The sequence below is a fragment of the Aedes albopictus genome, chromosome 3 (assembly GCF_035046485.1).
Source record: "Aedes albopictus strain Foshan chromosome 3, AalbF5, whole genome shotgun sequence".
NCBI classification, from domain to species: Eukaryota; Metazoa; Arthropoda; class Insecta; order Diptera; family Culicidae; genus Aedes; species Aedes albopictus.
Window position 1 is genome coordinate 313,731,849 of NC_085138.1, and position 72,089 is coordinate 313,803,937.

The 72,089-nt window shown below is 41.2% G+C and overlaps 4 protein-coding genes across 4 annotated transcripts; 3 read left to right on the top strand and 1 right to left on the bottom strand.

Annotated features, from left to right (window-relative positions):
- Nucleotides 1–2,407: 2,407 nt before the first annotated feature.
- Nucleotides 2,408–3,965, top strand: LOC109433316 (pickpocket protein 28-like). The gene is made up of 3 exons (XM_029865730.2): nucleotides 2,408–3,028; nucleotides 3,092–3,606; nucleotides 3,665–3,965. The coding sequence occupies exons 1-3, from the start codon at nucleotides 2,408–2,410 to the stop codon at nucleotides 3,963–3,965; spliced, it is 1,437 nt and encodes a 478-aa protein (XP_029721590.2).
- A 5,216-nt stretch (nucleotides 3,966–9,181) lies between these two features.
- On the bottom strand, nucleotides 9,182–11,126 carry LOC109425979 (pickpocket protein 28-like). Its single transcript, XM_062859263.1, is given in 4 exon segments — nucleotides 9,182–9,416; nucleotides 9,476–9,838; nucleotides 9,899–10,498; nucleotides 10,545–11,126. Coding segments are annotated over 4 exon segments (1,593 nt in total). The 5' UTR covers nucleotides 10,940–11,126.
- An 8,853-nt stretch (nucleotides 11,127–19,979) lies between these two features.
- Nucleotides 19,980–22,830, top strand: LOC109425971 (pickpocket protein 28-like). The gene is made up of 6 exons (XM_019701390.3): nucleotides 19,980–20,329; nucleotides 20,387–20,825; nucleotides 20,884–21,044; nucleotides 21,104–21,466; nucleotides 21,525–21,733; nucleotides 22,751–22,830. Exons 1-6 carry the CDS (start codon nucleotides 19,980–19,982, stop codon nucleotides 22,828–22,830), a joined length of 1,602 nt encoding a protein of 533 aa, XP_019556935.3.
- A 6,650-nt stretch (nucleotides 22,831–29,480) lies between these two features.
- LOC134290811 (uncharacterized) lies at nucleotides 29,481–35,892 on the top strand. The gene is made up of 3 exons (XM_062858014.1): nucleotides 29,481–29,639; nucleotides 30,239–35,402; nucleotides 35,606–35,892. Exons 1-3 carry the CDS (start codon nucleotides 29,481–29,483, stop codon nucleotides 35,890–35,892), a joined length of 5,610 nt encoding a protein of 1,869 aa, XP_062713998.1.
- The last annotated feature ends 36,197 nt before the right edge of the window (nucleotides 35,893–72,089 follow it).

Here is a 72,089-nt window from a genome sequence, read left to right on the forward strand (position 1 = left end):
ATGTCGTAAAATACCGCTGAAGGAATCCCGGAAGGAATAGCTAATGGAATTTCAGAAAGAGTTCCCGGAGGAATTCTTGTTAAAATCTGAAATTGAATAAATCCATAAAAAACTCGGAAGGTTCAATGGGTGAATCACGCGGAAAAAAATGCAGAAGGAATCCCGGAAAAAATATCTAAATAAATCCAGAAATAAAATATCGGAAGAAATGATGAACAAATTCAGGTGGCAATCATTAATGGAAACTCCGGAAAAAAATATAATGAAACCCTAAGAAAATTCTCTAAAGGCTTTCGGAAAAAAAATCTTTAAAAATGTTTAGTATAATTCTTAAAGGAATTCCAAAAGAAATATCTGAAGCAGTTCTGGGGGAAACCCAGCAAGAATTGTGGAAGAATTCCTGATGAAATTTCGGGAATAATCCGTGGAAGAAGCTGGAGGGAATCCTGGGAGGCATCAATAAATGAATCTCGTGATGAGCCAATGGAAAAATCCTGGGGGAAATTTTTAGATAGGGTCCTAAATATCAAGGTTTTTAAAAACTACAAATTTTCAAAAAATCATAACTTTTGAACCAATTGACCGATTTTGAACTTCTTTTTTTTTTGTTTGAAAACTATTGAAGTTTTAAGAAAAAATACGTTGATTGAATAGTGTTTTAGGATAAAAAATGCGTATTTTTTTATTTTTTTTTATGTTTTCATGGTCTCCTCAGTCAACCACTGATCGTATAAGATGTTGATTAAGATGTTAAAGTGGAGGCGATATGCGTACATTTTACATGCGCCTAAATGAAGACATGCACGCATATGAACTTACGCTACATCTTATACGATTACTGGTTGTCTGGGTCGGGACTACCACAGGGATACCTGGTTAATATTTTTATCAAAATATTCGGGAAATTTGGCTTAACCTTTTTAAAAAAATCATAAATGTATGTTTTTTTTTAGTTTTTGAGGTATAATTTTTTGAATATAGCGAGTCATATATTTTAATACTAGCTGCTCTTAAATTGCCTGGTATTGTAAATTCCCACAAAATTATGCCTTATATTGCTTTTTTGACTGATTCCTGATGTTTTTGGTATCCATAGTTTGAAATTGGACGTATGTAACGCCAATTCTAAAGTTAATTTTGTATCATATACGAACTATGGATGTTCTAAATAGCTTCTCCGAAAACATTACACTCAAAATTCTCAGGATATTCACCTCAAAAGTAATGATCCATAAACCGCCCCTACCCCCCCCCCCCCCCCCCTCCAACGATGATGTGTTTCGAATAGTAAAACATACACCCTCTTCAGTATTTTTTGCCTGGCATCGGGTAATCAGTCTACAAGTATCTTTCACAAAGGGGCTGTCCATAAACCACGTGGTCATGAGGGGGGGGGGGGGGGGGGGGGGGGTTTCGGCCAATGACCATTTTGTATGGACAAATAAAATTTTTTGTATGGACAAATGACCACGCGGGGGGGGGGGGGTGGTTGAAAAGTCCAAAAAAAATGACCACGTGGTTTATGGACAGCCCCAAATGTGATAATTACTATATGGAGATGGTTTGCAAAAATTAGAAGTAGATGTACATGATTAGAGCATGACACTAATTGGTTGTAATGACATGATGATACTATGACTAAATAATGAGATGTAAGAAAGAATATAATCATTACAATTAGAAGAATAATACTAATTTATTCATTTGACTTTCCAGTGTATCCCAACCTATTTCATACTTGTGTTAAAGCTCATTTTAATATCAATTGCGAACATTACCGGTAAGGCAGTTCTAAGATCACCATTAGTTTTCATTATTGTATGCATTCAGATTAGTGCGATCAGTCGTTTAAATCATTCCACTTAAAACAGGTCATCATCAATATCAGAACAACGCAAAAGCAATATGAATCTATCCTTTTTCTTTATAGTTTCATATACAAAATATTTTATTTCGAAGATTGTGAAACCTCTGAACCTATGCAAATGAAGAAACAAACTTGGAAACAAACTATAGCTACATAAAAATGTGTTCACTATTTATTAAATTTATTGAGTTTGTGTTACGAACGCAGTATATTTCACAAAACCAGTAAAATTGGGCATGACGGTGACCAATCTGAAGCAATATCTAAATGAGTACTGTTCCAAGCATTTTACATTCGCTGTTCGATTTCTTGCAAACAGCAAACAGCAAATGACCAGAATTGAGAAGTAGGATGCATCTTAATGTAACTGTGAATGTGCAAATGATTCGGTCTAAGACATTTAAATGAATTCCAATTTCAAACACATTAATTTCTTAACAAGTAATAATGCAATGCTATAAACTGTTGATTATTTTCAGATACTGGTGGATGGCTTGGATCGGAACGTCCCTTGGAGCGTGCGTATTTTCCATAGTGACTATGTATCGCAAATGGGACACAAACCCGGTTACCATCGTTTACGGTGCCGAACTGGAACCTGTCTCGACGATCCCCTTTCCAGCTGTCACTGTATGTCCACTGACAAAATCTCGAATAGAAGTATTCAACCTGACACAGGCAATCGAAGCTTTGAACCAAAACATTTCACTGGATGAAGGAAGCGACGAGAAACTCCGAACTTTAGCTCACGTCTGTCCTTTTCTCAATAATTGGAAAGAGTTTCAAGATTCTACTACAGAAGACATTGTTCTCAACTTGCGAAGCGTGGCACATACGCTGGATAGTGTAATGGTTTACTGCTGGTGGAGATCTTCAGTTGTCCCATGTCGAAGCATCACGATGGAACGTTTGGTCGATGACGGGATTTGCTACACCTTTAACTCACTGGCATTGGACGAAATATACCGAGTCGATCAAATTTCACCAGACTTTCTGAACTTTTCCAACATAGCGCCACCGACGGACTGGACACGAGACTACGGATACAGACCTGGAGCGGGAGTGGACGCTTATCCATATCGTCCGTTGTCAAACGGATTGATCTCCGGAGCCATTCTAGTAGCGGTAGTAAGACAAATTGATAACGAACCTTTGTGCTCGGTAAAAAAATAGCTGTATTTTACAAAAAGAATTTCATCCTAACGCCGATTCCATTACCCACAGGGATCTCATACGGGTTTTAAGTTAGCAGTACATCCCCCAGATGAGGTTGCCTTCACGGAAGATCGTTTCTATCGCTTGGATACCCTGACTACGCTCATGTTGGATTTGACCCCTAAGGTGACAAAAGCCACGGAAACCCTTAGGAACCTCTCACCATTGAGAAGAAATTGTTACTTTTCCAACGAGCGTTTTCTTCGATTCTTCAAACATTACAACCAAATCAACTGCCTAGCGGAGTGTGTTTCCAACTATACGTTAGCGAAGTGCGGCTGTGCTAAGTTTTCGATGCCTCGATCGGAGGACACAAAGATCTGCGATACCAGTAGAATCGGGTGCTATCGTAATGCCTTTTTGTCGTTGTACGCGTTGATGGTGAGGGCCAGCTTAGCTAATAAAAAGTTTCACAGCTGCAACTGCATGCCATCGTGTGCTTCCGTAGATTACGGAGTTACTATTTCAAAGGACGTATTTCATTTTCATGATTTTCCGCTGCGGTTGGAATTCGCATCAGAGGGGTATATTTTGATTGATAATAAAATGTGGTTATAAGATACAGTATGGCTATTCTTGCAGGCATGATCCCAGTTTGGTGATGGTATCTTTCAGGGATCGACATTACGCATCCATGCTGAGACGAGAACTAGTTGGCATAAATCAGGTCATAGCAGAACTTGGAGGCCTGTTTGCGCTCTTGTTGGGTGCCAGTATGCTAAGCTTGGCGGAAATTGTGTACTACTCCTGTGTTCGGTGTTTGCGGAGAGAAGGACCCAAGCGAACGAAGATTAAAGGAGCCAATCGCCTACCCAGTCGAGGTCATCGAATACAGCTGCGAGTAGACCCTTGGGCTCAGTATCGGCGGCATGTAATGCGATGATATATTAATTTTATGAGCACATTCAATTCTGAATAACATTTTAATAAATTTGAAAAGCGTTGATTTTTCTTGAATATTGCAAACGTTTCCACCCTGTGATTGTGATCTTCATCCGGGCTCAATGTAAAAGTTGTGATATACTATGTTTCATATGCCGAAAATCAACACATTTGCTTGCATCCTTCTTAGATGAAGACAACTAATGTTGTTTGCACTTTGCCGATGGGTAAAAAGCGGTTTATTTGATCAATTGAACGGTTTTCGCTATATTCTGCAGCAATAAAATCCAACAGCGAAGTGCCATAGAGCTTTTATGGAGTGTGAATTGAAGGTTGGTTCAACAAGTCAAGGCAAAGTGAAAATTGAAAGGAGATGAAGAGCGATTCGGCTAGCTGCTGCATTGATGCGGTTACTTTCGTCGTGTGCCAAACGTGAAAAGTTTTCAACTCGTTAGTTGAGTAAAATTGAAACGTGAAATTTTGCATAATTATTTGGTTTTCAGTTCAATTGAGGCACTGGGTTATTAGCAAAGGCAAGTTGTAATATCTGTATTAATTGGCAATTTTCCGTCTGGTATGACGGGAATTAGCGCAAATGACGAAAATGAATAAGCGCAATAAATTTCCATCCTTTGTAAGGTTTTTCTTATTTTTTGTTCTTTTTAATTTGATAAAAATATAAAAACAGGAAAGTCCATCGGTTCCGAGACCTAATATACAACAATGTTTTTCTTCTAAACACACTTGTGGCCTTTCAAAGTGTTTTTACTGAAAATTACAATTCATTTACTTTCAATCGATGAAAAAAAATTCAAATCGACCGATAGTTTCAAAAGTAATGATTTTTTTTTAACAAATTAAAAATAAATGCGAATCTTATTATCGCATTCATCATTTCTTTGGAAAAAGGTTCGACCATTGTGAATTCGTATGGTTTTTTTTTTGAGTTTTTTTTTTCAGGCACTACTTTTGTAATGTATTTGGATCCATGAAAATTCCTATAACCATTTTTGTGGGAAATCCTTTGGTAATGTCTTTATTATTGTTTTGAAAATTCCTTTATAAATTTCCTCAGTAATACGTTTGCAATTTGTTCGTCAATTTCTTTTTCAATTTCTTTTTCGGTGATTTTGTTTTGAAAATTCCTATAGTAATTTGGTTGGAAAACGCTTCGGTGATTCCTTTCAAATATTCTTCGAGCACTTCACAGGCGCTGTAAAAATTGTCGATCATTTATTTGGAAATTCGAGCTTATAAAACAAAACAGAAGGAGTGTACTTTTTAATGCATAATTTCGAGCCGATTTCGAAACCGTGCTTTTAAATTGTCTATGCAGAACAGTTGTTAAAAAGTGTAGAATTAGCTAAATGTTAAAATACACATTAATAAAACAAAAAAAACCGTTGTTAAAATTTCACTTGAAAATTTAGCTCTACAGTTTATAGTAAAGTTTTCCAAAAGTTATGAAGAAATGTATTTTGTTTCAAAGAAGAAAAAACAATTTAAAAACCGCTTCCGGGTTAATAATAAAACAAAAATCGATTTCGAATCTTTAAATTTTCCTCCACGTTTTTAAAACGAGGCCATAATTGCACACTGATCATCAGCTTACTAAATCCAAAACTACTGTACACTAGTGTTAAAACTCGTTTGTAAATTCAGAAAATTTTCATTTGAAATAGCTGAACCAGTTTTCAAAGTAGGGTGTATACAAAGGTATCGTGGTTTTCAAAAGAATAGCCGAAGGAATAGATTCACAAAGGAATTCTCATAAGACTATCACACATTAAAAACGAAAAAAAAACACTAAAAACTACATGAGAAATTCTTGACGGAATTTTTCATTGCAGTTGCCGAAGAAATTATCAAAAAAAAAATCCAGACAAACATACCTAAGTAGTACTCAGATTTTTTTTCAGAATTTATCGCCCAGTCTACACTACAATACAAGATATGTATTTGTAAAGCCTGCGCACTTTAGAATCGGTACACTTTCAACCGGCTGCCGCTCAAAAACGGTGTCACTTGGAAAAAAGTGTTGTTAGAAGCAATTGAAGCTTATCTATTGTAGTTTGTAGATAAAATATAAAATTTGCTGTTTTTATATTTTTAGATGAACTATTGATCTGAATTCGTAAAAAGTGCCAGTTTTTTCTGCACACATTGAGCAAAAACCAATCATTGTCAGATTCAAGATTTGTGTAGGGATATATAATTACCAAACCCACAAATTACGCAGTAAAGAATAGTTGTTGGTTTTATGATTGTTGATTAAGGGAGGTAAAATATTCCATGAATGTATTAAAATTTCCAATATAGCTATGGTAAGCCTTTGAAGGGTTTTATGGAAAATCAAAGTTGATTCGCATAAACTTAAGTTCGGCAAATACGAATAGTATTGGTATACAAGAAACCAATGATTTGATGCAGAACAATATAAATAATCGTGGCTCGAAAGCTGTATGGACTTTTGCTGACGAAATTCATTGGATGTGTTTTGATGGCGTGAAATATCTAACGATTTTTTAAATAAAATTGAATCTACTCAAAAGTTTTTTATTTGTGATCATAGAATCACATCTATAGTTCCATAATCTACATGGTTTTTAGTGTTTTATCCATGTAAACTATCTTATTTTAGGCTTATTATGAGGAGTTAGCCTTATGACTGTTATTTTCCGCCTACTGTGCGGGAAAACTGTGATTAATTCCAAAAATAATCCAGGTTTCGATATGAATTAAGTTGGGCCACTTGAATTGGGGAATTGTAGATCCAAAAAACGATCCCAGGAAATATTTTTTCATAAAAAATTACTTTGTGTAAAATATTGTTTTGAATATAGCGTGGATGGACAATAAGGCTATAAGTTTATTGTGGTCTTGTGAACCATATTTGTCAAGAGTTTAATGTCGTGACTTGTTTTGAGCATATCTTTGATGAATATTATTTTGTTTCTTGTGGAAATATCAGCCCGTATGCTGTGAAATTTGCAAATGTTGACGATCATTGATTTGTGCAGAATAAAATGGCATGAATTTCACAATCAGGTCAAAATTTTATCTTGAAGAAATAAAAACTGAATTTTTCAAATTTTTCCAACAAAATACAATAAATAAGCTTCATTTGCTTCTTACATTTTTTTCTAGGTTAAACCGTTTTTGATCTGCATCCGGTTGAAAGTGTACCGATTCTAAAGTGCGCAGGCTTTATTGTATTTGTATTGTATTTGTATTGTATTTGTATTGTATTTGTATTGTATTTGTATTGTATTTGTATTGTATTTGTATTGTATTTGTATTGTATTTGTATTGTATTTGTATTGTATTTGTATTGTATTTGTATTGTATTTGTATTGTATTTGTATTGTATTTGTATTGTATTTGTATTGTATTTGTATTGTATTTGTATTGTATTTGTATTGTATTTGTATTGTATTTGTATTGTATTTGTATTGTATTTGTATTGTATTTGTATTGTATTTGTATTGTATTTGTATTGTATTTGTATTGTATTTGTATTGTATTTGTATTGTATTTGTATTGTATTTGTATTGTATTTGTATTGTATTTGTATTGTATTTGTATTGTATTTGTATTGTATTTGTATTGTATTTGTATTGTATTTGTATTGTATTTGTATTGTATTTGTATTGTATTTGTATTGTATTTGTATTGTATTTGTATTGTATTTGTATTGTATTTGTATTGTATTTGTATTGTATTTGTATTGTATTTGTATTGTATTTGTATTGTATTTGTATTGTATTTGTATTGTATTTGTATTGTATTTGTATTGTATTTGTATTGTATTTGTATTGTATTTGTATTGTATTTGTATTGTATTTGTATTGTATTTGTATTGTATTTGTATTGTATTTGTATTGTATTTGTATTGTATTTGTATTGTATTTGTATTGTATTTGTATTGTATTTGTATTGTATTTGTATTGTATTTGTATTGTATTTGTATTGTATTTGTATTGTATTTGTATTGTATTTGTATTGTATTTGTATTGTATTTGTATTGTATTTGTATTGTATTTGTATTGTATTTGTATTGTATTTGTATTGTATTTGTATTGTATTTGTATTGTATTTGTATTGTATTTGTATTGTATTTGTATTGTATTTGTATTGTATTTGTATTGTATTTGTATTGTATTTGTATTGTATTTGTATTGTATTTGTATTGTATTTGTATTGTATTTGTATTGTATTGTATTTGTATTGTATTTGTATTGTATTTGTATTGTATTTGTATTGTATTTGTATTGTATTTGTATTGTATTTGTATTGTATTTGTATTGTATTTGTATTGTATTTGTATTGTATTTGTATTGTATTTGTATTGTATTTGTATTGTATTTGTATTGTATTTGTATTGTATTTGTATTGTATTTGTATTGTATTTGTATTGTATTTGTATTGTATTTGTATTGTATTTGTATTGTATTTGTATTGTATTTGTATTGTATTTGTATTGTATTTGTATTGTATTTGTATTGTATTTGTATTGTATTTGTATTGTATTTGTATTGTATTTGTATTGTATTTGTATTGTATTTGTATTGTATTTGTATTGTATTTGTATTGTATTTGTATTGTATTTGTATTGTATTTGTATTGTATTTGTATTGTATTTGTATTGTATTTGTATTGTATTTGTATTGTATTTGTATTGTATTTGTATTGTATTTGTATTGTATTTGTATTGTATTTGTATTGTATTTGTATTGTATTTGTATTGTATTTGTATTGTATTTGTATTGTATTTGTATTGTATTTGTATTGTATTTGTATTGTATTTGTATTGTATTTGTATTGTATTTGTATTGTATTTGTATTGTATTTGTATTGTATTTGTATTGTATTTGTATTGTATTTGTATTGTATTTGTATTGTATTTGTATTGTATTTGTATTGTATTTGTATTGTATTTTTATTTGGTATTTGGATCCTCCGGCTATGCTAACGCACATTATATAATACAAACATTCTCAAGGCCTTAGAACATATGGAAATTAAATGAGTAATTAATTAAACTTATCATGTTGTTCTAGTTATATTTTATTGCAATCAAATAAGTCTTATCCCAAATCCTTCTAGATGAAAGACTGAAGCCTTAGAACTATAGACTCTAATATCTGGATATCAGGAAATAAAAGTGATTGTTTCACCATTGATGAGAAAAAATCTACCGTAATCAAATCTCCCATTTTATTCTACCCAGGGCAACACCTGCTGAACAGTGGACTCAGGATAGTCATTCCGCCACGGCCGGATGATACAATAATACACAACTTCGAGCATACTGATCACGCTGGCACCCATCACGAGTCCAAACAGCCCACCGAACTTGGCCAACAAATCCACCATACCGAACATTTCACGGCGCTTCAGTGGCAGTAGCCATTTAGTCTTGAGTGATACCACCAATACTGCAGGATCAATGCTGAAATTTTAAGTTCTGGAATTAACATTCCATCCACTAAAGAGCACCCCAAAACTTACTAGTCATACTGTTCAGTCGACAATCCAGCAGCCCTTGCATACGCCTCAAAGTTCCACGGTAGGTCGGAAAGTTCCGCGTTGAATCGCAACGTTGTGCATGCCGGGAGGCAACCACATGGTTCCTCGAGTGTGTTGTCGCGGTCGGAGAGGTTCATTCGTTTGAGAAGCCTGTAGAATGATATGGACGGACAGGATAGGTCTTTGCCGTCGCAGACCGGTATATTAGGACTCCGGGGTGAAGCGAATCCAACGCAGCCACACTCATGGGCAGTTACATTCGAAATGCATTCTTCCAGACAATTTTTCCTGTTGTAAAGTTTGAAATAGCGGAGATATCGTTCATCGCTAAAATAACACTGTCGTCTAAAATATGAAAAGATTGTCAATTATTGCTTGAGAAATAAGATTACATTCATGTAAAACCTAGTGTAAGAATGCCGCTTCAGTCTGTGGGAAATATAAGTCAGTTCCGGATAAACACTTAACGTCAAAATACTTGAATGTGATAGCCGGTAGAATCTGTTTTGTACCGATGGCTTTTCGTCCGGTGAATGAATGCTAATTTTATATCCAATAACAGGGCCTTCGCAAAAATAATCCTTGTCTTGCTTTTTGGTTTTCATTATAAGCACCAGCCCTGTGACCAAACCTCCACCAACAGGCCGCAGGGGGTACGTATCCAACTCAAATGGGTCCAAGTATCCATCTTCTAGCGTCCAGTTACTGGAGTCCATGTACGCATTTGAATACAAATATTCGCTTTGAAGATTCTCAGTTCTCAGCAGCTCTTCTGAGTCGATGGCGTTGAAAGTGTAGCAAACTCCACTATCAGTGATCGACTGAGACAAATACGTGTCACAATCCACCAAATAGTTTCGGAATTGACAAGAGACAAACATATCTTCGAACGGTATGGCGATGTTCTGTAAAATGCTGACGAAGTTCACTGGTAATGAATCGTTATACTCGTAGTAATCCGACTTGTAAGGACAGACATGAAGCAACGCCCGCAATCTTAAATACCTTAGGATAAAACTATCAGAAATACTACAAACAGTAAAAATAACACAATCCTTATTCCAAGTTGCTGATACCTTCCTCGTCAACCCGGAAAAACACATCCGAAGAATTGAACAGCTGCACCTGAGCTCGAGCCATCGGGCAAACAGTTACAGCCGGGAACGGCACAGCCCAGACCGGTAGTAACCTTCGATCGTAGCTGATGAGCACAGGACTTTCGTTCCACTTATCGTACAAATCCACCATAGACACGAAACACCCCACAATCGCGAGTCCAATCCAAAGAAACCACCACATGCGTTCCCCGATGTGCAATTTCGTGATCAGATGCCGCATTGCATAGATGGAACAGCGTTGGCAATACTCGGTCCAGAGATTGCTAAGGAATCCATGGTTTGTGGTGGACATTGTTTCGTGACGACTGGGTCCGTGGAAATGATACATTTGATAAACCTATTTATAATGCTACGCTTTTGTGCGGTTCGTTGCATGTCAAGTGTGTGTTTAATATCATGATTTGATGAAGGGTGATGTCACTTGTTGATAGAAGGTCATGATTACAATAAATGCATAGAGTTTGTAATCATACCTTCCAATTAACTTTGTTAGTATGAACATCTTTATTATAAGAAGAACGAACAGTTATCCTGAAAAAGTTATTTTCTTATTAAATAAAATACTGGACCTGAGTTACGCATAAGAAAACAAATCTATTCTATTCTATTCAATACGGATCCATTCTATTTCATTGTACCATTGAAGTTGAATTGAAGTGGGAAAGGACCTCAATATACCCGCACTGAAGTTAACTTCAAGTTGGCTTTATTGGGGACCTTGTCCACTTTAAATCAACTATAATTATACATAATAATGCTTGTTTTATTTACACAACCAGGAATTTAATCAGGAACTTCACTAGAGATTCCTTCAGGAATTTCTCAAGGGACTTCTCTAAAATTTTCTTTTTTGTGAATCCCTCCATGGACGATTACAGGGTTCCGATAGAGCTTTCATTCAGTAATTTCTCTGCAAGGATGTATCGACAAATTTCTCCAGGAATTTTCCCATAGCTTCGTTCTGTCATTCCTTCGAAAACTACTTTAGACATTCCTCCAGTAATTGTTCCGGAGCTTTCTTCAACGATTCCTTAAGGAATTTCTTCAAGGATTCCCATAGGAATTCGACCATGTTTTTAGATATTTCCACGGTTCTATAACATTTACCCGAAAACCATTTACCCGAAAGACATTTACCCGAATGACATTTACCCGAACGTCATTTACCCGAATGCGACAAATACCCGAATGCGACAAATACCCGAATGCGACATTTACCCGAATGCGACATTTACCCGAATACGACATTTACCCGAATGCGACAGTTACCCGAAAAAAAATGTGTACTTGATCCTCATATGATTTGTCAGTAATAAATATGTTATGGCCCGGTATCATATAGCAGGCTTTGGTTAGACCTAATAATCATCAGACTGAGTGATCATCAAGCACTCTGGTAGAGGACTAACTGGCGGTCACAATGCTATTTTAATCAAAGGATTTTTGTTAACATGCTGTTCTTTTACGGCTCTATCCAATTAGCCCAAACGCCAATTCGAATCAATCAGGAGGTCACCCAAAAAATGCTCACTGTGGATAACTTATTAAAAGTTGATGCAACTTAATCAGTTAGAAAAGGGTAACCCTTGGGGTAATATGTGACAACGTTGTCTTTCATGAACAAGAATGGTTTGTAGAAACGTAAGAAGCAAATGCAATGCATTTAAGAAAACTATGACGAAGGGAGAGGTTTCAGATTCAAACAATTTCCCTAATGTGATCTTTTAAAATTTGCTTGAACATTTGCTGTTTGCGCTGAACACAAATCATATTTAAATAGTAAATATTCCCTTCTTTTTATCATTGGCTGTTCTTTGGAGCTGTAAAATGCTGTTACAATATAGCTGTAAATTTTATTTTAGATTTCTCCTTCTCAAGATATGGCTGTACTTTCGATATTATAGTTATTGCTATGAAAATCAAGTATTTCAATCTGAAATGTTTCCTTCTTTCAAATGTTGACTGTTATTTTCATCATAATTCATTGTTTACGGAATATTTGCCCCAGACCTTGTCAACTGGCTGGCTTTTTGATGAATGAGAAGGAAAAAAATCGTCCAGCCATTCGGCCAAAAAATATTCAGGTCGAAAGCCATGAGGATGAATGCTAAATTTTCATTAAGAATTACACAGAAAAACATATTCATGTAAAATGCAGCGAGAAATCATGCACATAAAGGGAATGCTAGAGTTAGTGCATATTTACATGAGATACACTGGCGTAGCCACGGCGGGGTCTTAGGGTTAAACCCCCCCCCCCCCCAGAGCCAAAATTTGTGGAACAAATTTTCAGTATAAAGCGCTTTGCGACGAAAAAATTTTCGGCTGCGCCGCTATTTCAATCTACGAATACAATTGCTCATTACATTTTACAAAATGTAAATGTCTAATCAAAAAAGGTATCATTGACCGTTGAAAACCCCTCCCAGAGACAATTTCTGGCTACGCCACTGATGAGATATCATGTAAAACTACGTTACAATTGTGTAAATTTCCGCTGATAGTCACGTAACCGGTTAGAGTCCATGATGATTTACGCGATGGTTGGTGGAAATTTACACGATGGTAATGTAATTTTCCATTATATCTCATGTAAAAGTGCACTAACTCTAGCATTCCCTTTATGTGCATGATTTCTCGCTGAATTTTAATTACATATTGTTTTCTGTGTATGGAATATTCTTAACATAACTGAAGAACATCTGAATGTGATGACTTTTTCATTACCAAGCTATCACATTTTTTTAACACAGGCTGCTTTGAGCTACTTATATAAACTAATATACACGGTCACAAACTGGCAGCCATACCGCAAGTATTATCCACTTCTTCTAAGATTTGCCTTCTTTTTAAAATTGACTGTTCTTTCGAATTTACATTGTCCACCCGTGACCTGTTGATGAGTTGATCGGCTGGTACTGACTAAACCGGTAATTTCTCCATAGAATTTATTCCTTCTTTTCATAAGAGGCTACTTTTTCGAGTTGGAGTTGAAATGTTATATAGTTTGTTGCGGACGAACTACTAACTCCATAGGAGACCCGTTAATCCATCTTTCTACCTATATCCTTTAGGGAACTATTATGCTTATCTATCGGGATGATGGCCCATTCGGGGAAAAGGCTATTAGAATAATGCCCTATTCGAGGTTATGATGGCATTCGGGCCATGGCATTCGGGGTAATGGGGTAGTTTCTTTTACAGACATAGTACCACTGTGATGTTTGGTGGGCAAACTATTACCTATCTTTCGAAGATTATCCCTTCTTCTCTTCAAAGGCTGTTCTTTCGAGTTGCACTGCTGCATATTTTGTTTGCGTTCGAACTACTAACTGATGCATATAAGTTGTGTCCTTATTTCGATTATATGATGTTCTTTTAAATTACACTCTTACATGATTGAGTGATGGATTCTAAGTCTACATCTAAGATTTTTTCCTTCTATTAATAATAGGATGTTCTGTTTGGTGAACAATCTGCAAACTTCTCTGTCAAATATTTTTTCTAATGATATGATGATTTTCCGAAGGCTGTTTTCTAATCCCTTCGAGCTAATGATCATTTGGCCTACAAACAGGCCTCTTCTTTAAATCATAAACTGTTCTTTGCTTATCAAAAGAACAGCTTATGAATCAAAGAAGGGTAAATATCTAGAGTGAACGCTAACAGCGTAAACACAACAAATGTAAGCTGCAGTGATGAGTTTCATTCAAGCATATGTCCTGTTAATTCCTTTCGCGGATCATTTCAGAGAAAATTTGATAAAATGGGTTCTTGAGGAACTTGATGTTCAAAATGCTTTTCTGATCCACAATACAAAATAATACATGTACTTTTAAATTGAACAAAGTAATTGAACTTTATTCACAAAATCAAAATTTGTACATAGTAAAAAAGTATTCGGGTAAATGTCGTATTCGGGTAAGTGTTGCATTCGGGTAAGTGTCGCATTCGAGTAAGTGTCGCATTCGGGTAAATGTCGCGTTCGGGAAAATGTCGCATTCGGGTATTTGGCATTCGGGTATATGTTACATTCGGGTAAATGGTTTTCGGGCAAATGTCTTTCGGGTAAATGGTTTTCGGGTAAATGTTATAGAACCATTTCCACAGAAGAATAGAGAATAGAATAGAGATTTCTTCAGGAATTTATCCAGATATTAATTTTACTCCTATAAGTCCAGCTGGAATAATTCGAGTATTTCTGTAGGAATTTTTTTCAGCAAGTCTTTCAGAAAATTTGGCTAGAGATCATTTAAAAATTAATTCAAGATTTCCTTAAATTTTGTACTAAAAATCCTTAAGGAATGCATCCTAGTATTCTTTTAATAATTCGTCCAGGAATTCCTGCAGACATGGATTCTTTCAAACTTTTTCAAGGGATACATATTTTTTACAGGAGTTCGTTAAAATAGCTCTCCTTTTATATCCCAAGCAAAATGCTAAATTGCTAAGAATTGTTTCAGGAACAACCCCAGATGTTGTTTATAAAAATCCTCCAAGGATTCCTTCAAGAACAACTCTTCTTGGGATTTTTTCAGAAATTCCTCCTGTAATTCTTTCTAAAACTTCTCAAGAATTAATCCAGGACTTCAGCCAGGAATTGTTTAGAGATTACCTTAGGAATTCCTCCTGAGATTGCTTCCCTGATTCCTCCTGAGGTTTCTCCAGAGATTCCTTCAGATACTGCTACCGGGATTCCTCCAGGTGTTACTCCATGAACTCGTTTAAAGATTCCTTCAATTATTCCCCAAGAATTCTTTTTGCGATTTCTCCAGTACTTCCTCTTAGGATTTCTTCAGAAATTCTTCCTAGGGATTCCTCGTCTAGGGGTTCACCCAAAAATTCGTCAAGGGCATCCTCCAGAGATTCTGTGAATTCCTTCCGGGGTTTCCTTTAAGTTTCTTATAGAAATTGCTTCAGGGATTCCTACAGAAATTGCTCTAGAGATTCCCCTAGGAATTCCAATGGGGATTTCTCCAGGAGATCTTCTAGAAACTCCTTGAGGAATTCCTAAAGGCATTCTTCAAAGAATTCCTCCAGGGATTCCTCCAGATATTCCTCCAGGGATTTCTCCAAGACACCTTCAGCGTTTCCCTTCGATATTTCTATATGCATTTTTCCAGGCATTCTTTCAGGAAATCCACCCAGTTTTTACCCAGGATTTTTTCAAGGAACTCCTTCCAGAACTCATTCGGGAATTATCCCAGGAATACCTTCAGGAATCAACCCAAGAATTCCTTCATGAATTTATCTGGGAATTCTATCAGAATATCTATAATTATTTTTCCAGGTATTTTTCCAGGACATCCTCCAGCGATTGCTTCAGCAATTTCCCCAGGAATTTCTCCTGGAATTTATCCAGGTATTCCTTGAGGAAATCTTAAACAAATCCTCCAGAGATTCCTCCAGGAATTCCATCAGGGATTTCTCTAGGAATTTGTATAGGCTTTTCTGCAGGATTTTTTCCATGGACCCCTCCAGGAATTCGTCTAAGAATTACCAAGAAATTTCATCACGAATTCCTCCAAGAACCCCTCCAGGAATTCCTTCAGAAATTCCTACAGTAATTCCTCCAGGAATTTCTCCACAGATCCTCCAGGGATTCTTTCGGAAATTTCTCCAGGAACTCCACCAGTATTTTTCCAGGGTTTCCTGAAGGTACTTATAGAGATATTTGTTCTCCGAGAATTCCTCTAGAGATTGATCTAAGGGTTCCCCTCGGGATTGCGCCTGCGATTCTTCCAGGGACTCCTATAGGGTTTACTTTCGGCATTCCTTCAGAATTGTATCAGGGATTCCTCCAGGAACATCTCCACAAATTTCTCTGGGGATTTTTCAGGATTGTCTTCTAGGATTCCTCCAGCAATTCCTCCAGAAATTACTCCAAGAACTCCACCAGCAATTCCTCCATAAATTCCTCTATGAATTCCTCCAGGAATTTTTTCCGAAATTTCTCCAGGAATCCCAGGAATTCCTCCAGAAATACCTACCAGAATACCTCCTGAAATTAATCCAGGGATCCCTCAAAAATTCTTTCAGAAATTGCACCAGGAATTTTGATAGGGATTCCAGGAATTGCTTCAGAGATTCCACCATTCCCTGATCTTATGGCCAATTTTGTGAAAAATGACCATATAATAGAGGAGAACATGGTCATTTTTCACAAAATTGGCCATGACTCAGGAAAGAAAAAAAAAGTGCATTCCAAAAATGTCAGCTATCAAAGCTTATAATATTACCTTCCCAAAAAGGAAAATTTGAAAATTTTCCGCAAATTCTAGCAGTTTTCCACAAAATTTTTCACCGTTGAAAAAATTCATAAAGAAAAGCCGTTTCATATTTTTTTGGATTCCTAAGAAAATTGGTTTTTATTTTCATTAAAAAAAAACTTTGTTTCTACGATGCTTCGTTCTTGAGTTATGATTCTTCAAAAAAAAGGCTTACATCGCACATTTGGACATTTTTCAACAAAATTGGGCATAACTCAAAAACGAAAAAAAAATCCAAAAATTTCAGCTATTAAAGCGTATGAATTAACCTTCTCAAAAACATATTTTTGAAAATTTTCCACAAGTTCGGGCATAGTTTTTCCGGCTTTTCTTTACAAACTTTCTCAACTGTGGAAATTTTTTCTAGAACATTTTTTTTTGAATTTCTGACAAAATTGCTTTTATTTTCTAAAAAAAAGCCTTGTTTCTACGATGCTACGTTCTTGAGTTATGATTTTTCAAAGTAAGTAGTGTCAGGGGAAAACAAAAAAAATCTATCTCAGTTTTCCGGAAAAATAGGCGACCTTGAATTTTTTTCAATTTTTTTTGTTCATTTATGCATTAGTCCTGCCTGTGGAAAAAGTTTCATGAAAATCTGAGACCCTTCGGCCCAAACCCATACGGTAATAAAAAAAAATCCCCAACACCAAAACATCAACCTTACACAGAACATAGTTTGCAACCAAAAGCCCACACGCTATAGATACACAAGCTTATATATGTGGTTAAGGCTTATGTTATATTGCTTCCTGTGCATTAGTACGCATTGACATGAACTTAAGAACTAATTGTGAAATATTATATACCCTTTGTCATACTTGCACAGAAAATAAATTAGTAATATCTCGAATAAAGAGCTAACAAAACCGATCCCTGCTCTGGAGGTTATTATGGCGGAAGAATCCCCCTATCAGTCAAAGTAACAGACGGTAGAGTTGGTCGAAGCGAACTTCGACAAGAGGGTTTTAGCGGGGGTTTCAGCAGAGAATTCAAGAAGCATCAGAGGAATTACCATGAGTTTCAGACACGTTACAGAGGCGTTAAATAGGCGTTTTCGGGGGTTTCGCAGTGTTTTAAGTGCGTTATATGAGATTCGAGGTGGTTTAAGGGGGCTTTCGAAGGCATTCCATGAATATTCAGAGAAGTAACAAAGGCATTTTCGGGTGTTTCGGGAGTGTTTCAGGTGCGTTACATGGGGTTTGAGGGGGTTTAGAGGGATTTCGGTGGCATTTCAAGAAGCTTCAGAGGAATTCCGGTGGATGATAGAGGCGTTACAGTGGCGTTACATAGGTGATTTCAACGGTTTCGGAGGATTATTATTGGTTTCAGAGGGAAATACACATAAGACCCTCCGAAACCTATGAAAACGCCCCTTAAGCCCTCTGTAATGATTCTTAAACCCACTAAAAATCGCCCAGGACTCCCGTTTCTATAATGTCTCGCTCGAATGCCGGCTGAAAGTCCCCTGAAGCTACTTGAAATGCCTCTGTAACGTCTCTGAAACTCACCGAAAATCTTCTGAAGCTTCCTGAATGATCTTGATATCCCCTAAAACGCCCCTTCACCCTCCCTGAAACGCCCTGTAACCCCTTGGAACGCCACTGAAATGCCCCATGAGACTTCCGGGAACCCATTTTCGCATCTACTTACAGTGACTAGATTTTGGCATGTTTTTTTTAAACAACTTGGTTTTTTACGGCGTTTTTTTTTTGGTTTTTAACGCGTTTTTACGCATTACCATTCCCGTTGTTAAAAAAAACTTCAGTGTATTGATTTTTTTTTTCAACTCCTAGAAGTATTCTGGTGTAATAGGTACCTAATAGTGTCCGGCCATTTGGCCAAATGACGTTTGGCCAAACGCCGTTTGGCCGAACTATGATCGAAGAAATTCAGGGGTGAGGACTAGCTCTGGGTAACATTCTAGCTGCCAATGTGAGCATCAGAAGAATTTCCTTCTTTAATAATAGGCCATTCCATTGAGGAAATCAGTTGGCATTGAAACTGTTATTTTTTGTCAGAGATTTTTCCTTCTTTGAATCTTAGGCTGTTCTTTTGAGTTAAACTGATGTGGAGAACAGTGGCATGCCATTTGGAGTATATCATTCATTTTTCGGTCAAACGGCATTCGGCCAAATGGCCGGGCATCATTACCTATTACACCAGGATACTTCTAGGAGTTGAAAAAAAAATCAATACACTGAATGGCGTTCGGCCAAATGGCGTTCGGCCAAATGACCCGGGACCATACCTAACTAATTTTTTTTTGTTTTAATTATCGTGTATTCTAACTCTGAGCTAATGCTACACTTTACCTAACTAGCTCTTTGCTAAAGTAAATTGCTAGTGTTTTTCCTCCACAATCACTGAAGGATTTTAACAGGTGCATATTCCATGTATGAAGACATTCCCAACGACTGAATATGTGTAGAATTCTTGGAGAATTGCCTGAGGTATTCTTAGAAAATGTTTTCGGGAAACATAAATTCTCAGATGAATTTTAAGAGGTATTTCCGATGGAAGCAATACAGAGATTTTGTAAGCTAAAGAAGAATTTGAAAATAATAGTTTGTGGGGTGAAATGTACACTTTGTTGAATAACTCTCTGCCACTTGCAGATGTTTTTTTACAGTTTCAGAAACCTCATGTTTCAATTACGAAAACATTTACATGCAGCAATCTCCTTTACCCTATTTTTGCATTCAGGTCATTTTTTTTTGCCCAGACCCGAGCTGCTCCCAACGGGATGCTATACATATAATGGTAGAATTGATAGATGCACCGTATGCACATTGTTTTAATATTTCAATTTCATCAGCTGATTGCTGACAGACGATACTACTTGTTACAATCTAGATCAAATAAAACAAGTACCCATAGCCATCGCCGTGCAGATAATTGCTATCATGTCACTAGCAATCCCAAGACGTTGATTTCCATTTGATTCCTATCTCACCGTGTCATCGCTTCCACCCTTGAGATTCATTTGATCCCCATGGACTCAACAACCATCGATTTGGCACGCAAATCGGTCAGACAAAAAGCACATGGACGCCTATTCAAGCAAACTCAGATCCGACGACACTATTTCGTCACGAAACCATGCACAGCCCGGATCATGGCTTCCTCCGTGGTTTGTGGACCGAATACTGCCGGGGTGGTTCCATCTATGCGATGCGACACCTGGTCGCAGAGCTGCACATCGGTGAGCGTGTTTGGTGGTTCATCTGGATCGGATTGGCGCTGGTCGCCTGTTTAATGTCCATGGTTCAGCTATACGAGAAATGGAACGAAAATCCGGTGGTCATCAGCTACGATGGGAGGTTTCTGCCGGTTTGGGCTGTTCCGTTTCCGGCTGTTACGGTTTGCCCTATTGCTCGCACCCAGGTGGAACTGTTTAATTCGTCGGATGTTTATTTTCGTTTCGATGAAGAAGGAATAAGTGACAATGAGTGTGTATTATGTGGGGTCGTTGGAGGCTGAGGTTTAAGATCTGCTTATTTTTTAAGGTACGTAAGACTTCGTGCGCTGTTACATGTGTGTCCAATGATGTCGGATTTTTACGAATTCAACGCAACATTGGCAGTAAACTATGTACAAATACTTGAAAATATTGCAATTCCGTTCAGAAGTTTGTATTCTGGCTGCAAATTTAGAAAATATTTTCTAGATTGTAACGTTTACTGGTCAAAATCCATCACTGATGGCGGTGTTTGCTACACTTTCAATGCTATCGACGCTGAGAGTTTACTGAGGACTGATAATCTTCATCACGATTATTTGTATTCTGAGTCTTACCTCGATTCGAGCAATTGGACTTTGGAAGACGGATATTTAGATGATGTTCAACTGGAAACTTATCCACTACGGCCCGTTGGAGGAGGAATGGATACTGGCCTAATGCTGGTAATGAAAACTCGGAAAGTGGACATAGATTACTTTTGCGAGGTATGTACTGACCGAAATAATGCTTCGAGTCACTTATTTTGTGTTTCTATTATTGTAGGGTCCTGTAATAGGGTATAAAATTGCAATACATTCTCCTGATGAAATACCTTCCGTGCAACACAATTACTACCGCTTATCGCATAACAGTAAACTATCTTTGATTGCCCAACCAGAATTAACGTATATCACACCTGATCTTAAAAAGCACCCATATAGCAGGTAAGTGCGAGTCACTTAAAATTGTATAATTAAGTGTTAAACATCCAACAAAATTCCAGACGACAATGTTATTTCAGTGACGAACGATATCTAAGATACTTCAAAGTTTACAATAGAAAAAATTGCCTTGATGAATGCATTTCCAACCAAACTGCTCAGGAGTGTGGTTGCGTGGGTTTCTATTCGCCACGTGGCCCTGAGGTACGGATCTGCGACGGCAGAGACCTATTCTGCCCCGGTGAAGCAATTAGTAAGCTACTTGAAAAGTTAAACGTATCACAACGAAGAAGCGAAATTGAAGCACCTTGCGGCTGTCTGCCGTCTTGTACGACGCTTCAATACGAAGTGGAAATATCGAATCTCCCTTGGGACTTTGAAGCGTTTGCAAGAGCTCTAGGTGCACCAACTGAGGTGTTTGATGTGTAAGTTATGTCTCTATTTGCGGCACCTTGAACTGCAATTATATATTATAACTTTCAGCTTGGAACCAGCGGGACTGGTGGTATCACTCAAGAGCAAATGGTTGCTTCCGATGAAGCGTCAGGAACTGTTCGGTATTCCAGATATGATGGCAAAGTTCGGTGGATTATTTGGCCTAGTAATGGGTGCAAGCGTGATAAGTTTCCTGGAATTAGTTTACTACTGCATCATAAGGCCCTGGCGAAACGATTATCCTGCACGTAGTGCAGGTTGGCAAGTGTTCCCTTGGACGGCATGAACTCTGAAGAAAATTGGAAGTCGCAACGGAGACTATTTCAAACGAAACAATTCAAAATAAAGATTTATGAAGTTTATTTACTACATCTGAATTACTTTATCCGAAGATCAAGGTGGATGTGTGAAATTTGAATCACAAAGAAAAGGTTAATAACGACGAACGCAGCGCAACAGATAATAGCATTCATTTGTCGGTCAGCCCTGTAACTCACTAGAAAGACCCTACATTAACCTTTTCTTTGTCATTCAAATTTCACACATCCAACTCGATGCTCACAACCGAACAATAACGTTCGAACGATTTTATTAGTAAAGAATACGATCGGTAAAAGAATAATTAATTGTCGTCCCATTGAGCATAAATCTCTTCCCACATTATAGCAGTTACGAAACGAAGATGTATGCAAATTCGACCTAGACCCAGCAACGCGACGGGTGTATGAATATCGAATGACTGCGATGCCCTACGCCACATATAAACCGAACGGTGGCTTCTTCGGAGGCGGTCAAATATTTTAATTGGAATCTCTGCCATTCTCCGTGTCACACAGTCCAGTGCATACGATTAAAAGTGAAACTGTTTTCGAATTTATATTTGGACGACCGGCGCGGACGAGCGGAAATTGATTTTGATCTACTGATTATGTGGTAAAATGATCCCTACCATGAGCTTCTGAATGATACGAATGACGTTGCACATTCGCGTTGGTAACAGCTAAGGCCAAAGTTGTTCTGTTCAAACATAGTATTATATGAATAAATTGTTATGGATATTTGGCTCCATAAACGCAAATTGAACGTTAAGGGTAAAAAGTTTTAAAAAATCCTTTAGTAGAATGTAAGTGTTCTCAGTTTAATATGTATGTATGTATTTTTAGCTAGTCGTTCCTCCGGCATAGAAGCTACTTGCCCAGCCCACCACAATCTGCAGTGTTTTATTCGCTTCACAATATCTATCTCTTTATTTTCTTGGTATATACAATTCGTAGTTCATGTGACGCTGCCATATGCCGTTTTCCAGTTCACCGCCGAGTATTGTGCGCAGCACATTACGTTCGAAGACTCTTAATGCTCTTCGATCAACTTCTCCCAACGGTCACGATTCATGGTCGTATAAAGGAAACGGAAGAATCAGTCTTGTACAATGCGAGTTTTGTCAACAGCCAGGTCCGCAGACTGAAAGGGCCTGATGCGCAGCCGCAATCCGTCTTCTCACCACGCGAGTAACATCATTATCGCTCGTTACTTGTAACAAGTACGCTTTTCTATTTAAAAATGTTCACTGTTAAATATATAAAATCCTTTTCAAATTAAGTATGTTGCATGTTCATTCGTTTTTTTTCCATTTAAATTTAAAATTGATTCACCGCACAAAGATCTCTATCTTCAAGAGTTGCAATTGGCATACGCTTGCCCAAATGAGTTCCCTACATCCAGCTACACGCGCCCAAATGCAATGGACCCAAGCCAGCTAAAATTGAATGCGCGCAATTTGTGATGCCATCGGCGGGCATCGACCTGTCCTAAAATCCTTTCAGGATTTATTGACCTTTCCCGTTCGGCTTGCGCACTCCTACCGAACTTGGGGAGAGGAACTGACTGAAGGTTTTAAGGCGGCCGTTGGAAAGAGAGGTCACAATGCCTTTGAAGTTTCGGGTGCAAATTCTGAGAATGTTGCACTCGCGGAATTGGACTTCGTCTGATTTCGCGATTTCGAAGCCGAAGGTCAGAGCCTATCTGAGGACAATCCCAGACTTGATCGTCCACTTCGATTCGAATTGTGGAAGAGGCAAGAGTGGTCATTTTCTTGTCCCGCGTCGTGGTGTGTTGAAATAGGTGAATAAGAAATTACATGAAAGTTCTTAGTAGGATAACTAATTGATTTCCTATTCCCTTAGTGCTAGTTAAGTTTCCCAAATAGCAGCTAGTTAGTTTCTGGTGACAAATTGTGTGTTGTTTGAAGAGTAGACGGGTAAGCAGTGAATTTCGATCTGGTGTTTTGGGTCGTAATCAACGGGAGTGTAAATCCAATTAATAGATCCGTGGCAGCAAAGGCTATCGCCGGCACACCACCATTAGCCAGAAACCGCTCTTGACCCCACCTTTCGACTTCGGAGGATTCCCGGGGCACACGTGGCCGGAAGAGGGTTGCGTCACGTCAAGATACGCGCCCTGGACAGGCAGGCCGCCATCGTTTTTCCGCGTCGGAGAGCAACAATCAACCATTGTTCCATAGGACGCTCGAACGCATGTGCCGCGTTCACGCGTAAGCCCACGTTTCCAGTGGAGGAAGGATTAAGCGCGAACCGTCGGATCGCGCGTTCAACCCGGGCCGGAGTAGGCCAGAGAACACTCCGTGTGCCCACCGACGTCGCGCGTCACCGCGTAATCCACCCACAATCCACCCCACATCTCGTAAATCCATGGTAGAGAATTCGTAAGTACCAAGCATGCATGCAATCCGTTGGTGTCGTCCATGCGCATGAGACAGTACGGCACAATCGACAGCCCGTAACCGTCTCGATCTCTGAATGGGATCTGTTTGCAATCGAAGATCACACACTGATATCCGTACGAACGACACCGTCTAACACACTCGCCGCTGTAGGAGAAACGTCGCCGGCGCCGCCGTGCATTAGTAGTACGATAGCGAGGTAGAACGGAAACACACACTAGGGAAGTGTAGAAGGGGAAAGGAAGGCCTAGGCAAACATGTAAAGAAAGATCGATCGAGGAATAAATAGGTATAGGTACTCAAATCAGCTCGTTTGAATAAAGCCCTGCGTTGGTGCTTTTATAGCATGTAAAAACATTTGTAGTGTCGTTTAATAAATGCAACAGTAGTTCCCAAACGTTTTCCGTTAATGTGTAGAGTACCGAGAAATTAGTGTCTTGTGAAGAATTTTCATGTAGTGCGTGATCGTTTTCTTGTAGTTTGATTTTGTTGTACGGGGTAAGTCGGCCCGAAATCGACCTTTGACCCTCTCGAATTGAAAGTAGTTCGATTTGGAGAGACTTTCGGACTGGGCCGAAGATGATAAAACTCCGCCTAGTTGATATCGGTTTTGAAGCATTTAAGGGGTTTGCATTTGAAACTTCTAGGGCATTGTGATCGTTCGTATCTTCTATAGTACTTGGGATAGTTTAACGCAGCCAGTCAGCTTCTTTCTCCAGTTCTAAAAATTTACCCATTCCCTGGAAGGGTCTCAGGCAGGGCAAACCTGGAAACTGTTGGGTGGTCTCCTTTAGGAGTGGCGCTTAAGCCACCCAATTACGAACGGGAAAGCGTGACAGGCTGGCGGGTTACATACTAGAGTACCAAGATAAACAAATGCGTTCACAACATGAAATTGCTCACTAACTAGCACCACTACGTCTCACCACTTGAACGGTATAAATGCCTCTTTCATGATCTGACGGTTGATCCCGATGATGTTGATATCGTCCGCGAAGCATAGTTAACTGCGTGCGATGGCGAACTCGATGGCGTTCAATCGTGATTTACTACTGGTGTCGTTGTCGGCGGTCGCCAGTGAGTGATATTTCGGAGTAAGGCTACTTTGCAGGTTGACATCCGTTATTCGACTGGCTATTAAGCTCTTTCAATAGGGTAAATGCGCAGGCGGTAATGCTGCGGCATGGAATCCAACAGAATGTGGAGCTCGACGCATCCCGCAAAGGCTTCGTGCCGCAAGCCGAAATCTGCAGGGATAAGGACGGAAGCCTTCTGACTGACAAACGTGAGGTTATCGAAAGGTGGAAGCAGCACTTCGACGAGCACCTGCATAGCGAAGAGAATGTGGGCACGGGGGATCAAGACAGCGGAGGCAATCACTATGTTGGTACAGCAGATGACGGGAACGAACCAACTCCCTCGCTGAGGGAAGTTAAGTTTGCCATCCACCAGCTCAAAAACAACAAAGCAGCTGGTGAGGACGGTATCGCAGCAGAATTCATCAAGATGGGCCCAGAAAAGTTGGCCAGCTGTCTGCACCGATTAGTAATCAAGATCTGAAAAACCGAACAGCTACCGAAGGAGTGGAAGGAAGTGATAATCTGTCCCATCCACAAGAAAGGCTTCTTCTTCTTCTTTTGTTGTTGTCGAGGGACTTTAACCCGAAGGTCATTCGTCCCTCACAAGAAAGGCAATAAGGCGAGAACTTTCAAGCGTTCACGATTTTAAATTCCGCCTACAAAGTGCTATCCCAGATCATCTTCTGTCGTCTTTCACCTAAAGTAAATGAGTTCGTAGGAAGTTACCAAGCCGGTTCTCCGACGGTCGGACGACAACGGACCAGATCTTCACCGTACGGCAAACCCTCCAGAAATTCCGTGAATACCAGGTCCCAACGCACCACCTGTTCATCGACTTCAAGGCGGCATACGACAGTATCGACCGCACAGAACTATGGAGAATCATGGACGAGAAAAGCTTTCCCGAGAAGCTTACCAGACTGATAAGAGCAACGATGGACGGTGTGCTGAATAGCGTAAGAATTTTGTGTGAATTATCCTGTTCATTCAAATCTCGCCGGGGACTGCGACTAGGTGACGGACTCTTATGCCTACTATTTAACACCGCTCTCGAAGGTGTATAATGCGACGATCCGGGCGCAATGGCTGGAATACGATATTCACAAAATCCGGTCAATGTGTGTGCTTTGCGGACAACATGGACACTATCGCCAGTACATTTGGAACGGTGGCAAAACTGTTCACCCGCCTGAAACGTGAAGCAGCAAAGGTTGGACTGTTGGTGAATGCGTCCAAAACAAAGAACATGGTGGCAGGCGGAACCAAACATGACCGGTTCCGTCTAGATAGCAATGTTACGATAGACGGGGATAGATTCGATGTGGTTGACGAAATCGTCTACGTTGCATCTTACTGACGGCTGAAAACAATGCTAGCCGTGAAATACGAAGGCGCATCATCAGTAGAATTGGAAGTCGTGCCTACTACGGGCTCCTGAATAAGCTGCGGTCTAAAAAGATTCACCCACGCACTCAAGTGCACCATGTGCGAAACTCTAATAAGACCGGTGGTACTCTACGGACACGAGACATGGACCATGTTTGAGGAAGACCTGCAAGCACTCGGAGTCTTCGAGCGACGCATGCTTAGGACGATCTTTGGTGGTGTGGAGGAGAATGGTGTGTGACAGAGAAGGATGAACCACGAGCTCGCTGCAGTCTACGGCGATCCCAGCATCCAGAAGGTGGCCAAAGCCAGAAGGATACGATGGGTAGGGCATGTTTCAAGAATGTCGGATAACAACACTGGTGTTCGCGAGGGATCCAGTTGGCACAAGAAGCCGTGGAGCACAGAAAGCATGATGGGTGGACCATGTGGAACGTGACTTGGCGAGCATTGGGCGTGACCGAGGATGGAGAGTGGCAGCCACAAACCGAGCATTGTGGCGTACTATTATTGATTATGACTTATCTCAAATGTGATGTTGAGCAAATAAATGTATGTATGTATGTATTCTCAGGTTCAGCGTCTGAAATGAGCTGGGGGTGATTGAATCAAGATATGCTGAAATGGAATGTTCAACACTGTATTAGTTTACTTATATCCATAAGCCTACCTTGTAAATTTGTAATGAATTTCTGGCTTGGCATGCTTTTGGCGAATTGTGTTGTTCTACAGTGGCCTGATCTAACTGAAATCTCAGTCGATTTCATTCACATTCACATTCAAGCATACAAACGAACAATTTTCCAGCCCATTTCATGCAGTAGAACTCGACATTTACATCTTCAAAGTTTGAGAGCGACGATTGATGGTTATGATGACACCCCGTAAAGCCTTAAAGGAATCTGCAAAAAATGACTAACAGATTCTTTTGGGCAAATTTAAGACGCACTATTTGATATTCGCATGACACTGTCAAAAAGGTCAAGGAAGGTGTCAAACAAAAAGTGCGCGCATTTGGATATAACACAGAATACAGTCAATTTGTTTGTTTATAGGCTATGAAAAACGTCTCACTGATGATATTTACATTTGTTGCTTTTAATGACACTACATTTTCGTTGTCTGCTTTCTGCTTTGCACATTTTTTAATCCCAAACAAGATTGGCTGATCCTCTGGGCAACTTCGATTGTTCTGATCAGCCACGGAATAGCAACTACGATGTGTACGGCTTTGCTTTCTTGTAGGGGAAGTCCTTGAAACGATAGCTGAAAAACTAGCTCTTTCCTGAAAAAAAAAACGCATAGCCAAAACTAGAAAAAAACACGCTAAAAAATTCCGCAAACATAAACCCTGTGTTCAACTCTATACAATACTAGTATGGTTACAGTCGTCGGCAAAGTCAATCACTGCCAAACACAATGATTAATAAAAAGCTATAAAATAGGTGACAGCTATCCAGCCACATAAAAGGCATTGCAAATGATATCACGTTTGATGTCTTACATGGATCCACTCCACATACTTCAAGCCAATTCTAATCGTTCCAGCATTAGCATTCGACTGGTGCTCGCGATAACAACACAGCTGTTCAGATCTAGGAATGTCGGTCCGTCTGGCAACTTCAGAACACGTTCCACAAATGTAAATCAGTTTGTCCTATTTCCACTCATTGATTAATTGCCCCATCTTTATCAGCAGATACTGTAATATAGCGTAGGTAGTCCGATCGATAGCCACTGATCGGTATCGTTCGGTGTCATATTCACCACTGACCTCCTCGTATCGCAGAGAATACGAGAGGCAGTTTAGTTCATATCCAACCACAAGCAATATCGCGTCGCGCTCGAGTTAGGCGAGTAATTCGGTCGAGCAAATAAAAGTGCAACAGTTAATGAAAGTGGACTTTCAATAAATCGGTTGTTTTTCGTATGCAATTCTGTGTCGCGAGTTTGTGAAAAGGCGTCCGAAAATCTATCGCCAACGGTCCCGGAAGTGTAGAAACATTTTTGGTCCTTCGAGCCGGATGACCGTTGGACGATTGATAGTGGACATAGTGCAAAGGACCCGCGAACTGTGGTCCCGCCGGTCAGTGACCCGGCTAGTGAACAGTGAACAATAGTGCTCCGGCGTTGATAGAAGATCCGCCATCGTGATGTGGCTCAACTGAGCGAAGAAAAGTTGATGCTGTTACAACAACGGGTTGCGGATTATCATCGGTCGCGGCGCACCGTCCGGTGCAATAGGAGTTAATTGGCGGCGGCGGTGTACGACGACGCCGGACGTCCGCACGACGCAGGCGTAGGAGCGAGCGGATAAGCAACGAAACTTCAACTAGGACCTTGGATCAGCAGCGGTGGCAAGGGAAGTAATTGCATGTTATCTGTGGTGGCGCCATGCATGTAGGGCACACCGAATGAAGTTGTGGGATCTTTAATAAAATGGTGGTTCTAAATTGAGATTTTATTTGCATGCGAATTTTGTGTTCCCTGAGTTCAATTGACGGTTGGTCTTCGGTTCTGCTGGCTATTTTTCGGCTCGTTGTTTCACCTGGTTGGCTCCCCTCGCTTGCAGTCAAATTTGGTCGTTCTGTCTTCAGTCAATTTGTGGGTCGTCGAGTAGAGTCGCGAAGCGCGGAGTGAGTGATTTCAAGTGCAAGTGCCAGTGCAATTACCTGAACAATTGATTCCAGTGCTACCACTGTGGTTCAAGAAGGTGACATTTTGTGAACTTTAATGGACAAACAGTGTGATTAAAACTAAGCAAGATACTATTTGAAGTGGTTCGAGAGTGATTCAAAAATGGCAAGTGAACTGAAGGAGTTGAAGTCGCAACAACGGCAGGTTCGGAGTACCTTTGAAGGGATACGGCAGTTCATCCTCAAATTCAAGCCGGAGAAGCATGAAGCGCAGGTCGAAACAAGGATGGAAATCTTGGAGGAAGCGATGCAGAAGTTTTACGTACTTCGGAGGAAGATAGAAGTTCTCACCAGTGTGTGGATTTTTATCGCGAACCACTGAATGGTCCATGCTCAGCAAGTGATACATTCGCGAATGTAACATTTCATGAACCAACATGATCGGGAACGCTCCCCGAAATGCTGTTCATTCTCTTGCCCGGTTCGATACGAGAGCGCAATCAAGAGAGAAGATGCTCGATGACGCTAATGAAAGCGATGCATTCGGTAAGAATATTTTATTGTCATAATTCTTTTTTTATTGTAACTACACAACCTGCAATGTCATGAATACAGTTAAATTAAATAGTATTTCACGTTTTTAAAGCGAAAACGCATTAAATACTGATGAAAATAACGATTATTCACAGTTACCCCAAGCCAACGATGAGCGATCATCGGTAAGTGTTACACTTAGCGATGCCCGCTCATCGCCGCAGCTTGTTTATATCGGAGTATCCTCTTTGTGTTCCTTCGTGAACCATGCGACTCGACGAGAGAACATACACCGCTTGGTAATTGAAACAGAACCAACAGAAGGGAAGAAAAGCTGCCGAGTGGTTCACTGATCATTTTTTCGTCCAAACACTGGTTCTCACCGAGGAAGCTGATGAACGGGAATTGATGGAGTCTAAAGCTGACCCGGCGGACTTGCATGATCAGTTAGAAGCACTCATCGAAAAGCGGCAGTTAGAACACAGTGCGATTATCCAGCAGGCTGAGGATACCTACTGCGAGTTGAAGTCGTCCCTGCAACGTCTGCGAGCAAACCTAGTTTCCGGATCATCTTCTGGCCCATCCGTAGCGTCAATCCAAGGCCCAACAGCTCTATCTACGGTGAAGTTGCCTGAGATTCGTCTACCCAGTTTTGGCGGTAAAATCCGAGATTGGGTCACGTTTCGGGACATGTTCAGGAGCCTGATCCACCGAAATCAGCAGCTCACTGACATCGATAAATTCACTTATCTCAGGTCGTCACTAGAAGGTGAAGCGCTTCGGGAGATCGGGATGATCGAGATCACCGCTGCAAATTACATCATCGCCTGGGAACAGTTGCAAAAGCGGTATGAGAATAAAAAACTCATCGTCAAGGCTCATATCGATGCCCTATTTGCAGTGGAACCATTGAAGCGGGAGAACTACGACTCTCTTTGCCAGTTGATCAGCGAGTACGACCGCAATCTTCAGATGTTGGACAAAATTGGCGAGGACACGTCGAAGTGGAGCACGATTCTTGTTCACATGGTGTGTTCTAGACTGGACGCAGCCACTCTACGAAACTGGGAAACCCATCACGCCTCCACGCAGGTTGCAACGTACGATCAACTGATGGAGTTTCTACGCAAGCACTGTGCCATTCTCCAATCGATAGCTCCAGCAAAGTCAGCCCAAATGGAAGTAAGGAAACCTAAGTTCACCGTAAGCCATGCTCAAACTTCTGCGCCAGCTTCTAGCCGGTGCCCATTCTGCTCCGAAGAAATGCATTCAGCGTTCAAATGCCAGAAGTTCATCAAAATGAAGATTCCCGAGCGCTATGAGAAAGTGAAACGGTGCGGCCTGTGTCTGAATTGCCTGTCTCCATCGCACCTGGTTCGAGCGTGTACCGCTGGCGTGTGTAGACATTGCCAGAAGAAGCATCATTCGCTCCTCCATTCCGGAGGCTTCAACGGTGGAAGGCCTGCTGCATCAACGCCGCAGAATGACTCCTCCGGCCCACAAGCTCAGAATCGATCACAGGTGACAAACACACAGCAAACACAGCCACAAGCCCAGAACCAACCAACTCACACTCAGGCAGCTGGTCCTAGTACTAGCTCGCTCCCCATTGCAAACACAAGTTCGCTTACGCAAACACCACCACCAACCACCACAGATCCCACACTTCCAAGCAATTCCCTACCCGCCACTATACACACCTCTACACGTCAAGTCTTGCTGTCGACAGCGCTCGTTCGTGTGTCGGACAGATATGGAAATACCCAGTTAGCCAGAGTTCTTCTGGATTCTTGCTCGGAGTACTGCTTCGTTACCACGAAGCTCTCTCAAAAGCTGAGACTAGCTGAAACGTTTAGCTATCTATCAGTAGCTGGGATTGGAGGTTCAGTAGTGCAATCTACGAAGAAGGTCGAGGCTACGATATCTCCACGATCCTCCAGCATCTCCTCGTATTCCGAAACCATCCAGCTTCACGTGCTTCCAAAACTCACTTCGGAATTGCCGATCAATCCAGTAAATGTCCACGAATTGGCCATTCCGAGTGGAATGATTTTGGCGGATCCGAACTTCCACAAGCCCGGTCCGATCGACATCATATTGGGCGCGGAGTACTATTACGATTTGCTCCTCGAGGACAAGCTGAAACTATCCGACGATGGACCGACGCTGCAAGGTACCGTGTTCGGATGGGTTGTCTCAGGACGTGTTCCTGGGAATGTCGTCGAAGTTCCTACAACAGTCACTCATTCCTGTTCCACACTCGAGCTGCGAGAACTCATGGCCAAGTTTTGGGAACTGGAGTCCTGCAATAGTTCGAGTACGTTGTCGGTTGAAGAAGCTGTATGTGAAGACATATTTGAGAAGACGACTGTTCGAGACAGTGAAGGAAGTTTTGTCGTCACTCTTCCCAAGAAGGAGCACGTTATCAACCAGTTGGGAGACTCTAGGACCACCGCACTAAAAAGACTTCACGGAATGGAGCGACGATTTGCAACGAACGATCAGTTGAAGGCACTCTACATCGACTTCGTTCAGGAATACCTGTCCATGAATCACATGCGTGAGGTCGATGGTGGAGAAGACAAATTGGCGTATTATCTTCCGCATCACGCCGTACTCAAACCTGAAAGCACGACCACCAAATTGAGAGTTGTTTTCGACGGTTCCTGTCGCTCCTCATCCGGCGTATCTTTGAACGATGGACTAATGGTAGGACCTGTCGTGCAGGATGACTTGTTCTCCATCATTTTGCGCTTTCGATCATGGCAATTCGTACTGGTAGCGGACATTGCCAAGATGTACCGCATGGTCAAGGTTGCGGAAGACGATCAGCCACTTCAACGGATTTTGTGGAGGGATTCGCCTGATCAGCCTGTCAGGACTTACGAATTGACCACAGTCACCTACGGAACCGCATCAGCGCCCTATCTGGCAACCAAATGTCTCCAACGACTAGGCACAGAAGGAGAGGCTTCGCACCCAGTAGCTGCGAAGGTTGTTCGTAAGGATTTCTATGTGGACGATTTGTTAACCGGCACGGACAGTATAGAAGAGGGAAAAACTCTCGCATCGGAGCTGATTACCCTGACGAATTCAGCAGGCTTCAACCTGCGCAAGTGGAGCTCGAACAATCCCGAACTACTGTCGACGATTCCATCAGAGCTTCGAGACGATCGAACAACCCTAGAACTCGATTCGTCTACATCCGTTGTCAAAACCCTTGGACTCATCTGGGAACCTTCAAGGGACAGCTTCAAGTTTGCCGTTCCACGCTGGAGCGCAGAACCAGTAATCACCAAGCGTGTCGTTCTCTCCGATACCGCTCGTATCTTCGACCCCCTCGGACTCATCGGTCCGGTCACAGTTCAAGCTAAGATTTTCCTTCAGCAACTCTGGAAGGAGAAGTCGGATTGGGACGACCCGTTGCCAGATTCCTGCCAAGCCTTTTGGAACGAGTTTCGTTGGAACGCCAGTGCACTGGAATCTCTTGCTGTGCCGAGGTGGATAGGCTTCAATAGCAAGTTAGCATCCGTAGAACTACACGGCTTCTGCGACGCATCAGAGGCAGCATATGGTGCTTGCCTGTATTTACGGTGTGAAACCACCGACGGATCGGTCACCGTTCGACTGATAACTTCGAAGTCTCGTGTGGCACCATTGGAAGACCTCTCTCGCAAGAAGAAAAAGCAGTCGATTCCGCGGCTGGAACTATCATCAGCGTTACTTCTTAGCCACCTCTACGAAAAGTTCTGCACGAGTGTCCAGATTCCCGCCAAGGCTTACTTCTGGACAGATTCCATGATAGTCAAGTGCTGGTTATCCTCGCTGCCGTCGCGTTGGCAAATCTTTGTTGCCAACCGGGTTTCAGAAATCCAGCATATCACCAAGTCTGGAATATGGAATCATGTCGCCGGCGCTGAAAACCCGGCAGATATAGTCTCCCGAGGAATGACACCAGCCCAGCTAGCGTATCAGACTCTATGGTTTGAAGGTCCTTTATGGTTGCGCCAAGATCAGTCTACTTGGCCAAAGTCAGCAACTGTTCAATCGGAGTTGGACAGCGCGCTCTTGGAGGAAAGGCCTTCAACATCAGTTCCCGTTCAAATCAAACCGCCCAATCCCATCTTTTCGCTACGATCGTCGTTTCCGGCGCTCGTTCGCATCGTTGCCTGGGTCCGTCGATTCCGGCACAACGCAGTCTCGAGTAATCGATCCTGCAAACGAAGCGGAAATCTATCTACGATAGAGCTCAACGAATCGGAGTTGCAGCTGGTGCGGTTAGCACAGTCGGAAACCTTTCCGGCAGAAATATCAGCATTATCCAAGAACCAACAAATCAGTCCATCATCGAAACTCCTCGCAGCAAATCCCAGCCTGATGGAGGGCGTACTTCGTGTCGGCGGCCGGTTGCAGCATGCTCCCATACCGGAAGGCCGAAAACATCCGTTGATTCTCCATCACCAACATCCACTGACGAAATTGATAATGGAACATTACCACCGTAAACTTTTCCACGCCGGACAGCAACTTTTGATTAGCTCCGTCAGGGAGAAGTTCTGGCCACTACGAGCCCGAGATGTCGCACGTTGGACTATCCACCGGTGCGTGTCGTGCTTCCGGAACAAACCAAAGGTCCATGAACAGCTGATGGCCGATCTACCCTCCGTCCGGGTCACACCCGGAGCAGTCTTTCTGAAGGTCGGAATCGATCTGTGCGGACCTTTCTACATTCGATACCCTGGTCGGAAAGCCACACCGATAAAATCCTTTGTGTGCATTTTCGTTTGTCTGGCCACCAAGGCCGTACACTTGGAGATTGTAGCAGACCTGTCAACCCAAGCCTTTCTGGCGTCGTTCAAACGGTTTGTTGCCATCCGCGGCAAGCCACGGTTGGTCATGTGTGACAACGCAACCAACTTCGTTGGAGCGAACAAGGAGCTCGAAGCAATCCGTCGGCTGCTGAACAATCAACAAGTCCAACATGCGATGGTGAATGCGGCACTGGAAGATGAAATTGAGTTCAGGTTCATCCCGCCGCGCACCCCCAATTTCGGCGGACTTTGGGAGGCGGCCGTGAAATCCTTCAAAGGTCACTTTCGGAAGACGATCGGAGATCGAGTGTTGACCTACGACGAGTTCCACACCGTGGTTCATCAGGTTGCAGCGATTCTCAACTCTAGGCCGTTGACTCCGCTGAGCAATGATCCGACCGATTTCACTGCGCTCACTCCAGGCCATTTCCTGGTAGGTCGGCCGCTCACGGCGGTTCCAGAGCCGGACCTGCAAGAGGTTCCAGAAAACCGGCTCTCTCAATGGCAACGCACTCAAGACTTTGTTCAGCAACTATGGAGAAAATGGAAAACGCAGTATCTCTCCGATCTGCACAACAGAACGAGATGGTCTCGTAAACGGGACAACATTCATGTTGGAACCATGGTTCTCGTCAAGGAGGACAACCTGCCACCCCAAAAGTGGCGGCTAGGGAGAGTCACCGAGATTTTTCCGAGCCAGGACGGAAACGTCCGCGTGGTGAGCGTCCGCACCCAGGATGGTGTCTTCAAACGGGGAATTTCCAAGATTTGCATCCTTCCTATTCGGGACAACGACCAGGAGTCCCCATCGGAGGAGCAATAGCTTTTCCAACGAGGTGCTTCGGCACCGCGGGGGGCCTCAACTGATGGTCCTCCGCAGTCCAGTTAAGTAGTAATTTTATAGTTCAATTCAAAAAGCTCAAGGAATGTTTATCCCCCATAGCTGCACCCGCGTCCCGGCCAACGGGACGGGCCGGTCATCATCTAGAAGTCGTCAAGTTCATCCGTTTGCCAAACCGTCATTCGTCCGTTTCGCATGAAGCTTGTCCTGTGTCGTCACACATGTTCTGTCCAAGGTTTTGGTGCACGGTCTGCTTTCCCAATTCACAAGGTCTTCCTCATCACCTAATCAAGGTCGTCATCGAATGTCATCCCGAGAGCGAAGGGCCCTTCGCTCGTTCCGTTGGTCCTACCCGATCGGTCATCAAGCGAATTGATCACTCGCACTGAAGGCCAACGTCAATCCAGGATCAGCACTATAGACGTCCATAGCATGCGACCACCAAACCAATCGCTACTACTCCGTAGCATCACCGCGGTGCCAGGGGCACCCGCGGAGGCCCGGACGCAAGGGCCTCCGCTCCAGGCAAGTTGTTTCGAAATTGTTCATTTCCTCGTAAAAAGCTCCCCATGTTTTGTAGAATCGTGCACCAGTTCAGGCCAGGAGGCCTGCACCCATCGGCGGCAGAGGCCCGCCGAGAGATACCAGGACACAGCCCGAACGTTGAACCCATCCAGCTCCATCCGGCGAACCGAAGATGACCAAGGCCAGCAGAAGTCCATTTCCCAGTTGTCGTCCGTTTCCGATTGGAATTTCCTCACCATTTTCGGACGGTAAGCCCTCCTCCTCTTCTTGGCGTAACGTCCTCATTGGGACAAAGCCTGCTTCTCAGCTTAGTGTTCTATGAGCACTTCCACAGTTATTAACTGAGAGCTTCCTCTGCCAATGACCATTTTGCATGTGTATATCGTGTGGCAGGCACGAAGATACTCTATGCCCAAGGAAGTCAAGGAAATTTCCTTTACGAAAAGATCCTGGACCGACCGGGAATCGAACCCGTCACCCTCAGCATGGTCATGCTGAATACCCGTGCGTTTACCGCCTCGGCTATATAAGCCCACCGTCACCGAAGCAGACGATGCAGTCCATCTCCAGTACAGCCGTACTCAAGTCGGTCAAGGTCACCAGTCACAGCAGCAGCAGCAGCAGTAGCAGTAGCGAACCAGCAGTTACCCGAAGTGATGTTTACATCGAAGCAGCAATCGTAGGCCATGAAGTATTGAAACGAGTGTGAAAGCAATAGTAGTATGTAGGAAACAGCTAGATCTTTGAAGTACAGTAGCAGACAAAATTTGAATTCTTTAGATGGGTTGAAATCCTAACGATTTCAAGGCGGCCGGCATGTTCAGATCTAGGAATGTCGGTCCGTCTGGCAACTTCAGAACACGTTCCACAAATGTAAATCAGTTTGTCCTATTTCCACTCATTGATTAATTGCCCCATCTTTATCAGCAGATACTGTAATATAGCGTAGGTAGTCCGATCGATAGCCACTGATCGGTATCGTTCGGTGTCATATTCACCACTGACCTCCTCGTATCGCAGAGAATACGAGAGGCAGTTTAGTTCATATCCAACCACAAGCAATATCGCGTCGCGCTCGAGTTAGGCGAGTAATTCGGTCGAGCAAATAAAAGTGCAACAGTTAATGAAAGTGGACTTTCAATAAATCGGTTGTTTTTCGTATGCAATTCTGTGTCGCGAGTTTGTGAAAAGGCGTCCGAAAATCTATCGCCAACGGTCCCGGAAGTGTAGAAACAACAGCAATTCATCCGATCAGTAACACCCCGAATGGTATTGTAAAAGATCTGCCGCTAGAGATAGTGGTTTCATCATACAATAACACAGCACATATATTGTAAAGAATGGTAAACTTTTAAACTTTATGAAACGATGAAATGATATGATTTAATTCAAGAAATGCAGAGTTTTGAAAATTGCCAATTCAATACCAATTCCAGACACTTCGTTGAAACCATTTTATTCAACACCCGCATTTAAATCTAGCTACTAAATGCAAAGTTTATCAATTATCAGAAACAGGGTCGTAAAATTGATATTTGTTTAACAGAAATCAATCCCAAGGAAATAGTCACTTCGGCACTTGTTTATGACCCACGGAACTCGATCCCACGGATCGTTTTGCTATCATTCCATTGCCAAGCACAATAATCGGCTACTGAGCCCAGGCACAAGTGCACTCCGCCGTTCGCCTTCCATAAATATTCAATGGCCCCAGCAGTGAGCTCGTTATTTATCGATTTAATCCCATCGAATGGGCCAACCAAGACAGTCGACTGATTCCTCTGCGTCAAGCGGCAAACAAATCAGAAAATGCATATATCTGCAATTTTACTACTCAGAACAGTTTATGAACCAGCCGGACAGGTCGCCGCTGATCTTGGCGCAGAATCGTTTGAAATACATTCACTATCATCTAATTTATTTATTTATATCATTATGATCGTTGAACGGACGGACATATACTGCGTGGAGTTCAAACAGTAGCACTTCGTCCACACCCCTGGGTCGAACGTCCGAAGTTGATCAACTGCGCCAGCGTGAAGGTGCTAAAAGGGGATTTGGCTGTCATCCGCATCCGGAGAATGGGTTCCACCCTGATCGGAGATAAATGCCTGAATAAACCCATGTTTAGTGTAATGTGGTATTCCGTCAGGAAATACAACATCTACGAAAAAACTGTAAACTGTAAAAAAACAGAAACGGATTGAAAAAAGCCGTTTCCCTACCCTTCCAAATTTCATCACAGCACAATGTCAATCTATCATATTACGAATACACGTTATGCAATCAAGCGAACTGTGCCGCTTCGCAGTAAGCTTCAGAAAACCTATCACTTTATGCCTGACATCCATGCACCAATGCGTGAACTCTGCGCCAAAAATGTACATTTCCCACCAACATTCTGACATTCGCATGACTTTGTGCAGGCGCAGAGGACTCAACGATAGAACAACTGAAGATGCCTGTTAGTCCTAAGCAGCTATCTCACCGGTTCCTTGTGTGAGCGTAGCTGATCTGGCGATACTGGACAAGCAACTGCGGTCGGTCAATCAAGCCCAAGCTCAAGCTTCCAATTCTTTCAATATTATGTTGGGTTATGTTTTGGAATGAAATTCCAGTTCGATTCGATCCTACACTAGTTATGATTTTTTCACTTTTTGATATCAAGTTTCTATTAGATTTAGGCATCTTTTTCAACTAGTTTATTTTTAAGTAGCGCTGAAGGATATACGGAGATGTAATACCTTCGTTATTTATCAAAGAAATAGTTGACTTCTTGAATACCTGAGATACCAAAAACGAAATTCCTTTTGATATTTTCCGTCGATCAGGCCACATGGTCCATGTCCCGACATATGCTAAATCCGATCGTAAACAAAGATGTTAATTGATAGTGACATTTGCTCTGCAAACGTACAGAATTTTTTGGCAAACTGGTGCTTTGTGTGTCTACCCCCAGTCAACACATCGGATCATTTGTTTGACGTGCACCCGTTGTCTCTACACCTCACATTCTCACTCATAGAGTTGTTTAAATGCCTTAAACCACAGGCATTCTGGTTTTCTTTAACACCTGTCGCGGCTTTAATAGGTGGATCTAAATAGTATGCAAATTTTCTGGCAATCGTCGCACACGGAGTGTTTGGGTGTGCGATACGAGACATTGCGTCGTCGTTAGGCAATTGGAGCATGCAAACCTTACTTAAGTATGTGCCAAATTAGAGGGTGCGACCTTCAGCAGAGAGCAATGTGGGATATTAAAGAACGTGGCTGCTGCAGTGCAATTGAGCCGTTAGTCGTTGTCATCGCCGTCGTCATCGAATGCTCGATTGGATTTATCTGTCAGATTTGTGAAGTGACAATGCAGTCATAAATCAGGCGGCGAGGTGAGAATTAACGATCGATATAAAAAAGCGCTGAACGCTAATATTATGGCTTGTGTGCAGATCGGTTGCACTGGATGCGTTTTTTTACTGCAGGAAATCTTAGATGGATTTATTAGGTGGGAGGTGTTAACGAGTTGTTTTGATTGATGTTAAACAGTTCGAAACATTTCAAAGTCAAATTTGATTGACGGGTTTTTCATCGACTGAGAAAACTAGTAAAAAAACTTGTGTGCGACGTAACCCGCACAATATATACAACTGCTTTCTGTGCACAGTTTTCACTTGTATCTGCAATGGCCTGGAAGGAAATATGCTGACAGATAAGGCCGGAACAATTTTCATTTTCTTCTTTTATCACTTTGCTTGTTGACTCGTCAAAGGGGGGATGAAAAATAATAAATGTATTTGATGAAAAATTACTTAAACAAAAAGGCAAAATCGTCAAACTCATCGGTTTTATTAAGAAATTTTCTCGATGACTCTAATTCCACTTTATTTTTTTTTAAATTTCTAAAATAATTTATTTGTGTCCCCCTTCAAAATGTTGTATTCCGACAAAAAAAAATCCGAGAGAAAATCTAAATTTGTGTCAGCCTCATGCATAGCGGGCAGCCATCTGGAAGACTTGCTGTATGGTAACAATGAAGGTGCTTCCAGGAAAAGGTGATACATAAATAATCACCAACACTGGATGTAGTGGTCTGTTCAACCGAGCTGAAAACAATAAGGACAAAATCCTACATCGAACTGCATTACCTTTCTTAGACACAAAAGTTAATCTATGCTACTAAGTTAAGCAAGTTCCTCTAGGTAGTTTCTCTAGGAATTCCAGTGGGAGTTTCTCCAGTAGCTTCACCGAAAATTCCTCTAAAAGTTGAAGGTATTCCATAAATGTCCCACGAGATTCCACTGAAAACTTCTTTAGAAGTTCCACCGGTAACAACACCTACTGATGTTCTAACGTCAACTACTGAAGGAGTTCCACTGGAAATTTCTCTAGCAGTTCCACCTTGTTGCACGAGTTTAACTGGGAACTCCTCTGGGAGTTCCACCAGAATTTTTTTTAACTGGAAACCGAGAATATCTCTAAGAGTTCTACAAGAAATTCTTCTATCATCGGGATGTTCTCTAGTATTTCCACCGCAAATTTCTCAAGGAGTTCAACAGAGAAATCATGTAGGAGTTTCATCAAGAAATTCTCTTAGGTGTCGTCCACCGGTAATTACTCAAGAATTACCACCAGCTATGTATGTAGGAATCTGCCAAGAATCCCTCAAGCAGTTCCGCCGAATATACTTCCGAAAGTTCCACCACGAATTACCACCGGTGTTCCACCGGAAATTTCTTACTACTGGAAATTCCTCTAGGAGTTCCACTGGAAATTGCTCTAGAAGTTTTACAGGGAATTCTCGCTGGAGTTATACCTGTAGAACTTTCACCGCGTGTCCGCATAGGAGTTCCAGTGGGATTCTTTAAAGAGTTTCATGGGGAAGTCATCCTGAAGATCTACCGGGAATTTCTCTGAAATAACACTAAGCATTTCTAAAGCTCTAGAAAATCCTCATGAAATTTCTCCCTAGAGGTTCCACTGTAAAATCCTCTAGGAGTTTCACAGATAATTTCTGCGGGAGTTCCACTTGGAATTCTTCTAAGAACTTCAGGGGAAGAAGCTCTGGTAAAAATTCCTCGAGTAGTTCCTGCGAGATTTGCTCTAGAAATTTCAATGTGAACTCCCCAGGAATTTCACCGGGAACTTCTCCGAAAATTTTTCTAGGAGTTCCAAACGAAAATCCTCTAAGAGTTCCATCACAAATTCCACCGGGAATTCCTGTGGGAGTTGCACCGAGAAGTATTTTAGGAGTTCCAATAGGCAATCCTCTAAAAGTTCAATCTGAAATTTTTATGGGAGTTGCAAATTCCCACTGGATTTCTACCGCGAATTTCTCCATCAGTATCACCAGAAATTCCATTATCAGTTTCACTGGAGAACCCTCTCGAAGTTCCACCCGGAGTAACTTCAAGAGTTCCAACGGAGTTCTTTTAAGAGTTGCACCGGCGATTCCTCTTGGTTTTGTATCGGATTTCTGTCAAGAGTTCGACTGGAAATCCTGTAGTTTCTCCGGAAATTTATTCTGGAGTCAACATTCAAGCTTATCACACGCGAGTACCACAACGTGCATCTACACCCGGAGTGGAACGCAATCGATTAGAGCAGGACCAACCTTATGTAAAATTGCCCAATACTACAGAAGTTTTTTACACAAATTTATTTTGCACGCAAGGCGGGAATTTCAGAGGATTTTCTCAAAAAGATGACACAGAGAGCGGTGTGAAACGAGCTGATTTCCAACATCGTGCGGTGCAATTTGTGTCAAAAAATCAGTCTACACCCTCCACTCCGAGCAGAGATATTGAATTAAGCGTAGGTAAGCCAAACACATTTCAACAACCCCAGCAACATGCATGACAAGCCCGTGCACTAGGGGGCGGGGGTGTTTTGGGTGTTAAACTCCCCCCATTACTGACGTTTCATACACTAGGCGCCCCTCCGCCTTTTGTCGAAATTGGGAAAAAACCCCTCCCTTGGTGCCACTTCTGTGCACGGGCCTGATACATGTCATATAATAGCTACGGCCACAATGGTCCAATTTCGAAAAAATCTGGCAGAAACTTTGAACATGTCTTAAATGGGTTTCAGTATACCGATCATTCATCTACAATATCAGAAGCGTTGACTGTCTTTTAAATAAATTGGAAATCATGATTTTGTATTTTTTTACAGCGCTAAATATCTGCTGATGGAAAAATTGCTGATGTTTTGATAAAGAACACAAGCAAGTGCAACCACTACAACCACTACGTTCGTTTAAGTATGCAGAATTGATTAAAGATAACTGCAGCTGCCAAGAGCTGCCAAAACATTAGCGCCATTATGATACGTGTATAGATCGTTCTCACTGCATCCGCTGCCTAGGCTGTAAGCAGGCGTGGCGCAGGTCCGCAATCGCTTGAGTCCACCAGTAAGCCGTTGCTCTCCCATTTCTAGGGTGGACTCGCGTAGGCATGGTTGCATCGCATGCACGCGAGAGCGCAGCTACCAGCTCACTAACGCATAAACCGAGTAGGTTTCGCTCACGGCGGAGTGCCTCTTCAAATGCCTCGTCGTCGAAGTATGATGTCTTCCACCTACGTGGGCTTAGCCTAGCTGCTTCTTTCTGTACCCGCTGCCTGCTGTTGTTGTAGTCGATACTGTAGCGAACTACTAGGTGATCACTGGGAGTGTAGCCATCGTCTACTCTTCAGTTACAACTACTTGTTAGGCCAGGACTACAAAAGTTCACGTCAATAATCGACCACGCACTGTTCCAATTAAAGGTATGTAGTCTTGGTCATGGTCATGGTCTAGCAGTGTCTCTAGCAGGATCTGACCCCGCTGGTTCGTGAAACGGCTTCCTCATTCACGGCCCATGCATTGAAGTCATCTGTTATTATAACCGGCCTTCGCCCAGTCAGCATGGTCGTCATACAGTCCGTTATCTGCGTGAACTGCTCGATCGACCATCGTGGAAGCGCATAACAGCTACAGAAGAAGACCCCGTTTACTTTAGCGATTACGAAGCCCTAATTAGTAGTAGTAGTCAATTCCTGGATGGTGTTGCCGGCGGGTACTCGGCATGGGTCCACTATGATGGCGATATCCGTCCCCTATACTCAGAAACTACCTGACAAAGCTGTTTCTGAGCTGCGTCACACTGTTTGTTTCAGGTTCAACTGCGTGACCTGCACTGTGATTTGTTCGCTACGGCTTTTCAAAAGGTCGGGCATCTTGAACCACCCGTTGTGTGGCTTTTGTTTGCGGATTTCCTGGAACAAATCAAACACGTGGGTGTACTTGTGCAGCCTTGTGCCTTGTGGCCTTGGCTGCCGTTTGGTGTTGCTCCTGTCAGGGCTTTTACAGTCCTACGACGCCCTGACTGTTGCTGAAGTGCCGTGACGAGCTCTTCCGTATCAGTGATCTCATCTAAGTTCTTCAGAGTCGCCTCCGTTGTATGAGTCTTCAACTCAACCCCTTCACCAAGGACCTCTTCCGCCAGACTTTTGTATACGGCGCTCTTGCGCTCTTTTGACCGTACGAGTACGTCTAATACTGCGCACATCGGTTCCCAGATCCACGAATTTGGCGTTGCTTCGCATCGCCTTCAAGACGTCCGAGTTCTTAGACTGTTCGAATTTGTTGACGAGCGCGTGACCTTTCTCGAGTTTAGTACTTGTCTTCCTACGCCTTCTAGGTCTACGCTCCTGCACATCTTGCGGTTTCTTTATCTTCCTCCTCCGCTCAACTGTGGTCGAAAGGGATACTTCCCCTGATCTGCCCTATTTTGTGGTTGCTGAGGGCCTAACAATGGTTGCAACCCCTTGTTCCCTTCCATCCGGAACGGGCCAGCCATTTCAGGCCCACCCTTCCCAGCTATCCGGGATGCCTGGCTGGGGTCCAACTTACCGGCATTACTGCTTTCGGGGTTTAGTAACTGCCTAGCCTTGCGGGCACCGCCTCAGGCTACTCATCTGACGGCTGCCTCACCCGAATATGTGAGTACTTATCAAAAGCAGTCCCATCCGACGCACCCTCTGGACTACCCGCGAAAGCGAAGGTCTCTGTCTGGGTAGACGTCGTAACCTTTTTCTTCGTGGGCTCTGCCGCTGCCACATTTTCCATGGGTTCCTCATCGTCTTGCTTGACAGACGTCATTGACTTTCGAAGCCTCAGACGGGGCCTGCTTGAGGTCCTTGTTGATGTTAGACTTCGAAAGCACAAAGTCAATGATGAAGTCAAGCTGTTGCACAACTACCTCCATCACGAAGAGTCCATTCCGACTCTTGTTTAAGGTCCTTGTTAACCTTGCTCCGTCCAATACCTCACCCGACAAACTAGTCGGGGAGGAAATTGGGTTATCGACGCTGCCACTACGTGCTAAGCTCTCTACTACTCCTTCAGTTCTCTTTAACGGAGACCTATCCAAACCGCTTCTCACGAAGCGGTTAACCTTGCCACTACCACAACCTCCACAATGTGTTGTACGAAATACAACAGCGCGACTACTGGAGGGTTAATGATCGAGCATCTTTTTCACCCCCTCAATCACTCATTCCTTGGTACGAGTTACTTGACATCTTGAATTGGGGTTAGTAGTCCTACTCTTACACTATCTACACTACGACTACACGATTGACTCGCAAGAGCGGGTTGCCAAACCGCTGGACTACCTTCCTCTGTGTGGCCCCTCTAAAGGACTGTAGGAGTATGTATAGTAATATCCGCCATAAAGCACCATCGAATACGTGAAACGAATGCTGAAATGCGTAGAGCGATTTTGGAGGAGAATAACACAGCGCAGGTGGTAATACTGCAGTATGGAACCCGGCAGAACGTGGGATGATACAAGGGAAAGCGGAAATAGTATGCTGACCTGTTACAAGAGAAATTACGCCGCCTAGGCGCATTGATGGCCAACACAGCTCTCAACGGCATCATGCCATGAGCCTTGTTACGGACGTACGTACGTGAGGTGATTGAATTGTGGAAACAGCATTTCGATGAGTGCCTGATCCTGAACGATGTGGACGATGTAGGCTCGAATGGCCAACACAGGAAATGACTGCTTTCATATATCAGAACATTAGACAGATACAAAGCTGCGTGAAGGTTTCAGGTGAACTCCACAATCCATTGAGGTCTTGAGGAGGACTCGAACGAATTGTGCTTAAGTCTTTGTGTAAAATTAAACAAGTTGTGACCTCATATGGGTGGATTGGGCAAATTTGATCGGACTGTCGTGTTGCAAACAAACTAGGTTAGTGTGATGTGTCTAAAATAAACTGATGAAATGGACTTCTAAGCTCTTTGCAAATTATGAGTTTTGAAACCTTTTTTTTGAAAATTGATTCTAGTTTTGTTTTTGTTCTAAATACCAATCTGCTTATAGCATTTTATTGATCAAGAATCTCACCTATTGATGCCAATTCATTAATTTTCGCACACGTTCCATCAATGGAAATCAACTTCACATTGTTTATACCCATTAGCATACCGATCATACATATATACTTGCAGGAAGCAACCGCTCTGTTTGGGTTAACTTTTGCATTGGGAATAATTCAGGTCAATTACCATGAATCGCACGTTGCAAATTGATCCCGACCAATCCATCACTTGAGCAGCTGTTCGGAAAGAGGTTTACGACGAATTTCGCGCCAACTCGACCAGCGGTTGGCAACACCCTCTCAGAATCGAATGAAACTTGGTGGGCATAAAGACTAGGTTTTTATAAGCAACTTTGCATACTTAAATTTTCGAAAATTTTCAAGAGTAACATTTGAAGAGGGCCTAACTTTTTTTCGAAGAATTTTTTAAAATCGATGTAACTCAAAAATGACAAGACCTATAGAAAAGTGTTGTATGGGGGACTTTTAGAGAATTGTCCAAGCTTTCATGAAAAAATATTTTAAAAATTCTAAATACATTTTTACACGCTAAAAAATATATTTTTAAAATTAAAAGTCAATTTACAGAAAATGCCCACTTTTTTATGTTTTGTAATTTTTTTTCTAAGAAAGACAATATTATTGCCTAACTTTCCTCCATACATCACAAGATGGGCACTTTTAAGGAAAAAAAGTTTTTCTAACAAAAACTTTTTCATGTTATTTTTTTAGCGTGTTGCGCATTAACTCGTACAGGATGTATCAAGAATCCTTATACCCATTTAATAACACTCAATGGGCATTACAACTTTGTTTGATTGGGTGCCTTCTTTTTCTTGGCGTTACATCCCAACTGGAATAGAACCTGTTTCTCAGCTTGTTTTGATATCTGAATGCTTAAAACAGCATTCTGTTTGCTGAAATTGTATTATTGTGTGCCTAGAACCAGTGAACTAATATCATTATTAGAAGCGAATGATAAAGAATCGGTTTTATTTCAACAATGGCTAACCACTGATCAATGCAATTTGGGAACTATTACTAAGACTATAGACGAGTTTGTTACGTATTTTGTAGAAAAAGTTGATAAGCTTATAACTCATGATTTCATTTATAAAGAACAATCCTCATTTTTGCGGGATAAAAAATAATCTCTTAAACAGGGTGAAGTATTAACAATTTGTGACTTTTCAGAAAATTATTCATTTATCATTCAAAATTCAGCTCAAGCTTACCATTGGAATAATTCTCAAGCTACCATTCACCCCTTTGAAGTGTACTACAGAAAAGAAAATAAGTTGGAAAACTTGAGCTTTATAATAATATCTGAAGTACTTACACACGATACAACAGCAGTTCAGTTATTTATATCAAAACTGCTGGATTTCATTAAACAATCGATTGATTTCTCAAAAATTACTTTCATGTCAGATGGAGCAGCAGCTCATTATAAGAACAAAAAAAAATTTGCCAGTTTGTGCAGTTTTCGGTCCAATTATGGATTGGAAGCAGAATGGCACTTCTTCGCAACTTCACATGGCAAAGGTCCAAGTGACGCTGTTGGAGGTACTCTCAAGCGAATGGCAAAACGAGCAAGTCTTGCTCGAGATTATGGAAACACAATCACAACTCCTCGAGAACTGTATGACTGGGCAGTTAAACAGTCAGATATACATATAACAAAATTGAATTTCTGCTTTATTTCAAATGAACAATATGCAAAAATGACGGATGAACTTGAAGAACTATACACATACAGTCACGTAAAAACAATACCTGGTACACAAAAATTTCATTCATTTGTGCCAATTTCTGAAAATCAAATTGAAGCGAAGAAGTTTTCGAATTCAAAAGATAATCCAAAAAAGTTTACTTTGTTTCAGATAGACTAAAGATCTAATATTCAGAAAACGTTACAATAGAATGTATAAAAGAAGGATGTATATATTGTAGAAAAGAAAATAATTGAATACACATATACATATGTACATATTTCATCAATACACAAGCGTTTTCATTGATATAAAACCCTAAAAGCAAATTTATCTTGAGCCCTTTCCAATATCAAGCACGTTTTCAATGTCAAGCACGTTAAGATATTAAAAAAGTAGTTGAGCCCATTAAGTTTTAATGGATTGTCATTAGGATTCTGGATACATTACTGTACGATTTAATGCACAACACGCAAAAAAAATAAAATGAAAAAGTTTTTTTAGAAATTTTTTTTTCCTTAAAAGTGCCCATCTTGTGATGTATGGAGGAAAGTTAGGCAACTATATTGTCTTTCTTGGGAACAAAAATTCAAAACATAAAAAAGTGGGCTTTTTCTGTAAATTGACTTTTAATTTTGAAAAGATATTTTTTAGCGTGTAAAACATTTTTTTATATTTTTTAAATATGTTTTCTTGAAAGCTTGGACAATTCCCTAAAAGTCCCCCATACATCACTTTTTTGTACAACTTATCATATTCGAGTTATATTTTTTGTGAAAAAAACGGCTGATGCGCAACACGCTAAAAAAACTAACATGAAAAAGTTTTTGTTAGAAAAACTTTTTTTCCTTAAAAGTGCCCATCTTGTGATGTATGGAGGAAAGTTAGGCAACAATATTGACTTTCTTGGAAAAAAAAATTCAAAACATAAAAAAGTGGGCATTTTCTGTAAATTGACTTTTAATTTTAAAAATATATTTTTTAGCGTGTAAAAATGTATTTAGAATTTTTAATATATTTTTTCATGAAAGCTTGGACAATTCTCTAAATGTCACCCATACATCACTTTTTTGTACATCTTATCATATTCGAGTTATTTTTTGTGAAAAAAAAAACGGTTAAAGAACTTTGACTCTTTTTAAATGTTAGTCTAGGTTAATTTTGAAAAAACAAAATACGCAAAGTTGCTTGAAAAGGTAAAGTCTTGAAACCTACCAAATTTCATAACATTCTGAGGGGGTGCTGCCAACCCCGAAGACGAGTTGGTGCGAAATTCGTCTTACGCATCTACCAACCGGCGCGGCAGCGCGTTCATGCCAAGTGTTTTGCTTACGCGCCCAAAGTCGATTGAAATAAATGTGGTAGACGTACTAGGGGGTATCTGGATAAAGAGCGCTAACTGAGGAAAAAATCGTTTTTCGTCTTATTATTTTGGAATGGAACAGACTGGAATTTCATATAATAAAGGAATAATAAGTGTGACAATAGACAATAAAAAATGATAAAGTGTGTTATTTGAGCATTTTCCTACTGATTCTTCTCACAAGCGTTGAAGATGAGCAAGCCTACCGCAAGCCGTGTCGATCGTGCATGGCTCTGAATCGAATCACACAGATTGAATAAGATCGACAGCATTCTCGTAGCGAATGCGCCGATGGTAAACGTCTTCGCGCGCACGTTTATGCTCACACCCACTTAACCTTTTGGGCGGACCTTTCCGGACGCGGGCCAACAAATGCGACGAGGTTCATCGTACAACAAGTCTTCTGGTGTCTGCTTGGGTGCGAGCGAGTAATAAATCTGACCGATGAAACACGATCGGCGGGCAAACGAGATCAAATGAACGGGAAGCTATGGAATACGGAACGCTTGGCTTGTTATGTAGTGCGCGTTATCTTCCAAGGAGAACCCAGTCAGCAGCGACACTCAATTAACTTTCTGCGATCTTTGTTTTGATTGCATTTGTGGGTAGAATGGACTTGTAATTTCCTTTTGAATGACATAATCAACGCTAAACTTATTATTTAGAGTTGCAGTTGCTCCTTCTTTTCACTGAAGATCAGTGTTATCTTTGACTTTTTGTTTTATCAGCTAAATACGTGTAGCTGTCACTTCATGAGCTTAAATCGTATTCATAGCTTTGTAGATCATCTTAAACAAACAGCGATCAACTAATAATTACAGATTATCCGCTTTCAGACACCATAACAGAGCCTTTAGGGGATACCAACTAGAAATCCTTACTACACTAATAGACCGTAATCAATCACAAACTTAAGATTGCGCAGACTTGAGCGCTACTTAGGGGGAAGTGGCCAAAAGTATACTCATCAGGTAAAATGGCTTAACCCATTAAATCACTCCTAACAGTATTCGTTTCGTTTCATATTCTTTGTGGCATATAGGGTGTCCCAGAAAGTATGGGCACAACTTTGTATAGCGAAAATACAATCATTTCTTAACAAACAACAATTTTTATATTTTTGTATTTTTATTCAAGGTATTTTAATTGATACCTGTAAAGAGATTATACATTAAAAAGGGTTTTTGTATGCAGAATGTTTCAAATGAAAAAACATCTTTCAAAACTTCTGCACAAACTACTTTTTTACAGTTTTGGCAAATATCCGAATTCAAATCATTTTTTTTTCGATTTTTTTAACATGATATATTCGAAAACATGTTTCCTCAGATGGTTGATTGATTTTTTTTATAAAAATATGTTTTGCCCGTAAGCACAAGTATTTCAGAATTTTGAGAAAACTAGAAAATTCGCCTTTTCTATTTCTGGATAAGACATGCCTACAGACATTCGAGTTTTTAAACATGTTTTAACGAGAATAAAAATAATTCAATCTACACTTTATAAAGCTGGAGCATATATTTTACTTATAGTGAAATTAAAATGTGATTTTCTGCATGTTGTGATATATATTCAGATGCTTGTTTTCATCTATTATGAAAACGGTTTTCAAAGTAAGGGTTGTATAATAGATACGCATATGGAAATACACGGAAATATTTTTTGAAATTTTTATCGAGCTCAATTTCATGCGTAGGAAACAATTTGTTAAGCGATGTTATTGAAAAATATAGCAATTTGTGCAGAAGCTTCAAAAGGTCTTTTAGGGAATGTTCTACCGCTTTCAAACAAAGTGTTAAATGCAAATTTTAATGATTGGCATTTGATGTTAACATATTAAGGCAGGATATGTGTGAAAATAAAGTTTGTTTATGCGTCCATTCCCAAATGGCAGAGCTGCAAAGTTGTGCCCATACTTTCTGGGACACCCTATAATATGTCTACTTGAAGAAAACTTCTGCAAGCCTAGTATTTCTTTCTTTAATTAAATCTGTTTTTTATTCCATAGAAATTTAATAATTTTATTATTCTTACTTGAAAGTAGAATCTGCTAGGTTCATGAATTACACGCTAAAAAATCCGTTCCGATTTTCGTGAACAAAAAATCATGGTAAGTGGAACAGCCGGTAACCTCAACTTCGTGAAGTATTTCTCATTTACATGATTTGTCGCATCACACTTTCCTGAATTTATTCCTATATCCAGGAACAAAATTCATACCTTTTAACAACTCCGTTACGCATTACAATATGAGAACAGAAATCACGGCTCCGTGATTTGTAAACTCATTGCACGTGATATTGTGCCCAATAATGGGAACTTTGTTCGTGGTAATGCATCGCTGTCACTTTTTGTAACGCATTGATTCAGAAAAAAAAGTTAAAAGTTGACGGACGACAAACTGGTGGAGGTAAGTAATTGTATCATATTATTTGCTAAAAATTTGTATTACACATTTTAAAAGATTACTGAACACATTGCTTATGTGCAAATCTTTTATTTCAGACTCGAAAATGTTCTCGAAGGAAGAAATCTTGGCTACTTTGCGCCTGATGCCTGAAGCAACAGCAAGCACGACGGAACCACTTCTAGGTTACTCCGGCGGCACAGTCACAGCAGCGAATGAGTTTCCGGACTCCGGAGACACTGATCATCGTGATGCTTCATCCAGCCAGTACCGGGAAAAATCGCAGTCAGACAAACCAACAACGGAGTGGACAGCCAAATTTGAAATTTCACAAATCACAGTACATGTCGGCCTCGGGTAAAACTTATAAATACACCTTTTTTGCACAGATTTATTCCTATTTACTTCTATTACTCAAACAAATCTTTCTTTAGGTGTCTAACTAACCATCCTTTCATATTCCTCATCAGTCGCAAGAACGAGGCCAGGACAACTCTAGACTGTTGGAGGATTGCGTCAGTCTTGTTGAGAAGTCAGAGAAAAATCTCCAATCTTTGTGTTTTGGTATCTGACGGGAAGGAGGCAATCCTCACAACTGTGGTCTATGGCTGTACTACCTACGAAATTTGTGCGACTTGATTAATGCTTATTTTTACTTTTTCAGTGGTAACCAGGTAAATGATTGAACCATGACAATTTCTTGTACGCTTTTTCGTCAAGGAAAGCATCCCATTAAACCCTATCCAATTTCCAACTCCAGATATCTATGAAGTGGGCCAAGTTCTTGGACATATTCTGAGTAGATATCTAATCAACATTTCCTCCCCATCCCCGCTGATCGTAAGGACCTGGCCAGGTGTCGAGAGTTCGTTAAATGAAAGGTTTGTCAAGTCCCAGGCAACTTTTCTGGCGCATTAAACTTCTCTATCGACAGCCACCCCAGGATGTGTACGGTCGGCTATGCTATGCTATGCTATGCTATGCTATGCTATGCTATAACGGTAACTATAGCAACCGCCGTTAAGTTTAGTAGTAAAGTGTTGCCAACTCAAACCTTTTTTTCTCCTTTTTGTTGGATTTAATTTAGGAACTGTAATAGAGGTAAGGATGGGTGGATGCTTCTACTATTTGATTTAACCTTTGATTGTACCAAAACCAAACATGATTATATTTCAACAATTATCAATTCATACATAGATGCAGTCCGGAATTACCACAATGCAAAAAAGTAAATAGCATTCAATTAATAGCTTAGTTATACATACTATTTTTTTAAACATGTGTACATAAAATGCCAACGAAAGTTAAAAACTCAAACACATAGGGTATGCGACCGTTTGGGCGGAAGGACCTATTTTGGGCGCTTTCTGGTGAAGCTCGGCCAGTTTCAGACCAATTGATATAAATTTTTCACATGGCTAGATACTGCGACTATCTCACCGTACTCCAGGAATCAGGTCGATTGATCTGAAACTTACTGGATTGTAGCGGCGGGTGCCCGAGGTGGGTCCCCTTGCCCAGATGGTCCCAGATCCTATGCCCGTTATCATACAAATAGTCTTGCACTCAAGTTCCTTCTAAAATATCCGATCAATTCACACTTATAATTGAATTCAAACACTATAATACGCCAAAAATGGTTGAAACAAACAATGTCCGACATTGTCCTGAAGATGGGCTAGATCTCGCCGGAAACCGGTCGACAAAAGGTAATTTTTTAAATCTTTTCTTGACGATTGTAAGAACGATAAGTGTTGCCTTGTGTCGCGTCGCGTATTGTGTGTGTAAGTTATTTATCTATTAATTTAAAACCTTCAGAATGTTTATGCAATTTATGGCTATCATAGTATTCAAACTTAAACTTTGATCTGGCTGTTTCCAGAAATAAATATTTGATCATAGCAGGCTCAATATTTGATATAATTTTGTCTATTGTTGCGTTTTGTTTCATTGTTTACTACTCATAAACGCTTTATTTCAGGAGGTTACAGGTAAATCTACCATTTCATATAAAAGGATGCAGAGCAGATAAATCTATAATTTTCCTTTTCTATTTCAGATTTAAAATCGAACACCCAATAAGGATCAAATTCGGAAAGGAACCAGACATCAACCAAAATATGTTGTGCACCTGAACGTTGACCAAACGTTTTCTTTGAACTTTACCCTTCCACTAACACCCAAATTCCCGTGACGCCTAGGCCTGAAAGAATGTAGAGGTCTCTATGTACTTTCATAGGTGTCCAACTAATCTTCCTTTCCAATCCCTCAGCTGTCGCAAGGACGTGGCCAGGACAGCACTTGACCGTTGGAGGATTGCGTCAATCTTGTCTAAGAGTCAGAGATTAGTCCCAAATCTTTGTGCTTTGGTAACGGACAGGAAGGATGCAACCCTCATAACAGCGATTCAGGGTTGTACCACCTACGAATTTGTGCGACTTGCTTAATGCTAATGCTAATGCTAATGCTAATTTACTTCTATTACTCAAACAAAGACCAGTTTTATGACGGTGAGCGGCGACTAGTACACTGACGGCATATTCATTTTGGAAGTAAATGTTATTCCCGAATCCGTGATACTACAAAATTGAAACATAACTATCGGAAATATATCGCACTTTAATGGCACAAATTTCTCTTGGATTTTTAATCATCAAAATCATTGAAACTGATCTTGAAATTGGTTGATTTCTGCTTACGTGATGGCAGTTTCGATACAGTACTTGTTTTCAAAATATTTTCTGCTACTACTGGCAATTTTTTGCTGATCAAGAACGAAGCTCTCCCTACCGTAAACAGAATCACGGCTTTCGGAACTCAGTTCTAGTTTCCGTGATTTTTTTTACTGAAACGTCAAACTTTCCATTGCAGACCATGAACTGTGTTCCTGGTGCCGTGATATGAATCACGGCTGTAAGAACAAAAATCACGGTTTTAAGATTGTTGTTCCGCTGTTGCTGTCAGGCACTGCGTTACGGAGGCGTTACGTGCATGTAGCAGAACAATGTTCTTGATGTCGTGATTTTTATTCATGGTGTATATTTGTGAAAAGAGTTCGCGATTGTTCCAATATGCGTGACTCGATGTGGACAATTTCCGGAACGGTTTTTTCAGCGTGTACGCGTTTTCTAGTAATTGCAACATATGTGTAACTAAAGTGCATAAAACATGAAGTATGCCATTATGAAATACTATCCCGTACTTTTGATAGGATCAAATCTTGCTGTAACAAGGAGACAGCAACCTCATGCAGTGGGCATCGCGTCTCGTCATGGACTTCAAATGTCTGCCAGGTAAATTATACGTTTCTGAGCTTTATAGTAAACAAACTACCAACTCCTACTGCAATGATACAGTCACTACAGTGAGCAAAAGCAAAACATCGAGGAACGTTGGCGACTACGTTGACGACGAAGGAAAATGAATGAGATTTTAATTAAGTCTCATAAGTGTTTGATACGTTGCAACGCGTTGTCGTCGTCGTCCGAGGGATGCACCATTGTCAGAAGCCGTGCAAATCAACTCGTGATGATATGCGGTAGGTCGCCGTTTGTGAGGAAATGTGGATTTTGTGCGCAGACGGTGATGTCTGCTAGAACCATTGCAAGGAGGTTATCACCCAATGCTAAATGTACTGTGCATTACCGGGCCAGCACTAGGTGGCGGTAGAGAGCAAATGTCAAACAGAAGCAAAAACGATGCCAGCACTGCGAGTGGTCAATTGACCACCTACCGAATATTTGATACAACCATTTTAAAAGTGATCGATGGGAAGCGAGCAGAGTGTAATATCTGTTTTTCAGTCTCTTTAACATTGTGAAATATTTTGAACCCGTTTATAGAATTATTACGAAGCCGATATTTAAATCAGCTTCACTAAAGAGACCACCCAAACATAAGAATGATAAGGAATAAGGGCAAAAAATAAGAGGAAACTTTCTAATAGACTGAAATCAACTTAAAATTAAGGTTTACTTTCAAACACTTTGCCATCGTAAATTCGGCTCTGGAGCCATTGTGCAGTGTGGCTGCTGTATCACTTCCATCTCACTAGCCATGTTTGCGTCGTTTATGATGGCTTTCAGCCTCTCATCCATCCATGTGCAGTTATAATCGTGGTGGTTAGAGTGCAGGGATATTTTGTAATACTTACTCTGATAGAATCTCGGTTTTGAACCCGCCTGCATCCGCATTTCTCTTTAAACATGTTTTGGCGTAATTCTAACATTGTGTTAGAATTACATCAAATTATTATTATTATTATTATTATTAGGGGTACTCACTAAACGGATTAAAATGCTGCGTAAGCCATGATTTTCTGCTTGTTTGAAATGTTTCATGATTTTGCGAATGAATTAATCAAAGATTGCCTTGGTGATCACGACGTTTAATCAGTTTAATCAGTTTACGCTGTTAAGTGAATCCCCCTATTATCTTTATTATCAGGACTTGCAGCCGATTACTGGTTTATCTCAGATATAGGGTAGGTAATCAAAAGTTGAACCAAATTGCGGCCTTCTGAAGTAGCGCAAATTTTGAGTGTTAATTTCTCCCACATGGAAATATTTTATAACGGCAAAAACCTATGTAAATGAAAGCCACGGATATAAGCTTTCAGTTAAATGGTAAAAAGTTTGTATTTGCACCAAATTTCATTGAAAAATTCGATTATTCTTCAACAAAGATTTTAATCTTAATTTGAACCATCGTAATCATAATTTGAACCAATCTTAATCTTAATTTGAACTACTGGCGGCAGCAGCTCGAGCATCTCCCACAACAGCCAAGTTCGTTCTGAACAATAGAAAAACACATGGATCTGCTAATTCCCATAACTATTTTTCATTAGGCAGTGGAATTTCAACTAAGAATGCACTAAACTCTTCAGGAACTTGGAAATTAAATTTGGAATTTTTCATCCCCCAAGAGTAAACAAAACAGCCACTAGCGCAGTCTGCAGGCCAACACTGGAAGTTCGCCCCCGTTTACTAGTTCAAATTTAGATTACAAATGGTTCAACTTAAGATAACATTCTTCAAGTAAGAATTACTTGAATTTGATAATTTTATGACAAATAATGCGAAATATTATTCGGTTGGTCGATTCTACGATAAATAAGCTTTCATTTGACGTGTTCACATATTGCGTGTGATACAATGCATGAGCTGCACGAGTGCACCGAAAATGTGCTTTCTCTGGGGGGAAATGGGTGAAATCACAGTGATTTTTCAATTGCCTGATTTCCATGACAAAAACGCTTTTTTCAATGCTTTTAAAGTCCATGTTATCAGGTTATATTACGGAAAGCTGTTTAACATCTTTTTCGGGACAATATTTGCCTAAAAAGTACGTCGTTTTAATGAATTTCGAAATGGTTCAAATTAAGATTACAATTTGACTAGTTCAAAGTTTGATTTCTTACCCTACAGGTTGTAACTTCTTTACAACCAAAACTTGCGCTGCCGCCACAATGGTCCAGATTTGAAAATACGTGGCAAAAATTGCCAAATCATAGTATTCTGCTAGTTTAAGCCAAAATGAAACATTATTGAGCTCTCAATTTCATATTAATGGCATTTTCATTATTTGTCAACTTCTTCGAACGAATTCCGAACAAAATTGCTGTTTTTCATACAATTTGGCTATAAGGAAGAGCGAAAAGAATCGACGCTGAAAACCAAGATAAGAACAAGCAATATGGCCTGCCAATGCGAATCCGTGGGGTGATGCCTACAGGATCGTGATGGAGGGGATCATCGAAGGGCTTTTCCGCGTCATGATTTTAGTCCTTGACCTCCTTTCGTAGGACAGCCGGGTATTGGGCCCGGCAATGAGGAACAGGTCACAGATGTGGAACTTGCGGGGATATCAAAGCCCCTTAGCGTAGGTCAGACCCCAGGTGCGGACGGAGTTCCGTACTAGGCCTTAAAGGTAGCTGTTGCAGAGGCTCCCAAAATGCTCAGGTCTGCTATGCAGAAATGCCTGGATGAGGGAGTTTTCCAATAGGTTTGGAAGCTGCAGAGCCTGGTTCTATTGCCAAAGGCGAGGAATCCACCCGGAGACCCGTCGGCATATAGACCAATTTGCTTGATCGAAACGGCGGGGAAGAGGAAGGTACTCAAAAAGATCATCCTCAATGGAATGTTGAGGCACACCGAGGGTTTAAATGGCCACTTCAGTAGCCAGTACGGCTTCCGGAAGGAGAGGTCGACCGTAGATGTAATCCTGTCGGTTACAAAAACCACCGGGAAAGCACTCGATCGTAAGAGAAAGGGGATTGATAAGCTTACCTTCAGTAGCCACGTTGATTACGCCTGTAAAAGAGCCTCCACAGCTATAGCGGCACTGTCCAAGATGATGTCCGATAGCTCTGCGGTGTACGCGCAAGTTTCTGGCTAGTGTCGCTACGTCCTTACCAAGGTATGGCAGCCTGGCGTGGGGCACGGCGAGTACCCAAAGCTACCGTGGTAAGCTGGAAAATACTTATAGGCTGATGCACCTGAGGGTTGCGAGCGCGTACTATGCTGTGTCAAACAACGCGCTCTGCGTCATCACTGGTATGGTGCCTGCCTATCGGCATCCTTATCAGGGAGGACATAGAGTGCTTCGAAATTCGCGGCACAAAAGTTATACGCAGGACTGTCAGAATGATCTCCATGATTTAATGGCAGCGCGCATGGGACAGTTCCACCAAAGGAAGGTGGATTCATAAGTTTACTCCGAGGGTAGATAGTTGGAATAACAGACGCCATGGAGGAGTAACATTCCCCCTGACACAGGTCCTTCCAGGCCATGGTTGCTTCCGACAGTATCTACATCGTTTTGATCATGCGGGTTCTCCCACCGAATGTCCTGTTTGTGCTGCTTTAGAGGAAACGGCTAAACAAATTTTGTTCGTGTACCTGCGTTTTCGCACAATGCGTGACCATGTTTGCCACATGCGTGGAGGACACAACCCCGGACAATCTTGTCCAGAGGATGAGTAGGGATGAGTTTGGCTGGAATGCCGTTTCAACGGCTATCACCTACATTGTCTTGGAGCTACAGAGGAGGAGGTGCGTGTACTTGGAAAATGGCTAGTGCAGGCGATCTAAGGATTCGGAGTCGGCTTCGTATGTCATACCGGTGCCCTGCTGTCGGAATATGTAGATACTTACAGCGTTTAAGTGGCCGCGGGGAGAACATCCAGGTACTGTTGCTGTCGTGGTGTCGGTCTACTGGGTTGAATCTGAGCCCGCAGTTCAAAAGGGGTCCTCGGCAAGGTCAGGCCGGGAAGGTGAAGGCCCCATGTCGGCACGTATCCGTGTAGCTGCCGGCTTAGAATAGCACTACGGACCACCTGTTCCGGAGGTAAAAATCCACCAAACAGGTAACCCCAATCCAAGGTGTCAGGCGGCCCGTGCTGAGAGATGAATGGTTGAGGGGGTTTAAAAGATACTCGATCTTTAACGGAGCCCGTAGCGTGGGTAAGATCACCTTTTTGGATTACGATGCGGCGAAAGATCTACCATACCGAACCCTAGTCCTACAAACTGCTTCCAGTTAGTTTAGCAGCCTATTATAGTAGCCCGAGCAGGAGAAAATAGCTGAGGAATACCAAACTCAGGTATGGAAAACCGAATACCTACAACCTGAATGAGGTATTAAGAAGCCCTGCATAAAAGGTAAAATACCTAAAATAATAACTGGTTCATATTCTGCGCATAACACGTGAATAATAACATTAGGTATGGTAATACCTGAATAATAATCGTCGTTTTTCCCACACAAATATCAATTTTTCCATAATTGAATAATACCTCAAGCAGTCCTAAACACCAAACGAATAACTGGTTAAGGTATTATATCAATAGCTACATAATACCAGAATAAGTTATTTTCAATACCTGGATAACCAACTAATACCTAGCCTTAGTATGATACCTGAGTTTGGTATGCTCCAGTTATGTGTCAGTTATTCATTCCTGCTCGGGAGGTAAAGGAAAAACTTTGGTCCTTATTACATTTCATACCTTGGTAAAAGTGATAGGTATCGGTTTGATTCTGGCCGAGATGAATCTTGCACCAACGAAAACATGGATTTGTAATCCTAATCTTTTATTCGGTATTCACTGGTTTGAGGCAGTAGGGACTAGGGTTCCGATGCATAGTCAATATCGGTATCATTTCTTGACTTTTTCGTTAAGGAATTCGATTTCGACTGAAAAAGGAGCGTGTTAAAAGCGGAACCTATCAATCAGAATCCTTCCTTGCGAACTAGTTGAAAATGACTACTGTAACAAAACTGAATACTTTATAACTTCTCAATGGTGATAAAGTAATACGACAAAGGACACGGGGTATACCACAATAGATCGAATATTAGTCGCAGTGGCTATGTCCCAAAAAGAGAAAAAAAATGTCGACACGTCCTTCTGTATACTAGATGATAAGACCTTACTTATGGGATGGTCAAATTATCAGTTCTTGTAACTTACTGTGCAGTTGGAAGCAGGCGTGGTGTAGACCCTGCTTGCCTTCCGAGGACAAAGGGAAGTGATGACCACGCCGGAAACTGGCTGAGCGCCAGCATATGCTACGCAACTAACTTTGACGGCGCGATATGTACTAGCCCCTCTCTGAAGCGATGCCTTCTTGGTGGCCGGAGAGATGAAGGGTTTGATGTGCATGAGAATGTTATTAAGTGGGTCGATTTCAAATAGAAGTTCTGGCTTTCACTTTTTTTGTAGAAGACGGACCTTTAATGAGTTAGAATTCATTTTGAGGCAACAAAATTCACGCAAAGCAAAAAACATAAATAACTCCGAAACGAATATATCGGTTATTTAAACACATATTTTATTATTCTTTAGTGCTGAGGATCCACCGAACCAACCGAACGCTCAAAATTATTTTTCTTTCTTACAGTTATAAATTGATATGACATTTGATCGTCCATGTGCTTGCTCGGTAGCTCTTGTGAATCTCCATCTGTTCGATCAATAATGATGAAACAAAGACACGGAGATCACGGTGGCGGTCTGCCGGCCGAATCGACACGTCCATCGTCGCAGAATTTATTCAATCCCAAACACTCCCGGTGGATGCCCACTACCCACCAGCCAGCCAGCAACCGTGGAGAGATGCTAATAATAATGCGGAGGAGTTCGTGAAACAAAAAGACAACAATGATCGCACTCTAAGTGTATACTAATGGCCTCAAATGGAACTCCAGACATGACACGCAAGTGGGACCAACGACGCGACGTCGTGATGATTGACACCTGATGATCACGCGCCCCTCGATGCTGGCTGGAACTGTGAAAAGCGAAGGAGCGATCAATTTGTTAGTTGTATTCAAATTTTTCGGGATTGAATTCTGTCTGACCCGTCGTCGCGTCGTCGCTTTGTCGTTGTTCGACATACGGACAAAGTAGTAATTTCCGAAAATAAAACTCCGGAATCAGTAATAATTAGTTGTCCAAAATTGTTCATGTTTATTTTTAAGCACCGGCACCACCACCGGTGGGCATTCTAGTCGTCATTACGGACTACGGTATGACTTGAATTAATGGGCTGCTCGGGTGCGACAGCAGTGGTGTAAATTTGGCAATTTGTGGCTGTTTCTTGTCAAAATGGGGAATAGCATGGGGTGGGACAGGCAATTACGAGAAATGGGCAAGAAATAGAATGTGCTTTGAATGATGTCAACAGCTTGTTTATAGTGAGGAACGGGACACAACAGATGTGCAGGTGGTAAGATATTTTGTATTTGCGGGAATTTCTTGTGATTGGTATTTCAGAAACCATAGCTGGAAAACATTAGAAATGTAGCAATGTAGGAATGTAGGAATGTTTCCAGTACTGGTTTCTATTCTGTTTCTGTTCTGTTTCTGTTCTGTTTCTGTTCTGTTTCTGTTCTGTTTCTGGTCTGTTTCTGTTCTGTTTCTGTTCTGTTTCTGTTCTGTTTCTGTTCTGTTTCTGTTCTGTTTCTGTTCTGTTTCTGTTCTGTTTCTGTTCTGTTTCTGTTCTGTTTCTGTTCTGTTTCTGTTCTGTTTCTGTTCTGTTTCTGTTCTGTTTCTGTTCTGTTTCTGTTCTGTTTCTGTTCTGTTTCTGTTCTGTTTCTGTTCTGTTTCTGTTCTGTTTCTGTTCTGTTTCTGTTCTGTTTCTGTTCTGTTTCTGTTCTGTTTCTGTTCTGTTTCTGTTCTGTTTCTGTTCTGTTTCTGTTCTGTTTCTGTTCTGTTTCTGTTCTGTTTCTGTTCTGTTTCTGTTCTGTTTCTGTTCTGTTTCTGTTCTGTTTCTGTTCTGTTTCTGTTCTGTTTCTGTTCTGTTTCTGTTCTGTTTCTGTTCTGTTTCTGTTCTGTTTCTGTTCTGTTTCTGTTCTGTTTCTGTTCTGTTTCTGTTCTGTTTCTGTTCTGTTTCTGTTCTGTTTCTGTTCTGTTTCTGTTCTGTTTCTGTTCTGTTTCTGTTCTGTTTCTGTTCTGTTTCTGTTCTGTTTCTGTTCTGTTTCTGTTCTGTTTCTGTTCTGTTTCTGTTCTGTTTCTGTTCTGTTTCTGTTCTGTTTCTGTTCTGTTTCTGTTCTGTTTCTGTTCTGTTTCTGTTCTGTTTCTGTTCTGTTTCTGTTCTGTTTCTGTTCTGTTTCTGTTCTGTTTCTGTTCTGTTTCTGTTCTGTTTCTGTTCTGTTTCTGTTCTGTTTCTGTTCTGTTTCTGTTCTGTTTCTGTTCTGTTTCTGTTCTGTTTCTGTTCTGTTTCTGTTCTGTTCTGTTTCTGTCTGGTTATGAACCATTTAGATTACTAAAACGACAAAACATTAATCAGAGGGATACCAAAACGAAAACCAGTTCAGAAAGTTTTGAACATCAACCGACAAGCGATAATTTATTATTTACACCATTTATAAATCAACGATGTTGATTCAAAGCAAAACGCTTAATTATTCAATCCACCGTCCGACATAAACCTAGTGACGGCGATTTGGAAGGTATTTCCTGGGTCGAAATGGACATATTTCATTTCGTCGATCCTTTCTACCTTCGTCGTTGCTGCGATCAGCAGCCAATTTGTGGTTGTAGGAGTTGAACTTCGATGCAATTCCGGATTGTTTGCTAATGAATTTAAATAGTTCATATGCACTGAACGTGTTTATTTCAAACATACCTTTCTAAACGGCATTTGAAAGATGTTAATATTTGTTTGCTTACCCTCGATGCATTGATTGAAACGTTATAGTGAGAAGACTTATATTTCCGCCCCTGCACGAACGAGAGTTATTAGAATTTATACACCCATCTGCTGTTTACGAGGTGATCATTGAAACTCATCGCCATCGAACGACTAACGACCCTTTGTCCCACCGGATGATTTACGAGCCTTTGTTCACAAATGAATTATACATCAATTAATTGATTGAGGTTTGCCTAACGCTGGGTGACAGTAATTAGCTCATCTCTTGCTTGAAATCATACGCCTCAGTGCAGATATATTTGCAATGGTCTGAAATGAACCCACCACGGTGTGAGGTCTACTGAACGTGACCTAATTGAATGATTCGATTTCAACTGATTCACTTATGGAGAGTTCTTCAAACAGCGTCGAACCAATACCCATTTTAGAAGTTCAATTCCTCGCATCTGTTTGGGTTCACACTTGTCTAAAGTCTACGTCAGCCTTAGCATCGACACATCCGAATTTTATGGAGCCAAGTAACGTAAACACATTCGATCATAACAAATTCCATCGACCTTCCACTGAGCAGGCGCCCATTTCACGCTAGCAAAGTAAATAAACTTCTGACTTGCCCATTCAATCGCAACGAAGGAATTTCCGATAAGTGGTCGATGGATGTATTTACACTCTACTTGCAACGAGAGGAATGTTACACTTACTGCTCAAATATTTCTCTTGATTAATGACCATTTGGCACGCGGGCCGAAAGCAAACCAGTTAGTAGTGCAAAATCTCAGCCCATCGAGAACTACCCCACGATACGGAATGGTTTCAAGTGCACGTGATTCTCTTCCCTTACGCAACCGACGGTGGCCTTCGAAATCATTTGCCCTTGTTGATAGTTTTATCTAGCATTGCCCATGGTTATCTCCTTGTGGGTAATATATCGGTAACGTCAATGAACTTCCTTTTCTTTCGTAGTGTCGACCGACCTTCCAACGAACACGCCATTAATAAGTCAATATTTATGCGCAAACCACACGAAAATCCCATAAATTACCAACTTTCGCCAAGTGGCAATATATTTCTATTCCCTGTTTCCCTAGTGGCTCTCCATAGAACCAGCATAACTGGGATGCAATAGAGGGGTTCTTATCATAAACGCGTTAACGTGGTAAAACTTGCTCCCGCAAATCAAACATTAATAATAATCGACGCTCGCGGCTCGGGGGGAATTGGTGCCGCTGACTCACCACTGAATACGGTACGTATAGTTTTCCGTAGTTCATAATGTGAACATCAACGCAGCAAGAAGTAGACAAGAACCACACATGAACAATGGAGGCAATGGAGCTGCTTTATCTAGCAATAATTTGTCATAGAACTCTGATTTGCGCTTTCAAAACAAGTTGAAACTATGGGCAAGTAAATATATACAACACCATATTTTTGTTATTGACGATGAGCAACCTCAAGACTAAGTATGTTGTTACCTCTTGTTGCTAATGCTTCCATTCTGTGTTTGGGTAAGAATCGTAGCATAATTGATCACTTTCGGCAATGTGTCGCACGGTAATTCAAAAATGAGATGCTCACACGAATCTTTTTTGTTTCACCATTGTCTATTAACCCTCTAATACCCAAATTTTTGATTTTGATCTAAATATCATTATTCGTCATCTAAAATCGATTTAAACATGTTTTGGAAGATGATTCTTTTGATTTCTCGATTTCGTGAATTTCAGTTTTTGATTTTTCTAATTTTTATTTTTGAACATCCCCACACTTTTATATTTTTCATGGAAGCCAATTTGGGGAACGGATTTTTTTAGATGAAAACATTTTGAGATTTTATGATTATTGTTGAAATATTATTATTTTAAGTTTTTTCCACAGAAAATTTTAGAAGAATCATACCACGCTAAAACTTCATTTGATTACGGTTCCAGCCAACGAAGGGAGGATGAAGATCTGCACCCTCGTTTACTCTCGGTTGTTTCGCATGCGGCAAATGTGTTCTAAATTTGCGCTCGAAATCGCTGGCGGCTATGTTATCGTTCATTTCAATTGCTCATCCACAGGCACGGGTATCGAACCAATGATGAATAACATAGCTTCCTAGCGTGGTATGATATATTTTTGCGTTAATTGTTACGAACAGATGAATATAATTTTGTGATGTACCTTGTGGTTGAAGAGAACTCTAATCTGCATCTGGAAACATAGTTTACAAAGTGTTTACACTACTGCATAACATACACAATCAGAAAGTATTGACGATTTGTTGTGATTATTCATTCGCTTATTTTTATTGGAAGCGATCTGCCTGTGTTATCGTCTACTCCAGCGTTTCTCAAACTACGGGTCGCGACCCACGGGCGGGCCGCGGGTTGCTTTTTGGTGGGTCGCGAAGGCTTGTGCGTATTGCAACATATGTCTTAATTTACGAATGTCAAATAATGTTGCTAGCCATTTTCCAATAATAAAATACCTCCTGGAGAATTGTCGGAGTTTCTAGGAATTCGATTTCTCCTTAATTCCATTCAAATTTTTGTATTATATGCATTTGTCTTGAATACATATCGAATAATTGGATAATTGGATTATATGCATTCTGAAATAGCTTCTGAAACTATGAGATATCAAAAAGTTTAAAATCAGGGTGACATTTTAGATTTTTTGAAATTTTTATTCATGTATATTTGCGATTCTACTTGTGTTTTGGAAAAAAAAATAAGTTCAAGTTTTTTTTGCTTTCGGGTGTGTTATCAGTTAGATTTACACTCCAATTTTTTGAACCATCTAAGCAGAATAACCATTTCGAATGAGTGTAGCAGTTAAAATATCAAAAAAAAACTAGAAAACCTACCAAAATTTAGAAAAACGAAAAAATACCAAATTTCGACAAGTAACCTTACGACCTTCAGTAAAGCTTAACTTCAATAAAATTTTGCTGAATGTCAATAATCTAAATTTTTACGGAAATCAAAAGTAAAACTGGAAAGTGAACTTAAATAGAAAGAAAAATGAGTTTGTAAGAAGGATGAAAATATAAATTTCAAGGAGATCCAGCAACACAACAGTTCTAAAAACTTTGAAATTCTGCAGAAGCATAAAATTGCCACTCATCTTCAAAGACTTAATAAGAATTCTAGTTTTTTTTGTTTATTTCCAGAATGTGTGAGAGAATACATAAGACCTGTTCTGTAAAGTTTCATTGAAGCCATTATAAACTTGGAAATTTATTTCAAATTCTTTAGACCCCTAAGAGTTTACTGAAGCTGCATACTTGAGCACCTTAATCTTACTCAGACTTTAAAAAAAAACGAAATAAACACTGTGAATTTAAAAAAAATACTTTATAAGTTTGACTACTACGTAACAAACGTATGAAATTGATGAAGTGTATTAATTTAAAAAGTCAGGTCGAATTTGCAGAAAAATTACGCGGTGGATCGTCAAATCCTATAAAAATCAAAAGTGGGTCGCAAGCTGAAAAAGTTCGAGAACCCCTGGTCTACTCAGTTCAGTTCCACTCTACAATGAGCCTGTCGTACGGTTGCGGTAAATGCTCTATGCCCATCGGCGGTCTGGTTGAGCGAATAACTTGTAATGGATGTCACAAAGAATACCATCTCAACTGTGTACAGATGAACCAGTACCAAATGAGAGTGTGTATTGATTTGAAAAATGCGCTTTCGCTGTGTGACGATTGCCTCTCTGCGTTTTGCAAAAACCTAACTGCGAACAATGGGTCAAACGTTCAAAGAAATGAATGAAGAAACGAAGCAAAAGCTCAATACTGTAAACACCGTCAGCCAACTGCAGTTTGATGTTGCTTCCAGTGGGGTGACACTGCTGTCAAATGCGGTACATCGCCGCTCTCACCATCATCGTTTTTGGTACGGAGCGTTTTGGTACCCACTTTCAGGTCGGTTTACCCTAACTTGCTCCTGATTTTCGGGTGTGCGGCTCGTGTGTTACTAGTGCTTATTTCGAAAATTACACATTTCAAGAAATTCCAAGCTTGCATATTACTTACTTACCGGTCAGGCTAAGGCCGGAGTGGCCTCTGCTGTACATAGTAGGCGCCTCCATTCCACTCGGTCCATGGCTGTTTGTCTCCAGTTCCGCACTCTGCGTAGGGTCCGCCTATCGTACTCCACTTGGTCGACCCACCTAGCTCGCTGCGCTCCACGTCTTCTTCTACCGGTCGGATGACTCTCGAGAACCATTTTAGTCGGGTTGCTATCCGACATCCTGATGACGTGACCCGCCCACCGTAGCCTCCCGATTTTCGCGGCATGGACGATGGTTGGTTCTCTCAGCAGCTGATGCAGCTCGTGGTTCATTCGCCTTCGCCAAGTCCCGTCTTCCATCTGCACTCCGCCGTAGATGGTACGCAACACCTTCCGTTCGAAAACTCCAAGGGCGCGTTGGTCCTCTGCACGTAGGGTCCATGTTTCGTGCCCATAGAGGACGACCGGTCTAATCAGCGTTTTGTAGATGGTTAACTTCGTGTTACGGCGAACTTTATTCGATCGTAGAGTTCTGCGGAGTCCAAAGTAAGAACGATTCCCTGCCACAATGCGCCTCTGAATTCCTCTGCTGGTGCCGTTGTCGGCGGCCACCAATGAGCCCAAGTACACGAATTCTTCAACCGCCTCGATTTCATCACCGTCGATATGAATTCGGGGTGGCGAGCGCGGTGATTCCTCCCTGGAGCTCTTTGCCATCATGTACTTTGTCTTCGACACATTAATGACTAATCCGATTCGCCTGGCTTCATTCTTTAGTCGGATGTACGTTTCCGCCATCGTCTCAAATTTACGAGCAATAATATCAATATCATCGGCGAAACCAAGCAGCTGAACGGACTTCGTGAAAATCGTCCCACTCGTGTTTATCCCCGCTCTTCTTATTACACCCTCCAAAGCAATGTTGAACAACAAGCACGAAAGACCATCACCTTGCCGTAACCCTCTGCGAGATTCGAAGGGACTCGAGAGTGTCCCTGATACTCGAACCACGCACATCACTCGATCCATCGTCGCCTTGATCAATCGTATCGGTTTATCCGGGAATCCGTATTCGTGCATAATCTGCCATAGCTGTTCTCGATCGATTGTATCATTCGCCGATTTGAAATCGATGAACAAGTGATGTGTGGGCACGTTGTATTCGCGGCATTTCTGCAACACCTGGCGGTTGGCGAACATCTGGTCCGTTGTAGCGCGTTCACCCATAAATCCAGCCTGATATTGCCCCACGAACTCTCTTGCAATCGGTGATAGACGGCGGCATAAAATTTGAGAGATTATCTTGTAGGCAGCGCTCAGTAGTGTGATCGCGCGGTAGTTCCCGCAATCCATCTTGTCGCCCTTTTTGTAAATGGGACACGATACCTTCCATCCATTCCTTCGGTAATACTTCCTCCTCCCAAATCTTGGTAATGACCCAGTGTAGTGCTCTCACCAGCAGAGATGTCCATATCCTCAGTGTGGGAAGGAGAAATAGAAAATACACCACTCACGCTGTGCATCTGAACAGGAGCCCTTCTCTTATATGTGGATCCACCACTGCGATTCGGATGCGCGCAAGCTTGGTGGGTAGAAATAAATCTCTTAGCTCCCTGAGCACTAGGCCACACAACAGTGCGGCGAGAGCGATTTAAAATTCTCTTCGGTGAAAGTGTAAAAAATCACCCGGGTGCGCGCTCCAGTGAGGTTTTTGCGCCAGAGTGCGCGCTGCGGTGAAACACCGGAGAGTTCTCGCCTCGGCGACACCATGGTGATAATTCGGTGACTGCTGGGTGAAAACACGGGAGAGCGCCGGAGAGCGATGCGCGCGAAAGAGTGAGCCACACTCGATCCAAGGCGGACGAGCAAGAGCACGCACTAGCGCTTGGTCTACCTACCACCCAAAACAAGAGAAACTGGCTTCTTGGTGTGGTGAAAAATGTTCCTATCCCCAGTGTGGTCGATAAACTGACGCCGCAGTGAATCGCTACGATGAAATGCCATCTCTGCCAGTGCTTCTCCACCGTATTTTAGAAGCTCGCTTGGTAGTCGATCTGCTCCAGCGGCTTTGTTGTTTTTCAATCGGCCAACCTCCTCCTCAATCTCTTGAAGGTCAGGGGCCGGAAGTCTTTCGTCCTGTGCACATACTCCTAGATCTGTTAACACGCCACCTTCGGTACTTGCAACGTCGCCATTGAGGTGCTCATCGTAATGCTGCCGCCACCTCTCGACCACCTCACGCTCGCTCGTGAAAATATTCCCGTGATTATCTCGGCACATGTCGGCTTGTGGCACAAAGCCTATGCGCGAGCGGTTCAGCTTCTCGTAGAACTTTCGTGTGTCCTTAGCGCGGTACAGCTCTTCCATCGCTTCGCGATCTCGTTCTTCCTGCTGGCGCGTCTGCATCCGGAAGACTGAGTTCTGCCTGTTCCGCGCATGTTTGTAACGTGCCTCATTCGCTCTCGTACGGTGTTGCAGCATTCTCGCCCATGCTGCATTCTTCTCGTTTTTCAACTGTTCACATTCGCCGTCGTACCAGTCATTTCTGTGATTCGGAGTCGCGAAGCCTAGTGCTGTAGCCGAGGTACTACCTATGGCGGATCGGATGTCCCTCCAGCCATCTTCAAGTGTAGCTGCGCCAAGCTGCTCTTCCGTTGGTAGGGCCACTGCTAACTGCTGCGCGTAGTCTTGAGCCACTTCTACGTTACGAAGTTGCTCGATGTTGAGCCGCGGCGTTCGACTTCGACGCGTGGTGATAACTGTCGAAAGTTTTGAGCGCATGCATACAGCGACTAAGTAGTGATCCGAATCTATATTCGCACTGCGGTATGTGCGGATGTTGGTTATATCTGAGAAGAATTTACCGTCGATTAGAACGTGGTCGATTTGGTTTTCTGTTTGATGGTCGGGTGATCTCCAGGGGGCTTTGTGGATATCTTTGCGGGGGAAGAAGGTGCTTCGGACTACCATACCACGGGAGGCTGCAAAGTTTACACATCGCTGGCCGTTGTCATTCGATACGGCGTGCAGGCTGTTTCGCCCGATTACCGGTCTGTACATTTCCTCCCTTCCTACCTGCGCGTTCATGTCGCCGACAACGATTTTCACATCACGCGGCGAGCTACCATCGTATGTTTGCTCTAACTGCGCGTAGAACGCCTCTTTCTCGTCATCGGGTCTCCCTTCGTGTGGGCAGTGGACGTTGATGATGCTGTAGTTGAAGAAACGGCCCTTAACTCTCAACATCCTTGCGTTGATCGGCTGCCACCCGATCACACGTTGTCGCATCTTGCCCAACACTATAAATCCTGTTCCCAGTTCATTGGTGGTGCCACAGCTTTGGTAGAAGGTAGCCGCTCGATGCCCGCTTTTCAACACTTTCTGTCCAGTCCAACAAAGTTCCTGCAAAGCCACGATGTCGAAGTTGCGGGGATGTAGTTCGTCGTAGATTATCCTGTCACATCCTGCGAAACCTAGTGACTTGCAATTCCATGTTTCAAGTTTCCAATCGTAGTCCTTATTTCGTCGCGTGGGTCTTTGCCGATTGTATCGAGTCGTATTTTCTCCTATGTTATTCGCAATGGGGATTTTTACGGGTGGCTTATTGGGCCTACGCCAACACTCCTGCCTCGCCGGAGGGCCATCGTGCCAGTTCTGTTTAACGTCCCAACCAACACTGGGACGACCACGCTGATGGGGCTACCACCTTGGATCTAGCTGGGAGTGGTGCAGCGTTTCTTACTCAGCCGCTGGATGCCAGAACAGACGCTGTTTGAGCCGCACCTCCTTGGTGAACAGACACTCGGATCGTACCTCCTCAATCTAGCTGAAGTCAGAAGGACAACAGTGCCCAGGCTGCACTACCAGCTAAGCACACAACTCTTAGCTGGCGGTCTTTGTCATCGCTTGACCCGTGGAAGCATGAGGTAGGAACTTGTGAGGACCAGAGCTATATTGGACGCTCTCCTTATCGACTCACCGTTTTGCAGCTCCAAGCTTGCATATCTCAAGTAGAATTTCGTCTTCGGCAAAGTTTGGCAGACCATCAAAAACTGCCCGATGATTAACTATTTTATTATAGGTGTACAAATGAGTCTTAGAAATTACAAGCTTGAAAATCTCAAGAATCAGACCACAGAAAAATTTCGTCTTCGGCAAAGTTGACCAAGCCTCAGCATCAAGAGCAATCTGAAAATAAGTTTATTCGATCGTCGCTGAGTATTACAAATTGCAAATTTTTGTGCCTCGAGAATCAGATCACATAGAAAAGTTTTATCCTTGTTTATCAAGACTTCAAGAACCAGACTTCAGGTATCCTTTTTGAGATCTAGAGATTTCTACTTCCCCCGGAGATTCCTTAGAAAATTTCTCCAGGAATACCTCTCTGGATATCTATAGGGGTTTCACTAGATTTTCTAGGAATTATCATGTAAGGGTTATCTCCAGGGATTCCTCTTGGGATTCTTCTGGAAATTTTCCAGCAGGAATTGTACCCTAGTAACATTTTGAGTTTTGTTCGGCTCTATAAGAGTTTCATGACCAATTTTGTACAACTTGCAATAAAAATGATTCATACATCGAAACTCTTGATAACCTGTTTAAGAGCATCTCCCGGCTAAGTGGACCACCCTCGAAAAAGTTTTGCAAACCGTAGTACCAGTAGCAATAAATAACTGAGAGTGTTAATTATTGCTGTAATAAAACCCTAATAAAAATCAAACAAAACCCATCAGCAATGGAATTGTTACTTGGGTAGTTTTATGTTTCTGCAACCATAATATTCACGGTAAAATTGAACGCGCATAAACCTAGCAACACAATAACTACTAAAATATTTCTCTAAATCACCGCTTTCCACTTGCGAATGATGTCTTCTCCTGATCTTCATGTGTCATTGAAGAAGCTTTTCTGCATCTTGAGCTGTCATAGTGTTTTGTAGAAAAAAAAACAACAACAACAATCATCATAATCTTTTGTCGAGCATGGACAATTTTTCATCTAGGTTTTATTGCTACTCTTACTAAAATTTGCAAAACCTCTCCGAGAGTGATCCCCTTAGCCGGAAGATGCTCTTAAAGAGGTTATCAAGAGGTTTTGATGTAAGTTTTATTGTAAGTTTTATAAAATTGGTCATGAAGATCTCTTATAGAGCCGAACAAAACCTAAAATGTTATTTGGGTTACTTCAATGGCACGTAAAGTTCAGGAAGGGATATCATTCGCAAGGAGAAAGCGATAATGCCATAGTACCGTCAAATGGGGTAACTTGCAACACTTTTCGACATTCAAGCAATATCATTAAAAATCAAAAACATTTCAAATATACTGTAAAGCATCGTGTACACTAATTACCACGAGTAGAATATTACGCAGAACTTCATTTAGGGAAACAAAGCCCAAAATGCCAATATGGGGTAAAATGGCCCAACTCATAAAATCATTCCTGGATGGGGCTTGATCATTGCTATAGGTAAATGGTGTCAAGATATGTTTGCATCAAACATTCTTCTAGAAGCTAGGCCACAAAACCCACGAAAAATCCTTTGATTTCCCAATGAAAATTGGCAACTTCCGGTTTTTCGTGCTTGCAATTAAGGTTTTCTGGTGATTTTATTACCAGCCAAGTGTTTCCAACGAGATTGAGGCACGCATGGAGACGCATGGTTGTTGATGTCTAAGCTTTCCATGTTAGGGGTCATTCAAATATTACGATTATCGTTTTGCGGGGAGGGGGGTAACACTCCATTTATTGAGTATACGAAAAAAAGCGGGACAGAGGGGGGAAAATGAGTCGGAAATGCAGAAAACTGATGGACGTCATTTTTTAATGTTTTCATGAAGTGGCATCTTACCCCATGGCAGATGGTCGTTTTGCACCACTTCCGTTTTACGAATCAGTTTTTGAAATCGCTGAAAATCGATGAAAATGCAATAGTTTTGTGAATATTTTTACTGAGGTATCGAGCAAATATTGTCTAGTTGCTGTTACCACTTTGGAAGCCTAACAAATGAGGCTAATTATAATTGAAAACGATTTTAAGTTTGAAA

Coding starts and splice junctions, on each gene's coding strand:
- LOC109433316 (XM_029865730.2), top strand. CDS start 2,408: ATGTATCGCAAATGGGACACAAACCCGGTTACCATCGTTTACGGTGCC. Junction 3,029..3,091: donor ATAACGAACCTTTGTGCTCG/GTAAAAAAATAG, acceptor CATTACCCACAG/GGATCTCATACGGGTTTTAA. Junction 3,607..3,664: donor TTGGAATTCGCATCAGAGGG/GTATATTTTGAT, acceptor CTATTCTTGCAG/GCATGATCCCAGTTTGGTGA.
- LOC109425971 (XM_019701390.3), top strand. CDS start 19,980: ATGCACAGCCCGGATCATGGCTTCCTCCGTGGTTTGTGGACCGAATAC. Junction 21,467..21,524: donor CCAACTGAGGTGTTTGATGT/GTAAGTTATGTC, acceptor TATAACTTTCAG/CTTGGAACCAGCGGGACTGG. Junction 21,734..22,750: donor TTATCCTGCACGTAGTGCAG/GTTGGCAAGTGT, acceptor TACAATTCGTAG/TTCATGTGACGCTGCCATAT.
- LOC134290811 (XM_062858014.1), top strand. CDS start 29,481: ATGGCAAGTGAACTGAAGGAGTTGAAGTCGCAACAACGGCAGGTTCGG. Junction 29,640..30,238: donor AAGCGATGCAGAAGTTTTAC/GTACTTCGGAGG, acceptor GTTCTCACCGAG/GAAGCTGATGAACGGGAATT. Junction 35,403..35,605: donor GAGCGTCCGCACCCAGGATG/GTGTCTTCAAAC, acceptor TATCCCCCATAG/CTGCACCCGCGTCCCGGCCA.